The sequence below is a fragment of the Eleutherodactylus coqui genome, chromosome 11 (assembly GCF_035609145.1).
Source record: "Eleutherodactylus coqui strain aEleCoq1 chromosome 11, aEleCoq1.hap1, whole genome shotgun sequence".
NCBI lineage: Eukaryota > Metazoa > Chordata > Amphibia > Anura > Eleutherodactylidae > Eleutherodactylus > Eleutherodactylus coqui.
In genome coordinates, this window is record NC_089847.1 from 122,114,176 (window position 1) to 122,186,264 (window position 72,089).

Here is a 72,089-nt window from a genome sequence, read left to right on the forward strand (position 1 = left end):
GCAATACCAACCCAGGATTACTGCACTATGGACAGTGAATTCTGCTGACAGCGGTGCCAGAAATCAGCTGATTGGTGGGGATCTCAAGTAGCAGACTCCCACCAATCATCTATTGCTCTAAGGAAAGGATATAAAATATCACAAGCAGCACACCACAGTCCCAATATGGGTAGGAACTTGTCATATGATGTAGCAGCCACCCGGGTTTGGACCAAGTCCCAAAGTTCAACAGACAATGAAAAAGGTAGCAGCATCAAAAAGGGGCAGATATTTCAAAGTTTTATTCTTCCATAGCCAAAAAAACACGACGTTTCGACCTGCAATTAGGTCTTTGTCACTTGACAAAGACCTAATTGCAGGTCGAAACGTCGTGTTTTTTTGGCTATGGAAGAATAAAACTTTGAAATATCTGCCCCTTTTTGATGCTGGCACCTGTTTCATTGTCTGTTGATCTAAGGATAGGTCATCAATAGAAAAAAAAATCCCAAAAGTCCCAAATAGCCCCTTTTAACACGACTCTCTGGTCCTGGACAAAATTTATGCAGTGACTCAAGAGGAGAACATTATTACCTGGTGCAAACCTTTCTCTGCATCCTGTTGAGGCCATTCACTTTTTCGTGTTTCTCCTCTTCATTCTTTCCAGATGGCCATAGAGATTTTTAGACTATATGAAGCACAATGAGCCCTTGTAGTAGATCAGTAGTCTTGAGACATTACACGCTGCTCTGATTGGCCAACAGTGCTCACATCAGCAACGCTAGTCAAGCCCAAAGCAGCATGCTGTATCTGACTACCAATACAATCTTGGAAGAAAAATGAGGGGCTGCAAGAGCAGGTGAATTGGTGGAAAAGTGGTAAGAAAGCGCCAGGTACTATAACTTCCTATAGTCCCTGGACAAACTTTGTCCCCAGGACTGGAGGGTCATTTTAAAGGACCCCCATAGCTCTATATAAATCTGGGTTTAATAACATTGGTAATATGTACTTTAAAAGTGGGCCACAGGGTGAAAATTTGGAGGTCTGTGGCATGGGCTGTCCATTATAGACTTGGGATATGTGGCCAAGGATCTATGTAACACCTCATCTGCATGAGTGTAAGTAAACTAACACATACTGCAGGCTGCCTGTCTATAAAAAAAGTTTAACCTTAAGTCAGGGAATTCCATTATTACCAAATGATTAATAAATGTTTCTTATCTAAATGACTGCCTTTCACAATGGAAGAGTTTGGAATAAGATCATAGTTACACACGTGTATTACGGCTCTGAGTTGTATGGATCTGTAGCATGCTGCCCATAGACTTCTATCACACTGTATGCCAACGATTTCATACAGAAAACACAGATTTTACCTTCTGGAATCAAATTCCGATGCCTAAGAAATTGTAGCATGCTCCATTGGATGACATTTTGGACTGTATGACAGCTTTGGTCATGACACACCTCATCAACCAAAGATTGCAGTACTGCCATGTTACATCGCAACCTAATGTAAGTGAATGCAGTCAGATTAATGACTTGCAAGTTAGCATTGCCACCAGGTTTGGATTTCTTGCAGTTTTTAAGGCAACTTGTGAATGTGACACGGAACGGATTAGAACGCACCACAAGCCGCAGTAAATTCTGCAAGCTATCTGCGGATTTTGATGCTGAATTGAAAATGGCTTAAAACCTGCTGCAATTCTGCATCAAAATCATCTGCAATTAAATCTGTGTATTTTGGTGCGGAATTCCGCAGCTGTGGATTTGGCTGCCTCCTGCTGCGCAATTCCATCCAGTGTGAAAGGTCCCTTATATTAGGTTCTGACGTGACGCGGCAATACTGCAATGTTGTGGCCAAAGTATCTGTGCAGTGCCAGCGTTATAGAGGCATTCTACTCTAGAGCTGTACTTACCCGTCCTCCGCCACAGGGATCCAGCACTGTAGCCCCGCCATACTTGTTGTCGAAGTCAAGCCATGTTTGTTGTCGGCATAGGAAGTCACTTGACCGCTGCAGCCAATCACAGGCTGCAAATTCTAGATCACCAGCCTGCACCATCTCTGCTTTATTACCCCAATGACTTCCCCTTGGAAAAGGAGCAATTAGAGTAATGGCTCTTTCACACGGGCAGAATTATTCCACCAAGACACAGCGGACTGCAGAAATCCGCAACAAAATCTGCATGGCTAATTGGGGGTTTTGATGTGGAATTGAAGGCAGATTTAAGCCCTTTTCAATTTCACTTCAAAATCTGCATGTTAGCCATGCGGATTTGGTGCAGAATTTTCCGCAGGACTGCAAACTCTGCTGCGTTCTGGTGGAATAATTCTGCACATGTGAAGGAGCCCTAATAGAAATATGTATTAGGGAATGATTAGTAAATATGACAGATCCCTAATATACAGTTCATATTCCTGGATCTTAGGCTCCCAGCACATTACATGCCATCGTTTGTGTGCTGTCCTTTTTCTTGAAAGATGCGAAAAAAAAGAATTGGTTCTGTTTCAACTTTTTTTTTTGCGGATTTGAAAAACAGATGCACAAAGAAGTAAAAAAAAATGACACAGACTGCATAAGTATGACACACGGAACTGCACACATATGAAAAAATGTCAATTTTTTATGTGAACGTAACACAGACACTTCTTTTCAACACAAGTATGCACTTAATAATATTCTTTATTTGTATGACGCCAACTTATTCCGCAGCGCTTGCTTTAGACTTATACTGACTCTATGTATGAGTAGTAGACACCTTTTTCCTTATACGTAGGATTGTTTATGTCTGTTCTCTCTCGTCTGGAAGTTGTCCGTCTGCAATGAGGTAACACAATGAGTCATGTGACACCCACACAGTGATTACCATCATCCATACGAAGATGGGTGAGAGTACTTCACCTCCTATTATTACACATACAGAAGCTTCTTGAGGTCATCTATAACTTGAAGCTGCCGGTCTGTAGCTTGTCTGAAGTTTATGGAGCTCCGAGGTGACTTCTTATATCCAGTCAGTAAGAATATTGTTCCTTGGGCTGGGGTCACACATGGCAGCCTAATATGTCTTTGCTGCTCTTATGCAGGCATCTCCAATGTTAGCTCCCAGGACAAAAGACAATGAGTCATGTGACACAAGCAATATCACAATATGTTATAATCTACAGGTGTGACCTAATACAAGATCCAATCGCTTTTCAGACATCTGTAGGAAATGGGTACCATAATTCTACATCTTGATAGCAGTCGGAGCTCCATTTTCTGATACAGAGCTCCAAAGCCTTTGCATACACATGCATAGAACTAAAGGTAAATGATAATATTCTGTCTGTCTGCAGCCACCACTAGGGGGAGCTTGATTACAATACCATATAACTCAAGAGATTTGGAGTTCTCTATCCAAAAAACAATGATCTGACAGGTATAAACATATATTAAGAAATTGATCCTGCAGAATTTTGGACCTAGAATTGAAATGATATTGAAAGTTTGAGATACACATTAAAGTGACCCTTTAAATAAAATGACCACACTGTTTCTCTGACTACCTTATGCACGCTGTGCATTAGTATGCATCATTTGTCTAATACACTACATACTGCTTTGATTGGCCAATGCCGCCTGCATAATACGCACTAGCCGGTCAGATCAGCAGGTAGTGTCTAAGGCTGGGTTCACTCGGGACGGAATTGCGACGGAATTTCTGTGCAGAATTTCCGTGCAGCAATTCCGCCAGCGGATCCTAATCCCAGGATTAGCAAGCCATGTGGATGAGATTTTGCAAAAATCTCGTCCACACGGGGCGGCCAATCCATTGCGGCAAAGCCGGGTGAAAACAGACATGTGGCACAGAATTCAATTCAGCAGCATATCAATTTGTTTTTCTCTTCTACAGCCTCACTCCTCTTTATGAAGAGAGAAAGCCGCAGCGGAATGCCGGCGGCAGAACCACTCAAAGCCCTGCGGGAAAATACCGTGGGTTTTGAAGCTGCGGCTCTCCCGCGGCAATCTCGTGTTTTTTTTTCGGTGCGGCCAAGCCGCGAGACTTCCGTCCTGTGTGAACCCAGCCTAAGACTACCGATGTGTACTAATACACAGAGTGCATCAGGTAGTCAGAGAAGTGGTGTGGCCATCTTTGTTTGTCCAGGGTCACTTTAAGCTAAACTTCTAGGGTCTCTTTGACCTGGAGGTAGTGTCCATCCTTCTGCCATTTACCTAACTGAACCATTAATACAATAAAAAAAAACTTACCAAGATCCATGCTGCAGAGCGAAGGACCGTCGGCCATCTCCCTACCCTCATTAAATGCAGAGGGCAGAAGCAGTAAAGGAGGTTATGAATCTACATTTTCAGCTCTGCTGGCAGACACTGAGAGGTGTCACCCCCTGGCACTTGTCACTAGACCGCTACCAAGAATAAAGCACGTGCTACCCAGCAAGCAAAATTACTGCAGAATCTGAGTGATCACTAATTAGGTATGAAAAAAGCTTAATCCTTGCATAACGAGCAGTTCTGCAACTTTCCGATGCACTTTGCGTTTAGTTCTTCACAATTTTCAAGATCTCTTCTTGCTGTCAGTGAATATAAACATTCTGGGTCTTATTTATTTGAAAGTTCAATAGTTTTCTACTAAAGATTGCACTAGAAAACAGTCATACATGCTTTGCACCACATTTACTGTTTTAGACACTTTCGGCCTTTTTTTTTTTGCTTTTTTACAAGGGGGTGTTCCTTTGTAAAAAAGAAGGCATGTGCTAAATTGCACAAAAAATTGTGCCAAATTGCATTGAATTGTGATAAAATCGTGGTGCTATTTTTGGTCAACTAAATGTGGAGTAGTCAGTGTTAAAAATCGACAGATTTATCATTCTGCAGGGCTACTGAGATAAATCTGGTGCATTTTAAGAGTGTGCAGTCTACGTTTGTACTGGTTGACTTGCGGTATGTTCCCAAGTAGCCAAAAATGGTGGAGTTTGTTCATTGAAAGGGTGAAATCTGCTGCAGATATGCATCAAAATCGGCACCAATGGCGCGGATTGTGTCTGATTTTCATTTGCAGTTTTAATGCGGAATTCGGTGAGGCTCATCCATTGAGGACAATCTGCACCATTTTCCGTTATGTAGGAACATACCGTTCAACAGTATTAGCAGATAAGCCCTTCTTATTATATCCAAAAAACTGTACAGGCCTGATGCTTCTGACAGCTGAGGGGTTGTAACAACTGTATCCAGCCTACACAAGTCTCTGTAAGATAAAAGTATCAGCAGAACATCCTTTCTCTTGTCCTGATAGTTTGTAAAGGTACCATTACATGGGGCAATTATTGCCTGAATAATCGCTGGAAATAGAAGGCGCTGAGTGAGAAATCGCTCCCTTTTTGGAGTCGCTTGATTCTTGGCTCAGCTAAAAATGAAGCGACTATCGTCCCGTGTAAACAGGTAGCCATGTATCTGATCTGGCGCCCTAACAAACTCTTAGCCGTAAGGTGTGCTTAGCCTTAGGCTGCCTCCACACACTGCAGAAATGCTGCGGAATTTCCACTGCCGGAATCACAAGGGTTAAAAGCCGCAGTATTTCCACAGTTAAAAACATATTCAGGTGCAACTTCGCCTCTGCAGATATAAAGTGTACCTTCTGCGACTTTCCTCCTGCTGCAGGAGGCCGCTGCGGATATGCGCCGTGTGTATGCGCCATTATAGTGTCGTTCTGCGGATGTGTTGCAGAAATTTCTGCACTGAGAATCCCTTCCATTGGTTGTTGCTTTACTGGAATGCACATTAATGTCTACAACCCCATTCCAATGAACTGGACAGGTGTACAAATCTTCTGCGTGTTAATATACCCATATCCTATTTCTCCTGATTCTTATATCATATACCAGGGAATTACTTTTCATGCAATTTCCTCACACTCAAAGTAGCGTTATTGCTGTCCGCGCTATGAGTTTATCCCAAAGGCCAGACCAAAGACCACTCATAGGCCATTCAGATTCAGTGGCCAGACCAAAGATCGCCGCCAATAGGTCATTCAGATATGGCAACTGGAAAATTCATAATAACACAAGAGGATTCTCAGCTGCCCAAGAACTTCTTGGCAAGCGGAGTCATCAATTACTCTTCTGCTTTCTCTTCTCTTTCCATAGGTTTCTAGCTTAGTCTGTTGAGACTTTCATCCAGGTAAGACGGATTCTCCCTGATGTCCCTTGAGGCTGGATATTAACCCAGTGCTGTTCTGCAGAGGGCCAGTAGGTGGTGCCATTAACAAAGCAGAACAATTCTGGTGGTGGACTGCCAATACCAGGTGTTGGGTCAGCAGTAAATATTCCTTATGAGATCGGACGATTGTCCTCATATTAAAGGATGAATCATTACATTTATTTATTTATTTTTAGTTTTCTCACAGTTAAATAATTGATTCTTCTAAAGTGTGGAGCGAGTAAAAGAGGAAACTTCACCTTCTCCTGTAGGCTCCGTGGTGATTTTTGGTTGTCTGCAAGTCGTGGTAAAATCTTAGCCATACTACAACTTGCGCACAACCTCAGTTTTTCCCTATGGGGGATGCAGTTGCTCAGGAACCAGAAGAATTTCATCATCATCCTGATGAGTTCTGACAATGCTGTAATTTTACCTCTGAAGTATAACACAGGATAAGTTATGTATGTACACAGTGACTCCACCAGCAGAATAGTGAGTGCAGCTCTGGAGTATAATACCAGATGTAACTCAGGATCAGTACAAGATAAGTAATGTATGTACACAGTGACTCCATCAGCAGAATAGTGAGTGCAGCTCTGAAGTATAATACAAGATATAACCCAGGATCAGTACAGGATAAGTAATGTACGTACATAATGACTCCACCAGCAGAATAGTGAGTGCAGCTCTGGTACAGGATAAGTAATGTATGTACACAGTGACTCCACCAGCAGAATAGTGAGTGCAGCTCTGGTACAGGATAAGTAATGTATGTACACAGTGACACCACCAGCAGAATAGTGAGTGCAGCTCTGCAGTAAAATACAGGATGTAACTCAGGATCAGTACAGGATAAGTAATGTATGTACACAGTGACCCCACCAGCAGAATAGTGAGCGCAGCTCTGGAGTATAATACAGGCTATAACTCAGGATCAGTACAGGATAAGTAATGTATGTACACAGTGACCCCACCAGCAGAATAGTGAGCGCAGCTCTGGAGTATAATGCAGGATTTAACAGATTCAGTACAGGATAAGTAATGTATGTACACAGTGACTCCACCAGCAGAATAGTGAGTGCAGCTATGGAGTATAATACAGGATGTAACTCAGGATCAGTACAGGATAAGTAATGTATGTACTCAGTGACCCCACCAGCAGAATAGTGAGCGCAGCTCTGGAGTATAATGCAGGATTTAACAGATTCAGTACAGGATAAGTAATGTATGTACACAGTGACTCCACCAGCAGAATAGTGAGTGCAGCTCTGCAGTATAATACAGGACGTAATTCAGGATCAGTACAGGATAAGTAATCTATGTACACATTTACTGCACCAGCAGAATAGTGAGTGCAGCTCTGGAGTATAATACTGGATGTAACTCAGGATTCATTAAAGGGATTGATTTCTATTATAATATATTAGTGTATTGTTATTTATGCAACATTATTAGTTTCAGTTAAGTGGCTTCAAAGTGAACCTTCACAAAATACATCCATTACCTATTCATATCTTGGTGTAATATTTACATGTTGGCTTTATTTCCATTATAAATAATATATTTGGAATGTTATAATAAAAACATCAACTACAGCGGTGGCCACTTCAGGTGATTGATAATCCTTTATGTTTGACAACTGGTAAGTGTGGTAACTTGCAATGTACCGGAGCAGATGATGGGGCTCAGGTACCAATAAGAGGACGACCGAATGACGCAAATCCAGCAGTCACAATGTCCGCCGTGTTTACAATTTTTTTTTTACTAATACACACAAATCCTCAAGTTTCTTCTTCTGCAACCAATAAAATTCCAGCGTTTAATATTCCATTACAGGTTAAGAAATATAAGCTGTGATCTGATTGGGTGCTCTGAGAAATTTCTAGGAGAAGGTCTGTACACATGGGGTGGGGGGGCAATTAGCTTTTAGTTAACATTTGCAAATTACTGTAATTAGTTGTAGCTAAGAGGAACTTCCCCTTCATACAGTTGCTCCTTATAACTAATGGGATTTAATTGGATTTCCTTTTGCAAGGTACACCCATTGTTTATTATTGGATGGTAATAAAAAAGTATATGAACTTACTGATAATGGTGAAGAACCTGCTGTCCTAAGCCACTTGACTTGTAAGATTCTGCATGATCTTTAAATTTGGTGCCGGACTTCCAGAATTTTCACACTGCTAGTTGCCAGATGAAAAGTACTGTAATTTCTATTTATAATTCAGTAAATTAGAAAGTCATTAGGAGAAATAGTACTATTCTTGTCTATATGTGTACTGTGTGATATTCAAGTGAATGTAGGCTGAGCTGCAATATCAGACACAGTCAATGGACAAGAGTGGCGCTGGTTTTAATGGGGAAAAACCCAACTGCTGCAACCCCATTCTGTACATACTGTATGTGCAATGGTATATTTTTTACTTATCTTGTCCTGATTTTGGGTTACATCCTGTATTATACTCCAGAGCTGCACTCCTTATTCTACTGGTTGAGTGACTGTTTACATACATTACATTACTCATCCTGTACTCCTCCTAAGTTACATCTTGCGTTATACCCCAGAGCTGCACTCTCTATTCTGCTTGTGGAGGCATTGTGTATATACATTAGTTATTCTGTACTAATCCAGAGTTAAATACTGTATTATACTTTGTGTACATACAGTGTATGTACACAGTGACTTCACCAGCAGAATAGTGAGTGCAGCTCTGGAGTATAATACTGGATGTAACTCAGGATCAGTACAGGATAAGTAATGTATGCAGTCTGTGACTTTACCAGCAGAATAGTGAGTGCAGCTCTGAAGTATAATACAGGATATAACTCAGGATCAGTACAAGATAAGTAATGTGTGCACACATTGACTTTGCCAGCTGAATAGTGAGAACAGCTCTGGAGTATAATACAGGAGGCAACTCAGGATAAGTAATGTATGCATGTACACAGTGACTCCACCAGCAGAATAATGAGTGCAGCTCTGGAGTATAATACAGGATAAGTAATATAATGTATTTACAAAGTGACTTTGAGATATTGACCCAAGCTGTAAGTGTTAATATTTGGTTTCTAATAGATATAAGTGATAAGTAATATTCATAATCTCCTATGATTTACAATTTTTTTTTCACATAGCTTGAATACAATGGCTCATATCGATGCCCAATATTCATCAATATAAACTATTAGAATTTTTTTACTGCACATTTTTCTAGTAATTGTGACAGAAACCGATCATTTCAGTACAAACATTGCAATGAATGTTATCTGCTTAGATAATAAATGCCAGAATCTGACATATTGACATGTGATGGAGTAGTAGACTGTTCCGATAAGGTGATATTGTCCAGTACTAGACTATAATATGGTGAGCTAGACTGTTCTTATCTGATATACTCCATTGTGCAGCAGTTATATGATGATATAGTAGAACTTTTGATGTGGTTATTTAAAATATTTGGTTATGGAGATGTATTAGACAGTCCTAATATTGTAATATAGTCCAGTACTAGACTGTTATATGCTGATGTGGTGTTGCACTAGACTCTTCTTTCATTTTAATGTACTCTAGTACTAGACTGTTAATAAGTAATCATGTTATAATCATGGTATAGTGGATTACTAGAATGGACGACTGTGACTATTTAGTGGATTGTTCTCATATGGTGATGTAGTGGTGTACTCAAGTATATGGTTATAGTGACATAGTCCAGTATTAGGCAGTTATTTGGTAATATAGCCCTGTAGCAGAATGCTCTTGTATATTGATGTAGTCAAGTTCTAGATTGATCTATGGTGACGTAGTCAAGGACCAAACTTTCATGATATACAGTAGTACAGTACTAGAATGGATGATTATGGTAATTTAGTAGGGTACTAGACTGTTCTGATATGGTGATGCAGTGGCATAATAAACTATATGGTTATGGCGATATAGTCCAGTATTAGACAGTTATATGGTGATGTATTCCTATACCAGACTATCCAAATATATTGATGTAGTAGAGTACTGAACTAGTCTTTACAGTGAAAGAGTCTTGTGCTAGACTATTCTATATAGTAAGCATTGTTAGCCTGCAACCAGACATGGTATTCAACTGTTCTGCACTATAAGATAGAAGACTATTCTAAATAATGACAACAGAATATATTCGTTCTTTACAGATTGCATAATTATGTATTGTAGAACAGAAAATACAGCTGCAGAGGTATGGCTTAAAGCTTTAGGATCCAAATGTAAAATCTATACACCTCCAACCTAGAATCACTTGCCATTAGTAGTTCTATTATATAGTACTGCTCTTCTCCTATGTGGCAGATGGGCCTGTGGCCCCTTTCATGCATTAGGGCCTGGCTGCTGCTCCAACCTCCGCACCTTACACCATTGCACAGCTGATATTGATATTAACTTCTATCATGAACCATCTTGGTCTACTCCAAACTGGACATCTCCTGTGGAGCACCTGTCTGTTAACACCTGTCTGATAACAAAGCATGCATGTATATACTGTGCCTCCGAAGAAATTATTGACTAATCATATAAAAAAAGTGCATTATTGTTCTTATGTAATAATGTAGATCACCAAGTACTAAAGGAGGCAATGACCTTATGCGCTCATCAAATGAATGGTTAGGATGGCACTGTGCAGTCATATAAAAAAGCAGGGATGGAAAGGGACACCAAAAAAACTTTATAAAACTTCTATGGTAGCTGACAATTTTCACAAAAGAATTTGCAGGTAGGGCCCTGCAAAAAAGAGAATAGTTATAAAGATGGGAGTCATTTAACCTATGAGGACTCTTTCTGATTCTTGCAGATATAAAATTTTAGATATGTCGCCTTCAAGAAGGGAAAGATTTGGACTGTTTATTTAATCAAAAGTTTCCGTAAAGGGGTTCTCAAGGAATATGATATTGATTGATGACCTGTTATAAGCTTAGACCATCTTTGATTGGTGCACGTCCAGCCTCTGAAACCCCCTGACAATCATTGTCCTGATAAGTGTGGATCCTAAAGATATGCTGTTAATGCTATAATCATGGAGAATCCCTTCAAATCTATACAGAGTATAGTCAAAAAGACTGATCTAGCGATATCTCAATGTGAGTGTCCTATATTGAAATAACTATAGCATACTTGAATAGGAAGGCATGGATGTGTTACACAATAGTATGGCGCTCGGGCCCCTGGGGGCTCCAGATCATGGATTTTAATTTTGTATTGTGGCCCCTGTAAGAGACAGAGAGTAAAACCAAATGTAAAGTTGAAGAGTAGCATTCTTCTGCGTCCCTGTAGGTCTCATGGGACTGCTGCTATGACCAAAAAAAGGAAAACATACTCAAAGTGACCTCCTGCTACAATAGGGGCCGGTCATCCAGGAAGTCATCCACCGCTGTCTGCAGGAGATTCAGGTATCGATCCATGTTGAGAGTCCTTGGAATGAGCACAGGTCCAACGAGGCATTCACATCAAATTCCAAGCCACATATTCATGCTAAAATTTGCATTGTCTTCTGATTGGGTCGTACTCTTACTTGTAATTTACATTGCATCTGCACTGAATCGGTGCTTCACTGTTCACTAACACAGTCCGGCAATAGCATTAGTCCTGAACTGAATGGACAGCTCCATGTATGTATCAAAGCAAAAGGAGGCCTCTCAAGTATGCTTTCCTTACTCCAGTCATAGCAGCAGTCTCGTAGAAAGCGGATTTCTGCTTCTCGCATGTTACTCTCCAACTTTACAGTTGGGTTTTACTCTCTATCTCTTACAAGAGCCACAACACAAAATTGAAATCCATTACTGGGCCCCCAGGGGCTCTTGCGCCATACCATCATGTAGCTCATCCATGCCTTCTTATTCAATTCCGCTATTGTTATTTCAATATAGGACACCAGTACTGAGATATAGTGTTGGCTCTGTCTTTTTGACTACACCCTGTATTTACTAAAATACAATCTATTGTTCCCTGTTATCAGCTATTTCAGACTGCAAAGAGGCTGCCAAAAGAGTTCTTCAATGGGTTGACTAAAGTCTAAACTAATTTCTGCCACCTCATGATCACTACATAGCCATATTGTCAGTGCCAAGAACCTCCAGTAACATTTACATACAGTAGATAGATATGAATGATATTGGCAATTCTTTTTTTTAGGTTCATTGGGTCCTTTAAGGTAAAGAGGTGCTGCCCTGCATTGTAATTTTTCATTCAAGATCATTACCACTAACATTCAGTTACTGCATTAATGCTCCCTATATCCATATAGCCAGCAGCTGCCTGTGACATTGCTTCTTGTGTAGTCATTGCATATGCCTGATCTTGGAGCAGAGAATGTTTATTTGTGTTTGGGAAGAAGAAGGGAGATGCTGTGTTCACAGTCTGGGAATCTGTGCTGTGCTGATTGCGTGGGAGTCTGAGTGCAGTGCGTGGGCGCAGGAGGCAGCGCCATAGACTCTGTTATTTGCGTCACCCCGGGAGACCAGGCTGTTTTCCTTACAAATCTAATGGATGAAGCGCATATCTGGGCTCAGGCATTGCAGATCCTCCTTATGTTCATGTCACCCCCCCCCCCCCCCCCCACACACACACACACACACACACACCTTATATAGCAAAACATTATATCAATCACAACACCGGGTTCCTATGCAGAAGGATCCACTCCTTTCACAGAGCCATTTTGAGCTCAGCCTCATCTCTCTCCCGTGCAGCCTGATCCTCTGAAGAGGGGACTCTGAACGTGACGTAAATAGTTGGAACTGACGCAGCTTCCAGAGGGGGAAGCAGGTTGGATGCAGGCAGCCTGCAATGTGCACTGGTTAATTCCCCCTACCCTCCCCCCAATCACACCCTGTATCCCTTGTGTAGTGGATTACTGGGACATCCCTCCCAAAATACCACAACTCACCCACCAGAAACCAAGATCCATTTATAGAACCTCTCAGCTCCAAATATAAATACTGAAGAGGGAAAATACATCCACACACATTGCAGAGAGGGGATCTCAGGACAGAGACTGCCATACACTGCACAGCAACCAGCCATCCTGGGAAATGGTTAATAATACCGGTGAATAAACAATTCTAGGTTAAAAAAAACACCCAGGAAAATGTTGCTGCCTGCAACGGGCAGAACAGGAGGAGGCTATAGATACAGCAGAGGTAGGAATGAACAGGGCTGATCCACTGATCTATGGGGTAAAGCAAATATAATATTGCAATGCAATGTATCAACTGCATAGAAAGGGGGGATTATAGATCGGAGATGGATGTGGGCTCCAATGAGATGGCACCTCATCTATGTGAGTGTGTGCTGTGTTTGTGTGTGTGTGTGTAGATTTTTTTTTGCAGGCTAAAAATAGCATCAGGGTTTTGATTGTGCGCCAGAAATAGACTGAGGGTTGCACTGGTATAAAAAGCCAGCACAGGCACCAGAGCCCTTACATCAGAGCTGCCTTTATTTTGCATTTTAGTTTTATTTTTAGCCCTGATATTAATTGTCGGATTTTCCCTCTTTTTTCCCTCTCTCTCTTTTCCTCTCTATTCTCTCTCTCTTTCTCTCTCTCTCTGTCTCTCATACACTGTCAGTCTTTTTCTCTCTGTATACACAGAATTTCCAGACACGGTAAGTAATGTAACTGCTTTGCTGTAGCCACCCTGACACACATATATATTGTAGCGCTCAAGCTCTACTATGCATATTCCTCATCATGCATTGCTTTTGCTACTACTGTTGCTGATGATGATTATTATGTTGTTGTTGTTGATTTTGTGCAATATCGGAAGGGGTTGGGTATTGGATGCATGTGTACAATGTAGAGTGAGGGGGAATTCTAGGAGGAGAATGGGGATCTCCCAGTATTAAATCTCTGAATCGATAGAAGCTGCAGATTTTCCTCTCATCCCCACTGGCTGCCGGCGCTGTGGAGTCTCCTAATGTTCCTATTTCTAAGGAATTTCGTGGCGTTGGCTGCATAGGAAGCCCTTGGATGATGAAGCCGAGAAGCTGCTGCTGCCTGAGCCGGGAGCTGACCAGAGCGCTGGTGCTTAGCAGAGGGATCCGGAGCTGTCCAGCCGAGAGGTGCTGAAGGCAGCAGTCCGCAGACGTCTTGAGCTTGCACCATGCAAGAAGCTTACATATGCTATGGGAAAATAGACCGGAGCAAAGAAGCACAAGGAGCAGTGATCCAGATGAAGGCTTCTCATCATCCTCTACCTCTTCCACCACCACTAGCAGCTTTACCTTCCCGCCTTGTATTTGAATGACTTATGCTGGAGGTTGCTTTATTTAGATCCTCTCCTCCTCCCACCTCTTTTCTTCTCTATTTAAGACTCTGGTCCCTGAAGATGCTGAGCGTATGAGTGAGTGTGTATTGTGTATATTAGTGTGTATGTATCTATATAGATGTGTGTGTGTGTGTCCCTACTTACCTCCTCTTATAGATGCATTAAGAAAGTCGCATAATTCTTGCAAGATTAGCTTGCAGAAATCCACTTCTTTAGTATGATTTGCAAGAACCCCCCCCCCCCCCCCACCAAAACAAAAAAAAATACAGTGACATCACCCTGGATTTCAACGGCTATTGCAATAAGAGAAAAATCTGAATTGTACAAACCTCCATTCCTTGGCTTCTATTGCCAGAAATCAGTAATCAGATGAAGCAGCAGCTGGCGTCATTAACCCCCTCAGCGCTGGAACTCTGCAGGATCCCCCTGGATGCCATTGCAAAATGCTTTGCAACTGACACATAAGAATTTTTTTCAGCTTTTTTTTTTGCTCCCTTCTTCGTCTCCGTTGGTTGGAAAGGGGGTTAAGGACAGCAGACAGAGAACCTTTACTAACACCGTGTTTCAAGATGATGATCAACTTGGATGGAAGCTGGGAAGGAGCTTGCACACTGCACAGACAGGGAGCGATACGTATTGTGGATAGGAATTTTCTGCAAGAAAAAAACACCCACTGATGTCACTATGTACATTGCTGAGATTCCAGGCTGCGTGGTCGTATTTACAAACGGATCACAGTCTAAAACAGCAACAGCAGAAGCGGCGGCGGCGGCGGCAGCAGCAGCACGTGTAGTGAATGACTGCAGCCCCAAACAGAGGAGGGTGCTCTTTATAGGGTGTTTTTGTGTGTTTATGCACATGCTCATACATATGCAACCTCATATTCTCTATGCATACACTGTAGATTGTAATCTATCAATTTCCACACATTAGCAATTCTGCACCATGCTCATGAAGGATAATTGTAGTAGCACAGATCCTTTGCTTCCTTCCTGCTTTAAAGCCATTCTCAATAAGACAGCAGTATAGACACACACGAATTCTCCTGCCCGAGATCCTATTAAATAATTGAATGGTGGCAGCAGTAATGTTGGTGAAAACAGCACGGATTTCCAAGTCGTGACTGTATAAGTGAGTAATGCCAGCTGCTTGCGTCACTGCTCCAGTCACAGTTCACCCAGAGTGAGCTAGAATCGTGACTTACTAGATACCCAATGAGAGACTGCAATTTGGAGGAGGGGGGGGGGGTCTAAGGCAAAAAAGGTATCACACAAACAGCACCCAATAAGATAGGATCCAGGGAGGGGGGAACTGCACTGGGATATGATACAAGAGATCCAATAAGACAAGATCCAAGGGGGTCCCTTCCTCCAAACAGGACAGGGCAGAGGAGGGGTTAAGGAATCTAGAAGATCGTGACCCTCCCACTCAGTACAGTAACTTATATACACACCTGGCTGGGACAAGAGGGATTGTGGATTGTTCACTTGTTGATGGCATCTAAGACAGAAGAGAAACCCAGATGTGAGGAGAAGCCCTGCACCTGTCAAGTAAGTAGCTACTTAACTTCATGATGAACTTGGAGATACTTGTTCTCTCTATGTTGTATCTATTTTATTAGCATTAGTGGATTTTTATATGTATACAATATTTATGGAAGGGACACATAGTTGCAATAATGAGTGGGTCAACAACAAGTAGGACAGGCAGGCACTTTATTGATGTTACAGTACACATCATTCCACTATCATAAGTGATGGTGTATGCGCAAAAAGGGTTAAAGATATTTATGGGAGCATGAGGAGGGGTATAGTGCTGCTGTTTTTTTTCCCCCACTGGGGATTCCATGCACGTGTTGAACTTGATAAAGAGAATGAAGACCTTTGTGTATGGGGGGAGTAGAAAGAGTTAACTGCAAAAGAATAAAGGGATATGCAACATGCACTCAGAAGAGTGCCGTAGGGAGCTCCGTCACCCCTGTTTATAAAAGGTTGCACTATAAAGGGGTGTTCTTCCTTCACCTTTGTGTCTATAAAAGGGAGCTCTTATTCTATTAGATCAAAAAGGGGGTGCAACTGCTTCTACTGGGTCTATAAAGGGGTGCAACTGCTCTTCCTGAAGCTATAAAGGGATGTACTTTGCTCTTCCTTCACCTCTGGGTCTATAAAGGTGAGCTCCTATTCTGTTTGGTCAAAAAATGGGTGCAACTACTTGTAAGGGGGTGTATCTGCTTTTCCAGAGGCTATAAAGGCATGCACTTTGCTCTTCCTTCACCCCTGGGTCTATAAAGGTGATCTCTTATTCTGCTGGGTCTAAAAAGGGGTGCAACTGCTTCTGAGGAGTGCATCAGCACTTCCTGGGGCTTTAAAGGGATGCACTTACTCTTGCTCTGGATCTATAGAAAGATGCTCTTCCTTCTCCTGTGGGTCTATAAAGGGGGTGTTCTTCCTACTCCTTTTGGCTCGCATAAAGGGGCGCACCACCCTCATTTTCACTATCGCTTCTCCTGTGGAGGATTTGTTGAATAATTGGAAAATGGAAATGTTTTCTCTCTACCCCTTTCGAAAAGAAAATGGGATGTGAGGCTCCTCTCCATTGGCGGATGACGATTTTAGTGGCAGCCAATAGGCAGACCGGCTGCTGTGTATTTATTTAGCGCTCAGGGGGAGAGTTCCCTCTTTACGCAGCTCCTCTGCTCAGCGCTGACAGCTCCTCCCGGCTGCTTCTCCTCCGCTCTGTCTGTACATAGGGGAGCGGGGAGCTGTCCGCGGACAACGGTGCTGAGTGCCGGGCGTCTGGATGCAGCAGAGGCGAAGGAAGGATGGATAGGGCAGGGGCTGGAGTGGGCTCGGAGGACCGGAGCTGCTGGAAGCAACTGGATCAGGTCCTTCTCGAATCTTTTTGCGGTCTGGGCTTGCTGTATGTCAATACGTAGCCGGGAAGCCCTTACCCCAAAAAGCATTTGCGGAGGGCACATTCACCGGCAGCAGCGAAGAGACTCCAAAATATCTCAGAACTACACCTACGGCGACCTCTGCTGAGCCCTCCCTTCCCCGACTATATGTATGCACCCCCAACACTTCTTCTCCAAGACCACCATCCGCCCAACATTTCCCTTTCTCCAAGAACACAAGACTTCTCCACCACCCCAACACAACACTTCTCCAAGACCACCCCCAAGCCATCACTCTTCAAGGCCATTCAACACTTCTACCATTATTGCTGCAAAAGTTTGCACAACAAACCTCAAGATCCCGGGACACCCCCCAAAAGTTACGCCCACCATGTGTCCTCTGTACCCCCCAAACAGAGGTTGTCACAGGTTCTTACATCCCACAGCAACTTCTGATCACTTCTGGCAACTTTCTTGGAATTGTAGGTGGGGGCTCAATATAAAGCAGTCACCCCTTGTGTGCCGCGCCCCCTCCACGCCAAATAAAAGTTCAGTACAAAGTTGCAATCCCTCTTTTCCTCCCTCCGAGCCTGGAAAAAACCTTCTGCTTCCTCCAGCTCGTCTGCAGCTTCATTCATCCACACGGCGCGCACGGAGCAGGACGAAGCGAGGGGCAGCGGCTTCTGCTGCTCTTTGCAATGAGTGAAGGGTCAAGAACACGACTTAGTGACCCGATAATAAAAGACCAGACTGGGGGTCAATAGAAAATGAGTCTGTGGTTTGATCAGATCAATCGCTAGTGCGAGGAGAGAGCTCAGAATAAATGTCGGGAGCTTCAAGTAGCTGCACTTCTATCTCAATGGGGAAATGCACAGTTAACTCTGCTACATTGATCTATTGGGAACCAATACCAAATATAAAGGGGTGATCAATAAAAGTGAGAGAACAGCTAACCGAGAGCAGATACTGTATTTATATACACACGGGTAAATAGGTTTCTATTTACGGTACTAAGTGAACCTGTGTCCTTTCCCCCTATACATTACGTTTATTAGGACTGTGTATAGGCGTAACTATAATAATGACTCTAAATTATAAAGCGATTTAATTTTTAGGCACACCCCTCCCCCTATACAATCAAAGGAGTCTATGTAGGTGAAAGAGACCTGAGTGTGGACAGCAGTCCCTCCAATACAATGTAAGCGAACTATCCTAACTCCAGATGGTTTGGGATCACCTCTCTCTAGTATACAGATCAGCTGTCCAAAGATTATAGATCCCAGTATACAAACTGCGGCAGTAATGGCTTTACTGTATGTCATCCAGTGCACAGGAATCCTGCACCTTCCTACTTAAAGTTATCGATTCTCCAAAGACAAAGCTCCTATTGGGGAAAAGACTGTACCTTTAAATAGAGTAAAAGAGGCACAAACATATGTATATAGCACCTGAGGAAAAGCAAAACTGTATCGCAAGTTTAGATCACGTAAGATAAAATCGCAGGTTGGAAAAAAATCTGATTAATTTAAGATTAATTTGACGGTATTGTAAATGCTAGTAAGGATATTAGTAATAATTTGGGAGCAGTCTCCATCCTCACTGCTATTTGAGGGGCAGAGATAAGGGATTCCTTAAGCCTTTCTCGTAGGACCTGTAGATTTTACTGCTGCAGTTGAACTGGAAGTCACGACTCACCTTTCCAGCTCATGGTTATGTGTAGTAGACGGAGATAGTAACTGAATGATCACTAAAAGGGTTGGAGAAACTGCTAGCTTGCTACTTGTGGTTCTTAAGTCGTAGCACCCCATAATGTTCCCTTTAACATTGGTGTAAGTGTGAGACGTAAAAGTTGAGGATTGTACATTTTAACTTGTATGGTCCAATGGTCTCCTGTGTCATTATAGAAGGATCCTATAGTAATGGTAATGCTGATTTATATGCACCAGGGGTTGGTAACCTAAGACTGGGACAGAGATCTGGTCTTGCAGGGTCTTTGAAACGTCTTCAACTTCCAGGGGATTCCCCTTGCCTAAGTTTGCAGCTATAAAGGAAGTTATCTATACGGCTATTTGCAGATATTGACCTTCTATATAGACCGAAGTATGTCTCTAGGTCACTGTCATGGCCAGTATTCAGTTGTTGGGGTTTGTGCTATAGATTTGGGCATTTCTTTAGAGAAATGATCGGAGTTAATGGCTCTTGTAGTGAGAACGCCCTTACACAGGCTGTATACTGTATTTGCTGCGTGGTACAATACAAGGTAATGATATGAGCAGTAGCAAAACACACACATGCACACACATATATATGTGTGTGTATATATAGAGTAAATCATAGTGATAGCATAGAAAGAAATTGAGTCAGTATTGTCATTAGCTATATACTCTGATCACTTGGTCCTCATTCTTGCTGTAGACAGACAATATAATAATGTGCTATGAAGACCTATTACTCTGACCTCACATATGATGTTCTCTATATTACTGTTTACATATGAAACCATATGATACAACTATGTATAGACAACCTATGCAGGAATTAATGATGATTTCCCATTACATTACTGCTGGTCACTCTTGAATTGGAGAACATACTGTAATGCTATCTGCTCAGCATGGGCCTTTATGGCTTATTTAACAGGTTTTACTTTGCTTCTTACTTTGCTTACTGTCCAGCTACTGACTCTATGAGCAGGTCTAACTTATTTTACAGGGCAGTTCCATGTTCTCTTTGTATTTAGGGTGTATCATAGTCTTTCTGTTCTTGTCATTTTAGGAACAAAATAAGATGCCTCCCCGGACCCTTCTGTGGAAACCAGTCATGTACAGGTGAGGTGGTTATATACACACTGCAAGATACCCCTAATGTTAAAGAAAAAATACTTACATGATTGTGCTATGTACAGTATATGTAGTACTCTAGTGTAAATAGATGTTCCATCTTTCCATTTGTATACATTTCCCAGAGGAGCATGCATAGCCTTATAAATCTCCTCACTAGGTGTTCTCCCTAAGGAGAAACCATACCCTTCTAGACTTAATGTAAATAGGTGACATTAGGAATCCATAAGATGCTTCTTAGATCCAGAACTACAGAAAATGGGTGTATGTAGTGGTTAATCATTGCATAATGAATCTGTAAATGTTGCTTTTTGTGTACAACTACTATAGAAGTTATATATACTGAATGAAGCAAGTATAGGTTAGACTATAGGTGACAGAAACATCCCCTGCTCTGTATACAGGGATTATAGAAGGTACATATGTCCTGCAAGTATAAAATGGGTTTGGTATTTGTTGAGTATTGAGATACTGTCCTGTGTGTAGTGGCCATGGACATTATATAGCTCAGGACATATGTCTATCCAGATTATTGTCTAGGTAGAATTAAAGTTATGTAGTATGTACAGTAGATGTCCTATTTCCTGTATAACATGGACATAGCTCATGCCTTATATACAGTTATTAAAGCATATCCTGATACTCTTATACTGTTCTGTGAGTAGTGATATGCATTAGGCAGTGAATTGTGCACTTGCATGTATATTGTATATACTATATCCCTAGACGCTACCAGGATATATGTTTGATAGTGTTCACCCAGTTGGGGAAGACTGAATCAAGTTAAATACGTATGTATGTAGATTAGATAGATAGATATTACTGCGCTCCTGATCTTGTCTTGTGATGGTTCACTTACCACCTGTGCATCTGTCAATGCATCCATAGGCCCCCATTTCCCATTGGAGGGCCAAAAGAGTGTCCTTTTAGCCTCCATCAGCCTGGTATACGTTGGTATACTGTACTTTTGTCTTTGCTGCATGGCATAGTGCAGTCTGCTGCATTATTCCATACAGAGGTGTTCAATGGACGCTACAAAATGTAGTTTGAATATACTTAGACATATCCATTTACAGGCCAGGGCCTTAAACAGGGGTTGGGGAATTCATTTTCATGATAAATAAAGAATCCTCATCATTAAAAAATTGAAAAAACTGGAATAAGACTAAAATTAATTATGGATTTTGGGTATGACTGACCTTTAAGCATATTTCTGACAAACACTCACGTTACGTTCTCTCCTAGTCTCAGGACCTTCATGTAAAAGACAAATTTCCTGTTGAGCCCTGCGTAGGCCTTGTGTACAGTGAGCATAGGATGCATCCAGCTCCTTTATGCATACTGTAGCAGGTAAGTAGTTCTTGTTTTGTAACATGCTCTTGAAGTTGCTTATTTGTGGACAGATCCAGCCAAGTTTGGGGGTATCTGTTGACAATCTAATGTCTATAGTCCCCTCTCTTTATCTGCATTTGCTGTGTAGTTAATTACAATCTATAACTCTTTTTTATTAGCCATTTGAGGCTGGGGAGAGGCTGACTGTAGGACTCTTTAATGACAAAGTTTAGAAAACTCCCTTTCTTCCTTGAGTACTGCTTTATATTACATCTTTCCCATACTTAGACCCTCTAGATACATTTATATCCACATGCGTGACTGATATCAGCTGTTCCTCTTATAACTCTCATGGCTACTTTGTATTTCATATCATCAGAACCCTCCCCTCTTACTAACCTTACTGAATGTCCTATTAGATCAAATCTAGTATAATTTAAGGGACATCGTTCTGTTACCTTACTAAAACTTTTCCTCCATACTTTTTCTCTATACCAGTCTATCCTATATGCTACAGTATATAGTTAACTTTAGAGTAAAGGGTTGTACTTAACCCCTTAGTGATGGCTAATACACCTTTATACTGACTAGAGATGAGCGAACCTACTCGACCACGCCCCTTTTTCGCCCGAGCGCCGCGATTTTTGAGTACTTCTGTGCTCGGGTGAAAAGATTCGGGGGGCGCCGTGGGTGAGTGGGGGGTTGCAGCGGGGAGTGGGGGGGAGAGGGAGAGAGAGAGAGGGCTCCCCACTGTTCCCCGTTGCTACCCCCCGCTCCGCCACGCCTCCCCCCGCCCCCCAGCGCCCCCCAAATCTTTTCACCCGAGTACGGAAGTACTCGAAAATCGCGGTGCTTGATCGAGTAATTACTCGAAACGAGTAGGTTCGCTCATCTCTAATACTGACCTCACTAATGGGTTTTAAACTTGCATATATATCTTGTTAAGGCAGTAGCTTGACTGAATACTGACAGCTAGGCTCCTACTCTAACTGCCAGGAGCAGAGACACCTTAAATCCTGGCAGTTTAACCCCTCACATGCCACAATCGATAGCAAATGCAGTATGAAAGCATATGACAGGAGTTGGGAGATTCTTTTGTCACCCATCAGCAGTCCTCAATTCGTTCACAAGATACTAATGGGCTCACAAGGCAGACAGAGGCCTGGCAAAGGCCTTCATGTCTGTCATGTAACTCAGCTTATTAGACCCTGCCTCCAGCAGGGTCTAATACGCTGCCGTCATAGGCATAGTACAATTTACTACATAAGTAGTGCAGTGTACTATCCTAGCGATTGAACAATCACATCTTCAAGTGACCTTGAGGGACTAAAAGATGTAAATAGAAAAGACCAATTTTTTAAAAATCTAGTTTTTTGTTTTTTTTAAATACATTTGCTTCCTTACAAAAACCCCTGTGTAAATGGATAAAATACAAAAAAGTTGCAAAAAAGTAGGTAGTACTGTATTCATAATGACCCAAATAATGAAAATATTTTGTCACTTATCTTGTATGGTGAACGATGTTAAAGTAGCTTTGAAAGGAATGCCAGATTGCTGTTTTCCCCCCCCAAAATGCAATAAAAAGCAATCCAAAAGTCCCATGTACCCCAACACGGTACCAATAAAAACTATAACTCTTCGCAAAAAAAAATAAGACCTCATATTGCTCTTTTGTTAGAGAAAAATGTTATGGGTCTTAGAATGTGACGATAAAGATTCAATAGATTTTTTTTTTTCTTAAACATGTTTTTATTGTATCAAAGTAGTAAAAAATTAAAAAATCTATATAAACTTGGTATTGCAGTGTTCATGCTGATTCAGATAAGAAAGTTATCAGGTTATCTTTACCGAATGGTGAACACTATAAGGGTTCAGTCACACGGGCGCCGATCTGCCCGTGTTCCTGCACTATAAGACGGCCGCACCGCGTGCGGACGACTCTCTGCATGACCGGCTCCATTGCCAGCCATGTGTTCTTTCTTCCGGTCGTACGGAGAGTTGTCCGCACCTGCAGGGCAGCCGTCTTAATTGTGCAGGAATACGGGCGGATCGGCGCCCATGTGACTGAGCCCTCAAAACCAAACCCCAAAAAACAATACTGAAATTTTTTAGGGGGGTAAATTTGTTCTATCTCCTACCCCCCAAAAATGTAAGAAAAGTTATACAACATATTATATGTGCCCCAGAGTGGTGCCATTAAGATATACAACTCATTTCATAAAAAAAAAAGTTCTCATGTCAAGAAGTTCTTGACAATGCAAATTGCTTGGTCCTTAAGGTACAAAATAGGCCTCAAGTTCTCCAATCTTCTTTTGGATATGTCCATATAAAAGGCAGTATAATGTCCACTAAATGCATGTGCTATAGATAATAATAGTAATTCTTCTAATTGTTACAATTATTAATATTATACTATATGTAATACAATCACATAATCGTCAATATTTGTGAGTAAGAGCAGAGTATGTAAGTGACAAACCATGTAAATACCTACTGATATATCAGAGCCGAGACATGGAGTCGGTGGAGGAGTTGGCTGTCTAGGGTACCTTTGAGAAGGGCAGTTAATAATTCATGGACTCAAGGGGAAAAAAATCAGGCTGAGTCTAATTTCATATGCATATACAGAGACACATAGAGGTCACAATTTTAACCTTTGTCCTAACTGTTCTTATGAACGTACAGATATAATATGTATGCTTACCGGAGCCAAACGTCCAAGTTACCTGGTCAATGGGGCTGAATGCCTGTCCCTCTGACAACCAATGGTTGGTGGGGCACATTATGAAACATCTGTACTAAGAGCGTGTGTCCCACCCTTGTCTAATACTCATGTATATTATATATATTTTCTGCATCGTGACTCAGGTTATAACATTACAATGTGTTACTTGTGGCTGTACATTGGGTGCAGGTAAATCTAACACATTATGGAGTGCCAAAAAGTGAACTGACACATTGATTACGTCATATCAGTATTTACTGATTAATCACATTGATATTACCTCTTTGCTTAGTGCTTTGGCCTCACAGTTCTGAAGTCATCACTTGGCCATGACCTAGGGACCTTGTGGTGGGCCTAATTGGATTGTTTCCGTGCTACCCAAGCTTTTCTCAGACAACTGTCCTATGAAGGTTTAATCCTTACCCTGTGACATACTTAGTAGTTTTACTCAATAGTAGCCATAGAATGTGGATGATAGGGGTAGCTGTTTGTCCTATAGGGAGGGATATTCTTTCTATCATTTGTATCCAGTATATTGTATTCTGTGTATGGCAAATGTCTAAATCCTGTCCTGAGCTCCATCTAACTTCTGTTCCTGCCCTATATATGTAATTATAGTATAATTTTCATATATAGGTTCTGCGTATGAATGTGTGCCATATAGGTAGCAGCTATACAATATAAACATGAATATGAAATATACCATGCTTCTAGTAAATACTAGGGTTGGAACAGACTGGTCTTAGGGTTACTTTGTACTTCTCTACTATAATAGCAGGGGATAGAAGTGTTAGGCATCTTTTTTTCAGGAACGGGGGTTGTGATGGAGTGACGCCACATTTTGATTCATGGGGTTACCCTTCCTTTGCGTAAATTCTCGCTAGGAAACTATTCTGTGCATGTACATTACATATGTTGTAACCCTAAGACCTGCCATATATTTCATGCCCATTGTAGATATTTAGGTTTTCTTATATCGGTCCGATCCATAATGATCTTTATTGGGATCTTAGTGTTTATATTCCTAGAATTGGGTATACTTTACATAGCATATATTATGTGGGCAATTAGTCATGGAAGATTCATACAGGGTCTATGGAAGATTGTTAAAAAGAATAAAACTTAAAAATGGCGCCTATGGTTCTTTCCTTTTGAACTATTTTTGCTTTTTTTCTTCTTTTTTTTTCCAGCGGCATTTCCATAGCTTTTCATTTTTTCCTCTTTATTTTTTTTTTCACAGCCAAGCACCAGACAATAACCCCCTCAGATGCCTTCAGACATATTTTTGCATACATCTGTATTTTATATGTTATTTTAAGATTTTCTCTTTGGTGGTCTGCTGTCATTCCGTGATACAAAATGTATAAAACGTATCGCTGTTGTCCTGGCAGCATTTACCCCAGTGAAATATTTTTTTCCCAGTAGATTTGTAACTTAATATGGCAAAATATACTTAATATGTATCCTTCAACATATATAAAGTGGAGCTCTAGGGTTAATATACCGTATAATAAACACTGATTAAAGGCTGGTATCCAAGGTCCCTTAGATTTTTTTCCCAACTGATCTTTAGTCTCTACATTAAGGAAAGAAATTGTATGAACCGTTAAGCTCATTGTCTTCTTTATAAGCCATATCTCCAAGACAAGGGCATAGAGAGGGGGCCCATAGCTGAAGCGGAAAATAAAGCAACCCCCCCTAGTACTGAGGAGAGAAGGGCAGAAGTTCAGTTTCTTCTTTGCCAACCTTACAGTACCCGTGAAGAGGGGGTATCCTATGCAAATTCACAACGCCAATGCGGAAGCACTGGGCAGAAGACCTCTTTTCCCCATGGCCCTCATAGCAACTAAAAGGAATTCCTATAGGTATGTATGTCCATCCTTCATTAGGCTACCAAGTTATATATATAATTCGTCAATTTACATCCAAATAAACTGCAATCACAATTATTTATAATTTTCAACTTTCCGGCACTCAGGTAGGATCTTCTTTTCGGCTCATTCAGACTTAGTATGAAAATTAGGATCACATACAGACATGGAATATGAATCTTTTTTGCTTATAATTTGTCCTTTTCTTATGTCCGCATTGTATTTCAAGTTGTCCGTGTTTTAATCCATATTTATTCTACTTTTGTTAAAGGGTTAACCATTTTCTTTGCTGTGTTTGCAACGTTGCAGACATACAGATGATAAAACATGGCACATGTGAACGATGCCACCACAGAATAAGGGTTTTTAAATTAAACTTATTGACTTCTAGTGGCTAAAATGGTCCCAACACAAATCCATATAAAGGTGTTGTGTATTAAAAAAAACACATCATACATATAAAGACGGAGATCTGAAAACATAAATGTGAATGAAACCAATTATATGTATTGGCAAAGTTTCTTTCATGGAAAATTGACTTAATACAGATGTGTAATATGTAAGTGTGAGTGAGCCTTTATGTTGGGATCCTATCATATGATGCAGGCTTGCATTTAGTAAGCAAATTATATACTATATAACATAATAATCAGTATATAATGACAGTTACTTTCCAAGAGCAATATTATTTGCAAGTCTTACAAACAATAGAGATCCTGCATCCGTAATCAGGGCAGATATAGGTTGTATATTGTATCGGTTGTCATGCCTTAACGCAGATGCCATATAAGAGCAGTGACCTGGCCATAGAGGTTACTATGTATTCAGATCATGTTTTTGTAATGAGTATAAAAAGTACCATGACCCAAAACTTATATAGGATTGATAATAAGAGCCTAATGATATACTATATGCAGTCAATACTGGAAATCAAGGCCCAATCTTATATATAGTGAACAGGATGAGAACCAGAAGCTTTACCTATATACAATAGGTATCTATACTATACTGTATGCAATGAATATAGCGTGTTCCATAGACCTGATCTGTTTACAGTGAAGTATAGCATGTTTTATGGACCTTGTCTGTATGTAGTGGGGTGTCATATGTTTCATGAAGCTGTTCTGTATATAGTGGGGTACAGCATGTTCCATAGAGCTGATCTGTATATAGTGGAGTATACTCTATACCTCTCTATATATGGAGCTGTTCCATATATAGAGGGATATAGAGTGTTCCATAGTCCTGATCTATATATAGCGGAGTATACAGTAGCATGTTTCATGGATATGGTCTGTATATAGTGGGATATTGTATGTTCCATGGATGTGCTCTAAAAAAAAGTGAAATATAATATGTTACAAGTACCTGATCTGTATATAGAGTTGTATAGCATCTTCCATGGAACTGACCTGTATATAGTGGGCATATTACAGACTCCTGAGCTGTGTATAACAGTCCAGTAAATCCCAAGATCTTATTCTGTTTATGAAGTGCAGACATAGCTCAATGTCCTGCAGTCTATATTAGTAATCTCTATTGAAGTAGACTGTATGTTGTAGGGCTGGTAAACGGATATGTATTGTAACCTAGTAGATGAAGGCGTTCAGCTAATTATGTATGACAGGCATACATGTCCCCTACTTGTAAGGCTGTTGTCCGTCATCTCCAGTGGAACATTAAAATGTCTATTGACGGTGCAGTAGTCTCTTGTTACCCCTTCATGTCATTTGTGCCTAATAAGTCAATAGAACATTATTATGTAATGCTTCCATTATAGCCAGAAATTACACCTTGTCCTTATCCATTTCACCTTTTCCTGAGATCACGTCTTGTCATAATTGTACCACAGAACAGGGCAGGTGAGGCCCCATGTACTGCAGGAGTCCCTAAGGTACCAACCAGGATTTATTTGCTCTATCTATCTGTCTATATGAGATATATTGACCACACCTAATGGTCTGTAAATGGTAATTCCACATTTGAAGCTAACATAGCAATTCCATAAGAAACCATTAAATACTTATGAAGTCAGAAAATTATATACAGTCATTTATGGCTGCCCATATTCTGAAAAGTGACTCTGCATGGAGGCCATGGGGGGTTATTCTATTTTGGGGCCGTTCTTGTAAGTTACTGGAGAGATTTTGTTACTAATACTAAGGTATATTAAGGAAATCCTGCTTAAGCCATTTACAAATATATGTTGGAAAGTTGGAGTTACACTTTAAACACAGACGTAACACCAATAAGGTTTATATAGAACGGGGCCACGCCTTCTAGGTATTAATATGACTCTGAGTTAAAGGTGGGGGGGGTATTACTTTGTGCTGCACGATACATCTTTATGGATAACTCTCCATATATATATATACACATATATATGCCATTTTACAGAAGACCTCCAAGATTATATATATATATATATTCTATACAAGCAGCCATCTTACAAAATAATATATATACATGTTATTTTGCATAATGTTGTTTGTGTTGAATACATCAGGTAACTTGTCAATTGAAAGTGTTATGTGATCAGTTGGATCCCTATTGTCTAATTCATAGTTTGTTTGATAATCTGAAACCTTTGGGTGCATCAAATATGCAATCGTAGGGGTTAATTGTATAGTATGCATTATATATGCAAATATTTTGGTCTTCTCTAGTTTGGTAACATGCAGGAGTATGCAGTAGACTATGTAAAACGTATAGGAGTGCCCAAGCAATAGTGGGATGGTGGGTGCTTAAATCCCCCAAAATGCATCTGAAATTAGCTTTACTAAATCAGTAATCCTTGTGGTAGATATTGTGACACCTTGATTGTTTTTGTGGATGAACACTGAACACAACTGTAGTGATAGATAGATAGATAGATAGATAGATAGATAGATAGATAGATAGATAGATAGATAGATAGATATGAGATAGATAGATAGATAGATAGATAGATAGATAGATAGATAGATAGATAGATTCTTCACCAATTACCAATGCAGTCAATTAACCCATTTCTTTGGCTTTATCTCTAGCCTCATGCTGTTCTTTATAGGGTTTGTTTTGGAGCAACAGATAGATAAAAACAAACATAGAAATTAGACAGATAGATAGTCTTGAAAAAAATGCAGCACTCCCAAATGGATCAGGTGCAATAGTGTTTATTCACCCAAAGCAACATTTCAGTCCTTACTGGGACTTCTGTCAAGGAATTAATCAGTGGGGATACAAAAATATTTAAAGAGGTTTCAGTAAAATAACATCAATTAAAGTAATATCATATGAATATTTAATCAATAATATAAAATAAATAAGTACATTAGTAATAAAATAATGCATATCAATTCATTATACATACAAAGGTAAATCGTATCTATCTATCACATATCTATCTATCCATCTCCTATCTATCTATCTCATATCTATCTATCTATCTATCTATCTATCTATCTATCTATCTATCTATCTATCTATCTATCTATCTATCTATCTCATATCTATCTATCTATCTATCTATCTCATATCTATCTATCTATCTATCTATCTATCTATCTATCTATCTCATATCTATCTATCTATCTATCTCATATCTATCTATCTATCTATCTATCTATCTATCTATCTATCTATCTATCTCATATCTATCTATCTATCTATTGCATATCTCTCTCATATCTATCTATCTATCTATCTATCTATCTATCTATCTATCTATCTATCTATCTATCTATCTATCTATCTATATATCTATTGCATATCTCTCTCATATCTATCTATCTATCTATCTATCTATCTATCGCATATCTCTCTCATATCTATCTATCTATCGCATATCTCTCTCATATCTATCTATCTCATATCTATCTATCTCATATCTATCTATCTATCTATCTATCTATCTATCTATCTATCTCATATCTATCTATCTATCTATCTATCTATCTATCTATCTATCTATCTATCTATCGCATATCTCTCTCATATCTATCTATCTATCTATCTATCTATCTATCTATCTATCTATCTATCTATCTATCTATCGCATATCTCTCTCATATCTATCTATCTATCGCATATCTCTCTCATATCTATCTATCTATCGCATATCTCTCTCATATCTATCTATCTATCGCATATCTCTCTCATATCTATCTATCTCATATCTATCTATCTCATATCTATCTATCTATCTATCTATCTATCCCTTTTAATCGTTCCCTGTATATAGGCTAGCAGATGCATGAATTGACTGTAAACTACAAGTTATGTGTGAGGGTTATTGCTAGCCTTTCAATATATATATATCTCAAAGGGCTGGTGCAATACTGTGATACATTCCATACCCACTCTGTACGTTACAACTAATCCATGCACCTGCTGGTGGGTGGATCAAGGGGTAACTTACTGACCCATCATATGGCTTACATAGTAGTTCTCTAGTAGTTCTCAACTATGTCACTTTGCATCAATTCACAGATGACGATGACAGCGTCCAAATAACCGCACAATGTATATCACACTGCTCCATGTGTGTCATTACAGATATTAAAGGGGTTGTCCCGCGCCGAAACGGGTTTTTTTTTTTTTTTAAACCCCCCCCCCCCCGTTCGGCGCGAGACAACCCCGATGCAGGGGTTAAAAAAACCACCCGCACAGCGCTTACCTGAATCCCGGCGGTCCGGCGTCTTCATACTCACCTGCTGAAGATGGCCGCCGGGATCCTCTGTCTCCATGGACCGCAGCGCTTCTGTGCGGTCCATTGCCGATTCCAGCCTCCTGATTGGCTGGAATCGGCACGTGACGGGGCGGAGCTACACGGAGCTACACGGAGCCCCATTCAGAAAAGAAGAAGACCCGGACTGCGCAAGCGCGGCTAATTTGGCCATCGGAGGGCGAAAATTAGTCGGCACCATGGAGACGAGGACGCCAGCAACGGAGCAGGTAAGTATAAAACTTTTTATAACTTCTGTATGGCTCATAATTAATGCACAATGTATATTACAAAGTGCATTAATATGGCCATACAGAAGTGTATAGACCCACTTGCTGCCGCGGGACAACCCCTTTAAGAGTCAATGATGTCACTGTGCAACCAGAAACCCATCAAAGCATTCTTTTTAGCATTGTAGCAACCATGGGCGTAACTAAAGGCTCAGGGGCCCGGGTACAAAAGTTTAGCTCCCCCCCCTCCATCTGTACCCATACCCAGAGGCGTAACGTGAAGACTCGGGGTCCTAATGCAAAATCTGTAACGGGGTCCACCAACTATAATGCTTTATTCATAGTACTGGGCTCCCTATAAGGGTCCTGGGCCTGGGTGCAACCGCATCCCCTGTATTCCCTACAGTTACGCCCCTGGTAGCAACCATATGGAGCCGCAGAGTATTATACATGCCGTGTTTTACCACACGCTCGTGAGCCCGGCTTTAAAGAAACATCCAGTCAGAACGGTAAGAAATGTTCCCTCATGTTTATGTCCCCTGCACCCCCATATTCACTATTACAGAATATCTTCCACATTTTAATGGTACCCATTTTCGAAGACAGACTTCACCCCTTCTGGTATTTTGCGACACCGGTGTCAGTTACCCGTTGCACACAATTACTCTGTGGCCAAGATTTAGAGATTTCTATGATGGACATGTGAGTTATTGGGGTTTTCCTTACAGTACAAGACTGCAGAGGCCCGGGTTTAATCTATTCTATAGGTTCAAACTACAGCGGCCAAAATGGTGGTGTTACCATGGCAACCAAGCAGCTGATATTTTCCATTTCCTAAATGGAAGTGCTGTCAATGGCGACCAATCGGAGTCCAGCCCTTATAAAGCCACTGCAGGCCAGAAAATGAAAGCAGCCCTCTTATTGGTTGCTATGGACAACGGCTCCAGTTTGGGCCTACACTTGTGTGTGAGGCCTAATGTTACCTCAGCTGTCTGTGTCCAAAGTAAAGCATCCTGGGAAGCAGCGGCTTTGGGTGGAAATTGTAAGTTTTTTTCTCCTTCTGCCCGCGAGAATAAATAATAGCAAATTTTTAGCGTAAAATTGGTTAGGTTATTTTGGTAGCCTACACATAAAGCAGAGTGGAGTTCGCGGGTCTGACACAGATGAGTTTGTCAGCTTTATACGCCATCTATAATCTGCGCTTTTACATAGGACTGCACGATAAAGTACTCCATCATTTATCTCTCATGTTATCAATATGAACAATACAAATGATTGGATGGTAGATTTAGCTCTGCTACATCTGAGGGTAACCTGGCTTTGTTAGCTGGAGCACAGTGGTATTCACCATTTCGCTTGTGGCGATATCACAATGTGGCATCTAGGGATTTACATAGGACTTCAAGATAAATACTTATCTTATGTCTGGGCATTATTAATATGGTTAAATGGTAGATTTAGCTCAGCTACATCTAAGGGAAAGTTAGGTCAAGGCTGTGTTTGTTATTAAGGGCCCATTCACACAAGCATATGCACAAAAACGCTAGCTGCAATGCAACGTATTTGCGCTGTGAACGAGGTAGATCCGTGCACGTATTGGTGCATAGTACTGTACTTTTGCGCACTCGGGGCCAGTTCACGCATGTGAGACACACCATTTCCATGGACTAAAAGGTTATTAGCCTAATGAGGTCCAAATGTGTTCTTTTCTCCATGATTTTGCGCAGTGTTTCACGCATCCCCTTACATATTTGCGCACTTCCTATAGACTTCTATGGGGCCTTTGGTGCGCACAAAAATAGAGCATACTGCGTTTTTTTTCCACGTGCGTGAAATGCATGCGCAAAACAGACTCATAAACACTATCCCATAGAAGTCAATGGGTTAGTAGAAGGCCTTTGTTTGTAGCAATATCAACAATGGGATGTCTAGGGATTTACATAGGACTGCAGGATGAAATAAGCCATTATCTTATCTCAGGAAATTTTCACAATGCACATATATGGATTTTATAAATATAGCAGAGCTGTGCTTGTCATTCGCCTAGTGGTGATACATAATGTGATATATAGGGATTTACATAGGACTGCGGGATAAAATACTGCATTAACGTCCCTCAATAAATTATCTCAATGCAAAAAATAAAATGATTTCATGACAAATTTAGCATTGCTATATCTTCAGTGGAGCTGGGTTAATCAGATAGAGCAAAGCTGTGTTTGCCATTAACCCTGTGATCAATGCCGATGGGTTGTCTGGGGTTAAGTTAACCTCATATGAAGCCCCTAGGAGTTCATTGACAAGTTCAACTCTGCTACATTGATCAGTGAGTAAGATTAAGCCACACCCACTCAAGATACATGATTGCCAAGTATTGTATATGTGAATGTGCATAGTTCTTGCATAAATACAATGAACTATATTTTTTATTTTCCCTACTTTTATCCTTTTTGTGGGCAGAGGGGTTCGGAGGGGAAACCATAGGGAACATATATATTACATTCTTATGGCTGTAAAGAACAATTTAATTTAAACTTTTCTTAAAATTCTGAATTTCTATACAATTTGTGCCCCCGTAGTATGATTTAAAGGGGTTCTCCAAACTTTTAGGTGTGATTGGTAAGGATCCACAAAGTGTTCCCATTCCCTGCCATCAGTAGAAATGGCTGCACGTGCTTAGTCACTCCCAAATGAAATGGGATTTACAGAAGCCTCTGGGTGTTATTTTAGTGGAAACACAATATACATTTTGATACAATCAGTCGTATAAATTTACAATTAGAAGCCATAATAATATAAAGGAACTACAACCCCCATCATCCCCTACGGAAAGAACAATTAATCTAGATAGGGCTAATGTAAACTCTCTGGAGAGCTCTGCAAACACCTTTCATTATCCTGGTTAAAGGAGGAACTTTAAAAATTTGCTCTACAGCAATGTCCAAATAATAGATAACACTTCCCAATGGCATCTCATACAGTTTTCACATAACAGTGCTATATAGTGCCTTAATAATACCACTACAAGAATAACAGTGACATTCTATTTTCAAATAAGCATGCCATAATTAAACACTAATCATAACTACCTAATAATATTCCTTAATACAGTGTCCCAAATCAATAATGTCTGCAGTGTCTAAATAACGCTGCCATAAAGTACCCAAGCAATAATGCTGCATAGTATCTAAATAATACCTTTACACAGTACCCAAATAATAGTTTAATGCAGCGCCTAAATAATACCACCATAGATTGCCCAAATGTTTTCTAGTGCCTAAATAATGCCACCGTACATTGCCCAAAAAATAGTTTGATACTGTGCCTAAATAATACCAACAAAAACTGCCCAAATAATAGATTTACACTGCCTAATTGATTCCACCACATATTACTCTAATAATAGCTTTATGCGGCATTGAAATAATACCAACATACACTGCCCAAATAATACCACTTCCACTCATCAGACCAGCGGTGCTGCGTTCACTACAGGTCGCTGGGTATCAGGTGAAAGGCTGCACTGCAAAGAATTGGGAGGTGAGCACTGTATCTGCCGAAATCAGCTGCGGATATGCAGCTGATTTCGAGTTAAAACCCGCAGCGATGGTTTTGACTCCGCTTTGGATGCAGAAATGCTGCGGAATTTGCAGTTGAATTTTCCGCTGCAAGAAATTTCACAGCATTTCTGCCCCATGTGAACTTAGTTTCTAACAAATACCACCACACATTGCCCAAGTAGCAGTTTTATATAGTTCCCAAACAACAGTTTTTTACAGTGCCTAAATAAAAACGCCATATATTGCCCAAATAATAGTTCTATATAGCACCTAAATAATACCACCATACTCTGTTCAAGTACCAGTTTTATACAAAGCCCAAGTAATAGTTTTATGCAGTGCATAAATAATACCACCATACACTGCCTAAATAATAGTTTAAAACAATGACTAAATAAGACCATCATACAGTACCCGAATACCAGTTTTGTACAGTGCCCAAATAACAATTTTATACTATGCCTAAATAATACCACCATGCACTGCCCAAGTACAAGTATTATACTATGCCAAAATCACAGTTTTATAAAGTTCCTAAACAATACCTCAGCTTTATACAGTTTTATACAATCCCTATACAATATCGCCATACAGCGCCCAAACAATAACACTATACAATGATCAAAGCACCATAGAGTGCTTAATCATAACAGTCAATTCAGTGCCAAATCATCAACCAGCTTACCTCCATTACTCCATGTCCTCTAAAGTTAGATGCCCATTTTAAAAGTGGTCAACAGCACAGGGTACATACGATGATGTTGAGTGGTAGAAGCCTCAAGAATTTGAAGAGCCCCACAGCAATTCCTATAATCTGACCTTGATCTTATCTTCACTGTATTTAATGTTGATTAAGGAAATCCTATGTTCATCAGTGATCTGGGGCTACCTCAGGAAAAATGCCAGCCTAATTTATACAGTATGGTTTTTGATCATTTTGGAGACCCCAATTTTATTATAGGTTCTGCTCATCACTTGTGCTCATCTGGTAATATGAATCGTATATATGGAGTCTCTATATTACTAGCAGGTGTATCATTGGGCACATTCCCGTGATTCCTCTGTACCTGTGATAGCAAACCTTTTTGTGGGAAGCCTATGAAGGAGGTGAGGGGGAGCGCTGCACAGCATGAAATCAGCTGCGGGTACACAGTTGGTTTTCAAAGTCTACACCAATGTTGTGGATTTTGACTGTTTTTTAGATGTAGAAATGCTGCGAATTTTGCAATGGAAATTTCCACTGCGGATATTTTACAGCCAGCTTGAGGTATGCTGCCATGTGTATAGTGGCTTCAGTAGTAATAGTGTCCCCTATATCGGGCCCTGTAGTAATAGTGTTCCCTATATTGACCCCAGTAGTAATACTATTACTACTGTGGCCCATATGGGAGACACTATTACTAATATTGTCCCCTATATTAGCCCCAGTAGTAATAGTGACCCCCACAGTAGCCCCAGTAGTAATAGGATTCTCTGAAACCGAAATACTTACCTCCTCCTTGTCTTCAAAGCGACGCTGCTTCTCTGCTTGGGTGGAAGTGTGTGCACTTGGACTCCTCCTTTTTCCTCTCATCCTGTGGAAGCAAGGAGAAAAGGTCAAGGTAGGAGGAAACCCAGTGCACACACTGCTGTCAGTATGTGCACCTGTAACAGTGCCACTAAGTGATTACTAGCCGGGGAGCACACGTGCCATAGGTTTGTCACCACGGCTCTATACCAATGTTTCCCAACTCCAGTCCTGAAGACTCTCCAACAGGTCATGTTTTCAGGATTTCCTATAGAGAGAACCCCTGTGACAATGTCTGGGGCACTGCGAAGAATTACATCACCTATATGGAAATCCTGAAAAGATGACCTGTTTGGGTCTTGGGGACTGAAGTTGAGAAACACTGCTCCATACTAATACTGGTCTTGGAGTAAGTTATAAAATATTGGAGCAATGCTGAAGTTAAATATGCCAATTTATTAGCAGACACATGCCTTGTAATAGATTTGGTGCGTCTTTGACTGTAAAGCTATGCCACAAAGGGCGGTTATTCCACAGTGCAAATTTGCATCAATAACTGCACCATCTGGTATGGATTTTGACACGGTTTTTGACGTGGATTATGCTGCAGAATTCACCCCCTTATTTGAAGACGGGAATTTTGTACCGGAAATCGGCTGCTATAATTTAAATTCCACACCACATGTAGATTTTTTTCTGCAATGTGTGGACAAGATTTTTTTTTTCTTTTTTTCCAAATACTTTTTTTATTATTTTTGCAAGAATGGTTACATTACATTTTAATTCACCACATTACTCTTGGACAAGATTTTTTAAATCTTATCCACTTTCCTACTATGTCTATAATGATTTACTTTCATCTACAATTTAGAAAAACTGTTAAAAACCTTAAAGTAACACCATGCCAATAGTCCTCGAGTCTATCTCATGTATTTCCTCTGTGCAGGATGCCCTAAGCAAAAATAAAAGTGCCCCTGTAACGATGTAGTGTTAGAACTTAAGACAAAAGTACAACTGGGGCTGTAATAATGTCATCTCACTTTGCAATCTATTAGCACTGGGGGTGGTTATAACAGCAGAGCTTTTTATGGTACTGTCTATCCTAATTTTTAACCTAACCCTGCATTATAGTCACATAGATAGATTATACGTAATATAAATATATAGTAGATGGATAAATATTATATACACTAGATACATTTAAATGGATTATTCTTGGGAGGGCTTATATTGTACATTGACATGTAGCAGACATACTTATCAATGGTTTGGTTAATTTGTGTATATGGCTTTACTATGGAAAATGCCCTTCACAGAATTAGACAACCCTAAAATATAAACTTTATAAGATACGTTTAAAACACCAGGGCCAAGGACAGACAAACATAAAATAATGTCTCCAGGTTTCAGAGACCGAAGACATATAAGGAGGATATTTCTATTGAGAAAATACCCAACTGTTTAGGATATACAAAATAGGTAAGATGGACAAGTGAGGCTGGTAACAAAGCCGTCAGTCTACCATTATGGCTAACGGTTCTGCTGCTCCCATTTTCTTTTATTATGCATTTATTTCTTTGGGCTTGGGGAATTGTACCTTAGGTAGCCTAAAGTACTATTATAAGTACTTTTTCTTGCTGGTGCTCTTTGAGATTGGGCTAACATCATATGCCGCTGTGATTAATCACCAGGATACATATTGAATTGATATATGAGCATTTGGCACTGAGTTTGAATTCTAAAATTCAGTAGTATTGTAAGAATTGGTTCCTGATGAACTGTAGTATACAGGAAAATGTGTTGATGAACCATGAAAGTACCATGCAACCAATTTAGATTAGAACTACTATTAAGATCGAAAGAATATCGTGGACTAGTGCTCACAATCTCAGGAACTCTACTAAGTCCTGGATCCATCTTATTTTTGAATGAGTACTAGATTCATCTTTGTTATCACGGCAATACTAGCTGTACTCTCAACAGCATCTGAGTTTATTGTTAGCCTCTCTTATTAGGCTGGCAGGATATTTAACATTCCACTTTGTGTGCCTTCCTGGCCACAAGTGGTAATGGGTAAAGTTGGATTGGGATTGTGGGGAGTAGGGCTGTATATGTTGATCCAGATATTGTTTATTGGATCCCCTATACATTTAGCCCGTCTGCCACTATCTGACTGCAATTTTTCATTCTTCTTGAGCGGTCCTTTTTCATTTATATGAGTCTTTAGGAGGGTATTTTCACATGGAGTGGGTTTGACACAGTTTATAATAGGCCTGTGTCTCACTACCTCTGACTCGACATCCCATATCCATATTGTTCTAAACATATGGATTTTATTTTCTGGACAGATCCATCTTATCGGTTCTATTTTGTATATCCTAAACAGTTGGGTATTTTCTCAATAGAAATATCCCCGTTTATACGTCATTGGTCTCCAAAACGTGAAGACGTTATTTTACATTTGTTTGTCCATGGTATTTTAAACTTATCTAATAATGGTTATATTTTAGGGTTGTCTAATTATGTGAAGGGCATTTTGAGTTTCTAATAGACCCCTCTGCCACAGTGAGTTACTATGGAAAATGGCAGCATGGCATATACAGCTCATAACATAAATACAGCACCAGAACAAGTTCATTACATAAATACAGTACCAGGACTAAGCTCATAATATAAATACAGCGCCAGGACTAAGCTCATAACATAAATACACCACAAACCAACCTCACTACATAGATAAAGCAGAACCAAGGTTATAACAGAAATACAGCACCAGAAACAAGCTCATAAGATAAATACAGTAGAAGAGCATTGGAAGTGATTGTGTTGCGAGGGCACTGACAGGTGGCATTTAAGAACATCAGACGGAAGTAGGCAGAGCCAAGAGAAGGATGTATCATGTAGTGCTAGAAGACACTGTAACAGAGAGGAAGATCATCTGGTTGGGTAGACTTAAGGGGTGTGATCACCCGCAACCTACATCGCGTGGTGCCCCCCTACAAGCTGGTGACCAGCACCGTGTGTGACCGTCCGGGTCGCATGTAGCTAAGGCTAGCCATGCATAAGAGGGGGATTTTAGGGATAGCTGCAGCTACACCAATTTTTTTAGATTTTCAGAGAAGTTAAACTTTGCATTACAACACAGAGGAAGTAGATACATCATAAGCAACACATCCGCTGTGTAACATACTTTCTGCCTCCAACACATAAAATCTGACTTTCAGTTAAATCCCTGCCCTCTATGATTACTACTTTATTATATGTCACATACAGCACGTCCACAACCTCCAGATACATTTACTTGCTTCTGTGTGAGTGAAATTAGAGGATTGTTTTGTAAGATGAATTTTGAAGAATATTATTTATATTGTCAATTTTTAACTTTCTTTATTTTTAAGATTTAATTTTAAGTTTCCAACTTTCTAAAATAGTTCAGGACATTTAGGTAGATACATTGTGATACAAGAGTGTACGGTACTGTATATACAGTACTACATAAGACTAATAAGGCTCTGTTCACAACACCATTGGCCTTCACAGGGTTTTTTTTAGGGACAGAATAGCTCTATTCATGTCATCAAGACGTAATATTGAAACTCCAATGGTAACTGGGGTACTTTAGGGTTGGCTGGCAGAGCTGTTATGGCACCATTATAAAAGGAGACAATAGTGTACACAGAATTATACAATAAAACCAAGAAACAATATAATCCAGATTGACTAATCTATAGTCATTTAATAAGTATAGGTTAATTGACTGCATAGGTAATTGGTGAAGATCTATCTATCCAGGGGCGTAACTATAGAGGGTGCAGGGGATGTGGTTGCACCCGGGCCCCGGAGCCTTAGGGGGCCCATAAGGCCTCTCTTCTCCATATAGGGAGCCCAGTACTATGAATAAAGCATTATAGTTGGGGGCCCTGTTACAGGTTTTGCATTGGGGCCCAGAAGCTTCAAGTTATGCCTCTGTGCAGCATGGTTTAGGTATCTATCTATCTATCTATCTATCTATCTATCTATCTATCTATCTATCTATCTATCTATCTCATATCTATCTATCTATCTATCTATCTATCTATCTCATATCTACTTATCTATCTATCTATCTATCTATCTATCTCATATCTATCTATCTATCTCATATCTATCTATCTATCTCATATCTATCTATCTATCATCTATCTATCTCCTATCTACCTATCTATCTATCTATCTCATATCTATCTCATATCTATCTCCTATCTATCTATCTATCTATCTATCTATCTATCTCATATCTACTTATCTATCTATCTATCTATCTATCTATCTATCTATCTATCTCATATCTATCTATCTATCTCATATCTATCTATCTATCTACTAAGTGAATGTCACACTGGTTAGTTGCAACAGTTATATTAAAGGGATTGTGTCATCAGAAAATGACCTATTATATAAATCCCATTGTGGTAAACATATTTTTAAAGAATATTTGATTATTTTTCTGTATTTAAAAAAATCCTAAAATCCTGTATTTTTCTCACTGACAACAGAGTCTAATACTAGTGTGTCACTTCCTGATCTGTAGAGAAAGCTTTGTAGCCATCATCACACTAACAACACAGGCAGGATTACACTGAGAGGTAACATCGTATATGTAGATAACACAGGATCCGCCATTCACAATAGGCTGTAACTATCTATACTAACTCCCTGCACAATAACCGCTGCACAGGTCACAGGGCATGCCTAGAACAGTATCCCATGCAAGTCAATGGGTCCCTCCTGTCCATTATGTGAATGGCCCATGAAGCTGCTGTAAAGCATATCTATAAATACTCTTAATGCTGTTAAATGTAGCTTCAAACAAGATGGCCGTCCCAAAGTCATCTATAGACAACAAAATAAAAAATTCTACAACTAGAAGGAAAATGTCTATTTGGTTTTAATTATTAAAGAAAAAAGAAATGGTGATAGAATCCCTTTAATTAGTCACATCTGGTGGCACCTCCACCTCCACCTTCCCCCCAATGGCATGTGGTATATTTTTAATAGGCAGGATGTTAAAATATAGTATAGTATATAGTATAGTATATATACTGTAAAGGCCAATAGTATAATACAATGCCATAGTATTGCATTATACCGTATAAGTGATCAGACAATTGCAATTTCAAGTTCCCTATAGGGACTTATAAAAAAAAACAGTAAAAAAAAAAAGGTAAAATAAACATGAATTATTTTTCTTTATTTTTGTAAAAATAAAAAGTATTAAAGTAAAAAAAAACCTTTTTTAAATTGCTGCATCTGTAACAGTCAAATTTATTAAAATATCACATTACTAAACCTGCATGATTAACTCCGTCAGAAAGAAAAATACACAATGGCAGAATTCTAGAAAAAATAGAATAAAAACTTATCAAAACATTTTATAGTTCCCAAAATGGTACCACTACAAACTACAGGTCATCCTGCAATAAAGGAGCTCTCACACAGCTCTATCAACTGATAAATAAAAACGTTATGGGGGTTAATGATGGCAACAGAAAGCTATTTTTTAAGGCATTTTATTTTTTTTAAGTGTTAATATATTAAAAAAAACTATATAAATTTGGTATCACTGTACTTATACTGGTCAGAGAATAAAGACAATGTGTCACTTTTACTGTATCATAAATGCCGTAAGAATAACCCCCTCACCCGCATTCCCCCCCCCAAAAAAAATAAAATAAATGGTGCAATAATTAGTTTTTTCCCCCAGTTTACCCCACTCAGAAAATTTTAAAAGTCCTCCAATATATAATGTGGTACATTCTATGGTACCATTGAAAAATATAACTCATGCTGCAAAAAAAAACAAAAAAAAACCCCTCATGTAGATATAACCTGAAAAATAAAAATGTTATGAATTTTTCAATGTGGGAATACCAGAATGGCAGAATGTGACCTGGACCCTTGGTCCTGAAAGAGTTAAACTAATTTCTGGCAGACATCACAGCCAATGTGACAGGTTACACTGCCATGCCCTTTAATGCTAGGCCCCACCCACTATTTGAAAATAGACAGGGCCTGGCATTAAAACCAAAAAGTTGTAATTTTGGCATGTGCACCAAAACTGTGACTTTTATATGCTGAATCTGTTATACAAAAATAATACATTTCTATCTATCTCATCTATTTATCTATCTTATATCTATTTATCTATCTATCTACCTCATATCTATCTTTCTATCTATATCTATCTATCTATCTATCTATCTATGTATCTCATATCTATCTATCTATCTATCTATCTATCTATCTATCTATCTATCTATCTCATATCTATCTATCTATCGCATATCTATCTATTTATCTATCTATCTATCTACCTCATATCTATCTATCTATCTATCTATCTATCTATCTATCTATCTATCTCATATCTATCTATCTATCTATGTATCTCATATCTATCTATCTATGTATCTCATATCTATCTATCTATCTATCTATCTATCTATCTATCTATCTATCTATCTATCTATCTATCTCATATCTATCTATCTATCGCATATCTATCTATTTATCTATCTATCTATCTACCTCATATCTATCTATCTATCTATCTATCTATCTATCTTATATCTATCTATCTTTTACTTTTTTAATTTGTTATGGGTGCTTTCACATTGCGATCGTGATATCGCTGCTTATGTGCTTTGCGATTTTTGTGCAAAAACAAGCACAGCATACTCTATTTTAGCGTGCATTCGCGCACCAATGGCCGCATAGAAGTCTGAAGCACTCAATAGCCGTGCGATTATGCAATTTCACAGGGGAGAAGAGCGCATCTGGAACTAATTAAGCTAAATAGTCTTTTAAATTGAGGTGCGGTCTTGCCCATGTGAAAAGGCCAGGCAAACGCAAAGAGTACATTACTGTGCACAAAAATGCATGCAAAATCAGATCCTTCACAGCACAAATGTGTTGCAATTAAGCATGCTTTTTTGCGCATAGCCCCATGTGAGTCCACCCTGTGTTATTGAGCCAAGCTGTCCACAGGAAATAAAGCCATGATACAGTAAGATTCATCAACAGCAGCCATGCCCGCTTTTCTTGGTTTCCATTGAACAACTGTTATTTCTACATTGCACCAGGTAAAACAGGCGGGCAAAGTGAGTGACATCACCTCTGCTTCTTCACTCATAAAGGAACTGTGCCGACGTCTAGGAATAGGTGCCAGCACAATCGGAAGAAATATAGACTCTGCACCACTCTATGTCCCATATGGGCAGTGGTACTCCAATGTTGCCATTAGCTCTGTCTTTGTGCTAGGGGCTTTTGGCCACTAGCACCATCCTAGTGAAGCTCCTGGCATTTTATGGAGCTGACCTTCTGTTTGAGTGTTGCTTCAATCTACATATAGCCATTTTTTTTTTGTTTGGTGCTATTATAGCATCTGGACATAGAAGAGGAGGTAGATATCCCACTCATGCCCCTACTCTATTACCCAAAGCAGTGCAATGGAAATGTGGACAAGCCAGCAACATAGCACTTGGAGGTTGCAGGAACAAGACGTCTGATGTACAGTTGATCTTTCGGAAAGCTGCATCATAGAAGGCAAAAAAAAAATATGTTGGAGAATAAAAAAGTTAACAGATTCAACTGGATGACTCCTGTCTATATGTCCTATAAGAGCATATGGACATCACTATAAACAGGAGACCGTCACTTAACATGGTAACATAACATAGTATGCTAGGCTAGACAAATGTCCATCCAGTTCACCCCCCTTGTTGATCCAGAGGAAGGTAAAAGTAACCCAGTAAGGCAGAAGCCAATGGGGCGTCCTCTATAGTTCAGAGTGAAGATGTTGCTGCATGCTGGCCGCTATCTGAAAGTGGAGCCAGGGTGTCGTCACAATGTCAGCCCTGGACCACATGTTCATGCCTTCGGTGAATGTGACCTGTCACTCGGCACTGGGAGACGATGAGTACCTCTTTCCTGTCACTACAAAAGGTCTCTTAGGAGTCAACTATCAGAAATCCCTCAGTGTTTCCTGTCACTGTGGAAGTCCCTTAGGTGACGTCTGTTGGAAATTCCTCAGTGTTTAATGTTCTCTTCTCTTTCATGCTTCAACATCTCCTGTGGTGTATGGGCTGATTGAGGACAAGGAGGTGTTATGGCCAATCTGCCATAATGGTAGTGTATTTATTTGAGTCCCACTCCTATATGGGTGCTAGGTATTCTTCTGTGTGCATGCATATCTCTGTCTAGATCCAGATTTGTCCATATCTGAGTTTTGTCCTGCCTGTCCCAGTCCGCCTGAAGGGTTGTTGGACATGTTAGTCCTATCCAGTCTGTTCACCCTCTGTCCGATGGGTTGTCGGACATCTGTACCCTGCCCTGTCTAAGGTGTTTGGTGTGGCAGTGGACTCCTATAAACTATGTACCTGTGGCTATTAATTCTGTGTGGGTTTATTCACCTTTGCCAAGTTCTGTTAGCTTTTCCATCCGCTATATATTCTTGCCTATCCTCCATCTAGGGGTAGACTAGGTTCCCTAGATGGAGGATAGGGGACCTAGTTTGAGACATGAAACCGTCCTTTTTGGGGCAATCACACTGCTTTTAAGCAGGGTCCACCAAGCCAAAGTTGGTCATGGATAGCCTTCCCACTCCTGTATTCTGTTACCGTTATTTGCCCCATCTTGTGTTCCCTGCGTTTTGATAATATAACTTATGTCTATATTGATCCATTGTGCATTGCCATTAGTTTCAAGAGATAATGCAATATTTTTACCGCAAGGGCTGCAGAAAGAGAAAGGTGTAGCTGCTCCCAACTTCTCCCCCAACAATAAAAGTTGAGCTGGAGAAAACAGCAGCCGGAGTAAAGTGGTTTATCTTTCAGAAAGGGTTACCAGAGACCACTGCTATTTCACACAAGCAACCAATTGACCTTACATTTTTCTATTTCAAACACTCTACAGACATAAATCTATTTAAGTTAGTTTATGAAATTACCTCATCTGCTACTTAGGACCAGACAGTAAGTAACCTTGCCTTTATGCAAATTAGTGAAACCTCCATTAGGTAGAATGTATCTTCCTCTTTTTGAGTGTATTCTGCGCATAAAGTTAAACTGAGTTTTTGTTAGTTGGAAACTAAAGATCAGACATGTTCTAAACAGTCCAGACATAAGGGGGGGAGGGGTCTATAAAGTATGTAATGCTTGAGAAAACTTCTGACCAATGAACATTGCATTTCTGTTTAGAACACTTTACAGACACAAGCCTAAATGTTTGCACCATTTAACTTAGGGACAGACAATCAGTAACCTTGTGTTTGTGCAGTCTAGTGAAACCTCCATTGTGGGATGTAGAATCCTCTTAACATCATTGAATATGTTGTATGTAAACAGATTTTTTTTAGTTTGAAACTAAAATTCAGACTACATCTGATCAATGCTGCTAAAACGCAGACATAAGCAGGGCTGGTATCTATAGGCTATTCAATGCTTTAATAATGATATTAAAGGGCCACTCCAAGGAAAATACATTTTTCCATCCCTGCCTCCCTCACCTGATAGCTTGTCACATTCTGGATGTCTTCTATGTCTATTGCAGTTACTTCCCGGTAGAGCAGTCTCCTGTCTGATGCTTATCAGGCACCATCTTGATGCTGAGATTTCTCTCTGCTCAGGCCTCAGTCACACGGGCGATTTTTTTTTTTTTTGTGCGATTTGCGGATCACATAACGGATGCACTCCAAAAAATCACGTGACCGAGGCCAGCGTCATGGCTGAAAAAAACGATGCTAGCAGCGTTTATCAGCCGAAAGGGCTCGGTCGCACAAGTGCTGCCCGCTGTTCTCTGCCACAGCTGTGCCACAGCTGTGGCAGAGAAGAACGATGTTCGCCCATTGAATTCAATGGAGGCGGCAATACAGCCAGCTCCATTGAAAGCAATGGTCTGCCAGCAAGCGCTGTATTCATTTTCAGGGAAGCGCTTAAAATATAAGCCCTTCCCTGAAAACCATGCAAAAAAGTGTAAAAAATTAAAAAAAAATATTTTAAAATCCATGAATGAGTGAGTGAGTGCTGCCTCTGATTGGCTGAGCACTGTGACCAATGAGAGGCAGCTCTCAGCTGTCATTCAATAGCTGAGAGCTGCCTCTGATTGGTCACAGTGCTCAGCCAATCAGAGGCAGCACTCACTCACCCATTCATGAATTCATGAATGGGTGAGTGAGAGCTGCCTCTGATTAGCTGAGGGCTGTGACCAATCAGAGGTAGCCCATTCAACAGGCGTGGGTTTTAAATCCCCGCCTGCTGAATACTATAGAAAGCAGTTCTGGAGAACTGCCGGCTGGACGCGGCTGAACTCCAGCAGCTGCAAAAAGGTGGATATATATATTTTTTTTATTTTTTACACTTTTTTGCATGGTTTTCAGGGAAGGGCTTATATTTTAAGCCCTTTATCGAAAATTAATACAGCGTTTGCCAGCAGCCCATTGCTTTCAATGGAGCCGGCTGTATTGCCGGCTCCATTGACTTCAATGGGAGAACATTGTGCTTCTCTGCCACAGCTGTGGCACAGCTGTGGCAGAGGAGAACAATCTTTAGTATATGTTCTTAATGGGGTTGGCGCTGCTGCCGCCGGACCCATTGAGCGCATATACAAGGACACCGATTTGCGCAGAACGCAGTTACATGCGTTCTGCGAATTGGTGTGTCATATAATCATTGGCACATCCGCATCAAAAACGGCCATGTGACCGATCCCATTGCTATGCATTGGGTCTATATATCTGCAGATCGCAAGCGCGTCTGCAAATCGGACCAAAAAACGCCCGGGTGACTGAGCCCTCACTTTCTCTATGCTCTGCTAACACTGCCATGATGCTTCAGCACAGCATCACATGACCTAGAGCTAGGGCCATCTCTGTTTGCTGGGAGGACACTTGCATTACTGTTTGTATTCTATATTCACCTTAATAATAATAATAAGAATCTCCTTCATTTATATAGCGCATGCAGATTACGTAGTATATTACATCACATGGTATTGGGTTCTGTCTCCATAGGGTCTCACAATCTATATCTGTATGTTTTTTTTTAGAGTTTGGGAGGAAACCTCCACGAACACAGAGCGAACATGCAGGTGTTGTCTTTATTGAGATTTGTAGCCAGAACCCCCGCGCTACAAGGCAACAGTGCTAACCACTCAACCACCATACTGCCTAAAAATAAACTATAGACCAAAATTATACAGTCAGGAAGATGAGCTGTGATCTTCTTTATTATAACTGTGAGACAGGAACCCCTAACCATCATCAGTAACTGTAATAGGAGTTTCTGTCCTTCTTTATGAAGAGTTTGAGTGGTAGGGTCCATGTAATATTATCACACAGAAATTATGCTGACTGAAAAATTGACTTCTTGAGAGAACCTAAAACCAAGTAATTCTGAGGTGGTCAGATTTAAGATCACATGATCCACCCAAAGAGAAGGACTGCAGAACGTTTCAGAATAGAAAGGAATAACTAACTGCAATGACCCTTTAACTTGAAAAAATAGCATTTCTGTGAATCAGGTTAAAAATATCACGTACGTGGATAAATCAGAGTCAGGTATAATATTTGCAATGCTCGATCGAGTAATTGCCCTTAGCGAGTATGCTCACTCATCTCTAGTCAGTAGTTTAATGGCAAATACAAAGACAATCAGGGGCGCTCCTGTTTTTTGTTACTTCAAAACTAAAGTGTACAATTATTAGTTGAAATGATCCCCCGACAATAAGCTTGTCACAAAGTATCTGCTGGACCCCCAGTGATCAGCTCTGACGTGTGGGTGAATCTGACAGCAAGTGTTAAATTCCCCATCATCACCACTGCAGGGAAATATAACATTACACAATTATTAATGAAATTAAAGGGGTTTTCCAGGATATTAAAAAATCAGGGAAGGGATGGTGTAAAATAAAGAAATAAGCCATACCCTCCTCAAGTAGCCCTCTTATCCCGTACAGCAATCACAGACCCCACTTCAGGATCACATGCCCTTTGTTGTACACATGACCTCTCAGCCAATCACAGGCTTCAGTGGTCATATGCTTTACATGACAAAATCACTGCTGATGGTTGTGATTGGCTGGGCACTCAAGTGCACAATGAAAGTAACATGATTGCCACAACTTCCTTCGGAAATGGGGCTCCTGCAGTGAACTGAGAGTGTGGCTTATTTCTTTATTTTACACTATTTCCTGCCCCAGAATCTTTGAATGATTTTTCAGTGGTTTGAAGAATCCCAGTTTTTCCTATTTTTAGGCAGCTCTTGGTCAGGAATTACCCATAATTTGCTATGGCAGAAAACAAAATGCATCACACTTGTATACCATGTAATTTGCATGCAAATGCAATGCATTTTTTACCATTTTATGTACCATGTACGTCACATGTTTTTAACGCCAAAGCGCATTGTACATGGCATTAGAATTGCTGGTAAACGAATGCAATGTAGATCAGATTTTCACTGACCAACTTCGCACTTGCCCATGTGAATACACCCTTAGGCCTTAGTCAGACGGGCGTTTTTTGCCGCGATTTGCGGATCGCATGACGGATGCGCATCCGCAAATCGCGTGACCGGTGCGCGCAAGTCGCCCGCAAATCGCCCGAAAATCTGCTCCTAGCCGCGTTTCATTAGAAACGGGCCGGAGCTGTCCAGCGCATTGCATTCAATGGAGACGGCAATACAGCCGTCTCCATTGAAAGCAATGCGCTGCGGGCGAGCCCGGGATGAATTGTCGGTAAGGGCTTAAATATATAAGCCCTTACCTGCAATCCATCCTAAAATGTGTTAAAATAAAAAAAAAATTGCATTCTCACCTTCTGCCTGCAGCTCCGGGCAGCCGTCCTGCAGTGGGTGTGAAGGGGGTGTGAGTCAGACCTGCCCCCTGATTGGCTCAGCGCTGAGCCAATCAGAGGCATGCCTCACTCACACCCATTCATGAATTCATGAATGGATGTGAGTCAGACCTGCCCCTGATTGGCTCAGCGCTGAGAGGCAGCAGTCACTCACCCATTCATGAATTCATGAATGGGTGTGTGAGTGAAACCGGCCTCTGATTGGTCAGGCTGTGACCAATCAGAGCAGATCATTCAGCAGGCGGGGATTTTAAAGCCCCGCCGGCTGAATAGTGCCGAGAAGCAGTTCAGGAGAACTGACAGCGGCCGCGGCTGGACTCCGGCTGCAGCGGAAAGGTGAGTATACAATTTTTTTTTATTTTAACACATTTTAGCATGAATTGCAGGGAAGGGTTTATATATTTAACCCCTTCCCGACAATTAACCCCGCGCACGCCGGCAGCCCATTGCTTTCAATGGAGCGGCTGTATTGCCGCTCCATTGAATTCAATGGGCAAACATCGTTCTTCTCTGCCACAGCTGTTCCAGCTGTGGCAGAGAAGAATGATTTGTCTTCTATATGTTCTCAATGGGGTCGGCGCTGCTGCCGCCGGCCCCATTGAGCGCATATACAGAAGCAAACAGGAATCGCAGATCGCAGATAGGTGCGATCTGCGATTTTTTGTTCTATAATTTTTCGGACGAGCGCATAAAAAGCGCTCATGTGTCCGATACCATTGCGAAGCAATGGTTTTAAAAAATCGCCGGACGCATGCGCATGCGCAAATCGCGGCAAAAAACGCCCGTCTGACTAAGCCCTTATTGTATTCTAAGACCATCTTCACATGAGCGTATGTTTATTTGTGACGCATGAGCATAGCGATTTTGTGACATTAACAAGGCTTTTTTACTGCACTTTTTGCGCACAACACAGATGCACCAATCGATATGGCTAAATAGTCTGAATAAATTCCGGATGTGTTCTTAGTCCTGCACAATGTTGCAGTGTTTCACACATCTCTTTGCGTATTGCGTGTGCATTTGTGCACCCCCTTAAACTTCTATGGGGAACTTTGATGTGCAAATACACAGATAAATAGAGCATGTTCTATTTTTTTATGCACCCAAAATGCATGCGCAGAATACAGAAATGTGAATGAACCTACCGAAATCAATGGGTTCCATTCCCAGTGCATTGTGTATTAGACCGCACAAATACGCCCCTGTGAAGCGTGCCTAAGGGCTCACAAGAAGATCACGTGATTGCGCTCTGAATGCAGCGCTATCAGTGCTTTCTCGCGCGTTCCCATGCATTTTACTGTATGCTTTAACGCTGCCGGGCCTACTGTGTCCCGCGCCAGTTTTGAACTGGCTTAGCAGCCTGATTACTCCCTGGTATTATCCATTAACACTGTGAAATTGCACAGTTACGCATGCGATTTTGTGTGGACGGAGTGCGCATTTCACACTTCCATAAATTCCTATAGTGGTTTTGGTGCGCAAATGTCGCATATTTTTTTTGCCTGATGGAAATGCATGCACAAGAACACTGAAAGTGAGTGAACCCATTGAAATCAATGGGTTCTATTGTCAGGCAGTGATCATGAATATAGATGAGCGAGTATACTCGCTAAAGGCAATTGCTTGAGCGAGCATTGCCTTTAGCGAGTATCCCCCCCGCTCGAGACTGCAGGTTCTGGTGCTGGCAGCGGGCACGGAGCTGCGGGGGAGAGCGGGGCGGAACGGAGGGGAGATCTCTCTCTCCCTCTCTCCCCCCCCGCTCCCTCCTGCTGACAGCCGCTACTCACCGCTCCCCCGCACCAGGGCACCCGAACCTGCAGTCTCGAGCGGGGGAGATACTCGCTAAAGGCAATGCTCGCTCGAGCAATTGCCTTTAGCGAGTATACTCACTCATCTCTAATCATGAACGAGCATTCATTAGAACACCCATTCACCTGATCATTAGGGCTTATTCATATGGGCATATCAACAGGGTTTTCACGCCTGGTCAATATACGCTGCCCCTCTCTATAAGGGGAGGAGGCGGGATGGGTCGGGAGCTAGTGTGCTGAGCTCCCACCCCCTGTCACCCTTGAAGAGATTTCCACAAGCAGTTATTGAGACAGAAAATTACAAAAGAGAGGCGCAGTATATAGAAGTCTTTTCCTTTATGATCCACTCCTGACTTTAGCTTAAAGAAAGCTGCATACATGAATCCAGTGGTTTTCTCCATGGTTGCTCCACTTTGTAGATAGGAAACCATGTTGTAAAAACGATAGTTCACCTCCTTTATCAGTGTTTAAAAAAAAAGTAAAAACCAAAAGAATTAGCTGAGCAAATAATACAGATTTTTAACATTCTCTCTTTTGGGCACTTTAAATTATAGAAAAAATGGTAAGTGATATAGTATGAAAAATGTATAAAAATGTGAAAAATAGGCTAGAGGCATAAATAGGTCCTGGATATAAAGCCCCATCTTTGGAAAAAAAGAAAAAAGTTTGTACTCTGTCAGCCAGTGGAACTTAAAGGTAATTGCTCTCAGTAAGAGTACCTACACATGGGCGAGCGAGAAACTTGGCCCGATATTGCGCTCGGCAACCTGCATTTTACTTGCGGATGTAAGGTGCTTTTCAGGCACATAGCGGTGCGGCAAAACATTGCTCGTGTATATGACTCCATTCAGAAGAGTGGGGTTCATATTCGTGCCAGGTTTTTCTTGGCTGTGTGAAAGCGGCCTAGGAGAAACAAAATAATCTTGTAGATGTCATAGCTTTTAATAACTAAGAAAACAAAATGTAGTTACAGCAAGCTTTCAAGGCTACTTAGGCCTCTTCATCAGGCTAGTTTAAAGTGACACTGTCAACCCCTTTGAGCCCCATAAACTGCGTTATGGGGCTCAAATGTAAAGGAATGGGAATTTCGTGGAGCTGTGTTTCATATTTCCCCTCTTCCACCGCTGTGTCCCTTCACTCGAAAAAGTGTGTGTGTGTGTGGGGGGGGGGGGGGGGGGGGGGTGAAACTGCCGGTTGAGTGATTAATGTCCTGTTGCTGTCGCTAATGTAACACACATATATTCCTCGGCACTGTACAGAGATATGTGCCTACAGCCACAGTTTCGTAGCACAGAAGAAAAAACTACTGGTCTCAGAGGTGCAGCTTTTTGGCCCTAATGCAAGATCTGTAGCAGAGCCCCACATGCTATGTCCCATTTATAATACTAGTGTAGCAAAGGGACCTAACTGGTCTCTACAAGTTTGGTCATCTCTGCTTTTTTGCATTGAACCCACTGATCAGACACTTATTCCCTACCCTGTGGTTTAAAACTTGGGGCAACCCCTTTACATCCAGGTTCTGGTTATAATATGGGTAAGACTGCAAAAGGCTATCGCTAGTTAGTAGAGTTCAGCGAACATACTCTGCCAAGCTTGATGCTCGCTCGAGTATTAGCGTACTCGATGGTGCTCGTTAGTCGAACGAGCATCAAGCCGTGTTCGACCCGCCCCAGTTTTTGGCCCCTCCCCGCTGTGACGTGCCTGTTTTGGCCCCGCGCTATGCAGCAGCGCACGTCAATGGCAAAGTTTTTGTCTGGCAGGCAGGGGAGAGAGAAACGAACCTAGAAAAATAAAAATAAAAATCGGCACCCGGCGTGCCAGATACAAAAATGCTCGAGTCTCCCATTGTAGTCAATGGGGTTCGTTATTCGAGTAGAGCTCTTGAATTTTACAAAAGCTCGACTCAAATAATGTGAACCCGAGCATTTGGGTGCTCGGTCATCTCTAGTAGTTACTGATGGTCCCTAAGATGTGGGGCTGTACCAACCTTTCATTTTTTTCCTAAAATAGTGAGTTAGTGATGTAGTAAGCAGTAGAATGGCTGAGCATGGTGGTCTATGGGGAACTGATCATTACAAATGTACGAATGCTGTCCAGGTGAGCCAATCATAAACCTGCACTATTAGTAAATTAATAACTCAATAGCTGTGAACTAATGTCAATCATTGTCAGAAAAAAGTCTCCTTTAGGGCTCGTTCACATCAGCGTTTTTGTTTTCCATTCTGCTGTTCCGTTATGCTTCGTTCCATTCCAGTCCGTTGGATTTTTTTTTTTCATTGAAAAATTAGCCCCGACTACAGCGCTTTTATTTTTCCTAAAAAAAAACAGAAAACTAAAAGGAGGCTCCCATTTTTTTTACATGGGTGACGGAACTGAGCAGAAAGGTTTCCGTTTGGTTCTGTTCTTGTTGGGCACTTAAGGCTCTTATTCGTTAGGCTCCATTCACACGGGGCAGTTTGGTTGCAATAAAAACCGAACCAAAAACCATGTGTGTTTTTACTGTTTGTAGTAAAATGTGGCAAAAAAACCCACACAACTTTGCAAATACACTTTTTGGTGCAGTTTTTATTGCCACCAAACTGCCCCGTGTGAATGGAGCCTAACGAATAAGATTTTAAATGAGCATGCGCAGAAGGGGAAAAAGAGAAACAAAGACAAAACCAATCCATTAAAAAAGATATAAGTGGAACAAAGCAGAAATAAACGGATATTAATAGTCTTTTTTGATGGATCATTTTTCTAGATTTTTCAAAAAAAATGGCAATTTTGGTTTCTGTTTGGTTCAGTTTAAAATCTGTTTTGCTACTCATTTCATTTGAAAAAAAACATATCCGCTAAACGTGGAAAGCAAAACGCTGATGTGAACGAGCCCTCAGGAATAAATCCTGTTACTTTTAACTCTTTGGATCCCATGTCAAATATAAAGCATAGACTGAAAGATAAAATACCATAAAACATTATATGACAACCGTGACTCATTACTAGACCATGGTTTAACCCCTATCATATCCGAAATACATTTATACATTGAGGAGAACAATCTTTTTTCTCAAAGTGAGAAGGGGCTTTGTTTTTATACTCTTTTGTTTTTTAAAATTTCATTTAGTGTTTATTTGAATTTTTAATCTGGCCAAAAAAATCCAAAAGCAAAAAACGTGTCAGTATTTGGGTTTATGTTTCCTTTTACATATACAGTAGAATACAGTACGTAGCTGAGGGTGATCTGGGCAGGACTGTGGTAAGGATGTAGGGGTATTTTTTGTTTTGACTTTTTAAAAAATCTTTTTCTTTAATGCAGAGTACCATGGAAATACGGGTCATTTTTTGGATGGGGCTTTTTTTTCCTGAACTTCAGAAATTTGTATTGCTTTTCTACACATCTTGTTTGTAAAACACGAACAATCCTATTCAGATGTAAAGAGCAGTCTTAGAAATCCCAGCAATTTCGCATCGACCACATGTGAACACACCCTAAAGCAATTTTCCAATCCCATATTTTTTTTAATATACTGAATATTGGTTTAAATACAAACCTGCTATTTTAAGCCCCCTGCCAACAGTGCTCCGGACCCCCACTAGTCTTTATTTATGCTGCAATGATGACGTAGCCCCGGACTCCTTGCTGCAGCAGCTAATCACTGATAAGCTGCCATGGTCACACGTCATGACAACATGTCATTGCACGAATACAGTATTACTGATGTGGAACAAATGCATAACTTGAAGCTCCTGGGCTCCAACACAAATTCTTCTTCAGCCCCGTCCCCCTCACCTCATTTACCATGTGCCATTTATGACACTAGAGGTATGCTGTGTGACAGAGGGGCCTTTGGGCACCGTCTAACACCAGGGTGCTACTGCCAATTCTGCACCCTCTAAAGCTACATCTCCAGTGTGCAAGAGCAGCGGGGTTTGAGTACAATTTTAACCCCTTATTACGTCGCGTTGATCGTATGGTCACTGCAATTTGCCCACTTGATCATCGATGCAACACACAACCACACTTCTGCCGCAACTACCAGGTTTGGACACTCTGATCCTGGCAGTTCGCCTTCTCGGTGCTGCAATCAAGCCTGATTATGGCGCAGGGGGCAGACATCACTGCGCAGATAGCCTGAGACCAGATATAGGTCCCCAGGGCTGTCTCTCGTACAAGCTTATTAGGGCATACTAGTTTCTATGCACATACAGAATATATTGGTAAACCTGTTAGTATATTGTAATTAAAAACAACATGATTTAAAAAAAAAAAAAATCTATCTATGGGATAGAAGCAAAGTGAAAAATAAATAAAGTAAAATTACATTTTGTGGAAAGAAAAACACATAAAAAAAAAACAAAAAACATTATCATGAATATAACACCCAATAACTGCCCCAATATGTACTATAATCATATACACTTATTGTAGGTAACATAAAAAAAGGGGAAAAAAGACATGGCAGAATGGTGCTTTTTTTTTCTTGTCCAGCTAAAATTGGAAGAATAAAAATTAATGCTCACTAACAAATACATACGTTAAACGACACATGGATATATAAGGCCACATTGCTGCGCTGATGCAAGAATTAAAAAAAGTTATTCGTTTTGGAATGGTGGGATAAAAAAAATCTAAAACATCTTTGGCCCACCAAAGGCCAAACATGACCTAGTCTTGAAAGGGTTAACCTAATGAATCCGTTTACTTTTGAAAAATGTTAGGGGCTGGAAACCCCCTTCAAGGGACTGGGCTGCATAATAAGTTATTGCCTTTTTCCACGTATGGAACGTTAAAGCTTGTTAAAAATATCTCTTGAAATTGTAGACAGTTAATAGGAAAAACAACATTTCTGATATTTATGGGGTTAAATCTTGAAAAGTTTTACGTATTATCTCTAGAAGTTATTTTTTTCACAGGGATATTTTAGAAGTCCACGGTCCAACTGCCGGATTATGTCTTGTACATTAAGGAGAACCTGGTCAAACCTTACCTAATTCTAAATATAGGTAAATATACGGAGGAACAACAGAAAAACTCTACACCAAAATATTAAAAATAGTAATAGTACTAATAACCTCATAATACAAATATTAATGTATCAGTTATTAGTTTTATGCGTTTATGAATTATATATATATATATATATATATGTATAACAAATAGATTCACTGTCTTCATAGGTCTTGAAATGAGCAATTGAATTAGCAGTCATGAAAGTTCTACATGGTGCGATATTGTTTTGCTTTATATTGTATCTATAGGTATATATGTTATCTTGATATATTTTATTATATAAAAATGATTTTTTTTTTAACTATCACATTCGAAAAGATGTACAGATGTAGCAAAGATTAACTTGACCTGTAATGCATTATGATGACTTGACTACAATATACAGATGTAGCAATCTTTAACATGACTGGCCCTCGATTTACAGCATAGCAGTACTTTGCAGTTAAGTTATCATAACGCATTAAATGTCAAGTTAACGTTTTTTATATCTGTACTACGAATATGTAAATCATGTTATCACCAGTCATGCTAATGATTGCTACATCTGTATTTGGATAAGTAAAAAATGATTTACAGCACAGGTAAGGGAAGAGGACTGTTTTGGTACTGAGTTTTTAAAAATAATTTTATTAATTTTTTTTACTTTATTCATCTATTCCATATTCAGTCCCACAAGGGGTCAAACATGATAGATCCATTCCAGACGTCTTCATGGCACCATTTATGGACTAAGAGCAATACGATAGTTTACAGTCATCTGCGTGATATCTCTGCAGACATACAGTAGAATCCCTTCAGTTTGGGATCTATTAAGTGCAGATTATCAGTTTTTCTGGATTATTGGAAGATAAAAGAATGGTATTAAAAAAAACTGTCCTACAACCATAGGGAAGTTCGAGGAAGGCCAAGAGCACCAAAGATTATGTTAGCATCAAAAATCTACTAGAATATTGTCATATTTTTGGAAGGATTTAGTTTGTTTTTTTTCCTTCTGTTTTTTACCTCGGATTTAGTTCTATTTTGTTTTCCTGGAAACAAATACTGGATTATCAGATATAAGACAAAAGCAATTTTACTATACAGATGTAGCAGGTAACATGACTGGCACATCATAACAACTTGATGTACAGGATTCTAGTACAGTGTGGTTAAGGTATAAAGAGGTTTTATAAGTTTTTTAATAAGCTGTCCATGTTAAAATACAATAAAAAATATCCTATAGTTACCCATCCCGGGTCCCAGAATCGCCAGCACCTAAGGGCGTTGGGCCTGAATGCAAAATCTATAACGGGACCCCCAACTATAATGCTTTATGCACTATATAGATTGATGAATACATGGTCCATGTATATTCCTATTGTGAGTAGGTTCATCTTGGACAGTAGCAGGTCCATTTATATTCCTGTCCCATCATACTGGGTTACATTTGTTTTTGTACTGAATGTTCAAGTAACCTACCAGAAGTTTCCCATTGGAAACTTTCATGGGATGAAACTGAAAGGGAGGAAAGGGAAACTTTCTGATGCTGAGGGTGATCAATGAGTGGAACAGGTTACCACGGGAGGTGGTGAGTTCTCCTTCAATGGAAGTGTTCAAACAAAGGCTGGACAGACATCTGTCTGGGATGATTTAGTAAATCCTGCACTGAGCAGGGGGTTGGACCCGATGACCCTGGAGGTCCCTTCCAGCTCTACCAGTCTATGATTCTATGATTGCGGATGAATCTAAGCGGGTCTCTGTTTAGCATCATTATTTTAGAGTGAGAAGTAGATTAATGTGTATATTGGAGACAGTATCAATTTGGAGTTGTATTTACTGTATTAACCACTTTAGGATCAGAGATTTAGCACTTTTTTTATTTTCGTCTTTTTTGTCCCCACCTTAAAAAGCCATAACTTTCTAATTTTTCCATTAACACAGCCGTATGAGGGCTTGTTTTATTGTGGGACAAGTCGTATTTTCCAATATATTACTATTTAATATACGGTACAATATAGGGAAAAATTTAAAAAAAAATTTAAGTGGAAACAAGTGAAAAAAATTAAATTGTGCCATTTTTGATGGGTTTAGTTTTTACAGCGTTCACAATGCAGTAAAAATGAACTTTGTTCTATGGGTCAGTATCGTTACGGTGATACCAAAATTATATAGTTTTTTTTTGTGTTTTTTCTTTTTGAAAGAGTGAGGAAGATCTTTTCTTAATCGAAAATTGCTGTCAGTCGCCGCCTTCTAAGGGCGCAGCCAGACAGGCATTTTAACGTGCGATGGATCACACTATATGGAACCAATGCTTTTCAATGGCAGTGGACAAATGTCCGAATTTTACATGCGAACAAAAGATACAACATATGATGGCAATGGACGTGGTCACGTGTTTTTTTTTTAACGCGCGCAGTGTGATCTTTTTTACGCGCGAATAGACCCCTGCCTGACTGAGCCCTAAGGCACATAGCGTTTTATTTTTCCCTCGCTTGCTCTGTGTGAGGGCTCATTTTTTGTGGAGTGACTTGTAGTCTTTATTATCACCATTTTAAGGTGCAGACATCATCTTTATAACTTTTTACTCAGGATTCCAGAAAAGACTAAAAAAAAATTGCAATTCTGTTTTTTTTTTCAGTCTTCACTGTATGGGATAAATATTGTGATATTTTATAGTTATGACTTTTACGTACATGGCGATACCAAATATGTGAGGTTTTCTAATTCTTTAGGTTTTTTTCATAGGAAAAATAATAAGTGTTTTTTTTTTAAGCTTTTGATATTTGTTTACTTTTTAGCTGTTAAAAAAACTTTACTAAATCTTTTTTACACTTTTATTTTAAAACCCAAAGGGGAGTTGATCATGTGTTCATTTAATTGCTTGTATTATATACTGCAATACTTCAGTATTGCAGTATATAGCGATTTTTAATGTTGACCATCAAGCCCTGCCATGGCTGACAGAAATACCTGAGCAGGTGGTGCTCAGATATCTCCACAGTTTCATTAAAAGTGAATGGAGCTCCATTCAGTCTCTCCCTGCAGGGAGTGCAGTAACCCCACAGTGAAGAGGACGGGGGACACAGGGTGCCATTCTCGAGATTGTCAGGACTCTCAACTTTGAGAACCCCACTGATCCTGCGCATAGGAGATAACTTGTACTCTTGGTACAACCCCTTTAAGCTGTCATCATGCATTATTGTTACAGCTGGAAACTGCAACCACCAGCTTACCTCTCTTTTTTCCTTACTGGCGGTCGTGACACACATCCCTCTCCTCACTCTGGCGTCTGCCTTGTGTCTCTTAGTGACCCACAAGGCATACATGCATGCCCGTGCTCTTAAGGGGCCAGTGTGCAGCATGGTAAATCTTCCCCTGCCAATCATGAGAGATCCCTGGCTATATCAGGAGGCCTCTCCAGAAGAGAGCATTCACACAAATGATATTCTTGTGTGTCTCTTAGGAGAAGCACACAAAATCGCACAAATATGAAATCTATTATTTTCAATGGATTCATTAACACGAGCGGTCCTTTCTGCACGGCATCACTGCAAAGAAAAAATCAGAAGCATATTCTATCTTTGGGTGTTCTCTTGGAACACCTCGCCCATTGCTTTCAATGGGATCTTCAGAGACACTTGTGATCACTGTGAAAATCGCCCGTGTGAATGCAGCCTGAAGAAGGTACCTGAGTTTTTTGATCTATTGGTCCAGCTTAAAGGTAGAGGGGTGGTGGTAGTGGAGGTGGGTGTTCGTCTCACTATAGAAAAAAAAATTAATAGCTGGGCATGGCATAAAATAAAAAAGAGATGATATTCACTTATTTTTAGGCTCCTGGAAAACAGCTGAGCGGCCCCGGCTCTTGGTGTGCACGTCTGTCAGGTGACCTCTGCAGCCAATTTACAGGCCGCAGCGTCACTGTCCTGAACTGCTGGCATCATGGTGCCCAGGATGAGAGTGTTAATACTAAGAGTTCAGATGGTGATGCTGAGGCCTCTGATTGGCTGCAGCATTCACATGACTTCTGCCAGATGTACACAGTAGGAACGGGAAGCATTGGAGCTGTTTTCCAGAGGAATGAAGACAAGTGTCATCTCTTTTTTTATTTAATGCCATGCCCAGCAATTAAAAAAACTATTTTATCATGGGAAACCCCCCTTAAGGTGCTATCTGGTGTATTCGGAGTCTCTGATTTCTGACTTCACTACATTCTGCGCTCCTGACCCTGGCTTGTTGTACTGACCACACTTCTGTCTGCAGCCTGCCTCGACCTCTGGCTTGTTGTACCGTGCTGAACCTGTTCTGCATGTCCTGACCTCTTTCATTAGATAGTAAGTTGGTATTTCATTAACCCTTAATTTTGTGGTGGGGGGGTGGAATTTGCCTAATCTGCCTTGGGTGCTAAATCACCTTGTCCGGGCCATGCAGATACTTACAGATTGCTAGTATAATTTTTTATTATTCTAGGAGAGCAACAGGTAGATGAACAGTTGTCTTCCATTGAGAATCCTTCTGGATGTGTAACAGGTGCACCGATGTGTACTTTTATATGAAGTACCATGCTGAATGAATAAAAGATGAATTACATTTTTTTATTCTATGTCGCATCCTTCTGGAACCAACTAGACTGGTAAATTAAAAGCGTTATGTCATACCCTTTTATTAAATCATAATTTATAGGAAATTAAAGAGAGAATCCCCTCATTTATTAGCAGAATAGAGAGTGGCTAGAAAGAGAGTCTCTTTCTCTGGAGGATCCGCACCTCCATGCATTAGAGGGGCAGCCTATTGATTTCAATAGGCACCATGTAATACTTCATTTGCTCTGTAGAGGTGCTGCAGGGACCTGAACACTTGTTGCTGGATACTCTAAAAGAGATTATAATTGATTGTTGCAGCTCCCAGCAGTGGGAGAACCTGTGATTGGCTTATTGTCAGGGAACGCTTCTAACTAAAGTAACTGTGAAGTGAAGAAACCCTATAATGTTAATAATACTGAAATTTATTTTTTTGGGGATAGTCTGTCACTGAAAGAGAAAATACATATGTAGAGTATATTGCTTATGTCTATATATTTATGGTGACGTAATTTATGTATACAATATCCTACCAAAAGTAGCCTAACTGGACACCTAAGCAAGAATAAAAAGTAGTATTTATTTCCATATGTTAATACTTAGTGGGGCTCCTTTGGACCTAATGACATCGTATACTCTCCATGGTATACTTTCTAACACCTGATACATGTCAGCTGGTATTTCCCTCCATTCATCCTGCAAACTTCTGACAAGTTCTCTCAGAAAAGATGGACTCTGTTCATATTTCCTGACCTGACATTCTAATTCATCCCAAAGATGTTCAGTTGGGTTCAGGTCCGGACTCTGTACAGATAGTCCAATGGTGGAATATCCATATCCTCAAACCAAGGTAAAATAGTGTTGGATGTGTGACAAGGTGCGTTGTGTTGTTGAAAGTATGGCTGAGCATTCCCAGAGTATTACTGCATTGTCGGTAGCATATTATTGTCTATGGTGTCAGGGTACACCTCTGTGTTCATGGTTCTTACACTACAACCAAGGGATAAAGACCATGCCACGTAAAATATCACCGGATCATAAGAGGACATCTGCTGTACTTAACTGCTGGGATAACACACTCAGAAAAAAAGGTGTTCCCCAAGATCCTCCCCACCCAGGTACAGCCATCTGATATGAATATGGAGTAGTAGGATCTGTCATTCAATAAAATGATCTTCCATTGCTGAACTGTCCAATGACGACGTTCCTTGCATCATTGCAGACAGGCTGATGCATTGCAGTTCATAATGGATGGCTTGTGTGCAGCGGCGTAACCCATACATCCATTAGTATGCATTTCCGTGAAAAACTATGACTGATACCTCCAATGGTCTGTAGCATGGTTTAGGATATGCTAATCAGACATGATCCATTCTACTGATAGAGGTGTCCAAATACTTTTGGTAATTAAGCGAGATGGAATAATACCTCCAGAGTGCTACCTATTGGAAGGCAAGTATTCCTTCAAGCCAAAGTTAACCTCTTTATACAAGCCTTGTAACAATGATTGGGAAATAAAAGCAAAGCCAGACTGTCATTATGGAGAAAAGATAGCATTTCTGACCCCTGGCCTCTCACTAGTAAAGCCAGACTATTACTGTACACCGATGAAGGGCAAATACCCAGAAACAGCTGTCTGTACATGGAGTCTGGCTTTGCTTTTATTTCCCAGTCATTGTTACAAAGCTTGTATAAAGAGTCTAACTTTGGCCTGAAGTGAGTGCTTGCCTTCCAATAGGTGACACTGTAGAGGTATTATTCCATCTCCCTTATTTGCATATTACCCAGAAGAGCACGAGTCTCCTCACTCACCGTCTAGGTGCTCTTCCTAAGGAGAAAATAATACTTTTGGTAGAATAGAGTTCTGCTCCATATGACTTTATCCTCAGATGATGCCAGGAAAGAGTTTGCCTTCCAATGCCAGCCACCTCATATACCATGTTTCCAAACAAGTCATTCCTCACTGTACTAACTGAAGGTGCAGTAATGGTGAAATATCATGTCTGTCAACTAAGCAACAGTTGGCAAATAAATAGCCCCTGTGCAGTTGCGATGAAGTCTTGCACCCCTACCCTAAGCTTAGCCTTATTATTGACTTGTATAGAGATCACAGCTGGATTTTAGCATTGGAAAAAGGTGCAGTTGCCCAAGGACACCAAACATTTAGGGTTCACCACTCTACTCATAGCATACACAACCTTCTCCCTGGCAGCTTGTCATAAATTTAGCTCATGCTGCCTACTACGGTATTTAGGCACTGCACCCCACTCTGATTTTAGCACTGCTGTGTGATCACATTATTTTACTATTATGTGGGCACTACATATTATTGTTAATTGGGTACAGTTGTATATGCACATTATGGTACTGTTACTGGGCCACTGTTGTATGTTTGGTATGGCACTATTATATATAGTACTGTAATTTGGGCACTGAGATATATTCATGTTATGGTACAATTACGTATGGCGTTGTAATTTAGACACTGATATATGTTTATGTAACGGTACTGTTATATAGTTAGTGTTATATATATTTATGTTATGGTACAATATGTAAGCACTTTAAGATGCTGTTATACAGGGATTGTTTATGTCACGGTAGTATCATGCAGACACTGGTGCAGATTTACTAATGAGGATTCAACTGTTTTCTGGCACTAATTGCAGCAAAAAAACTTTCTAACATTCCGTGTACCACTTAGATTTGTTTTAGACACTTTCAGACACTTTTTTAACATGTCTGACAAAGGGGTGTGGCTTTAAAGGAAAGGTAGACTGCCATAAATGCAAAATTGTGTGAAACTAATGGTTCTAATAGACGTGCTGTTTTGTGCGCACATACGCGTGCACACATACACGCTCATGTAGGGATAACTTGCTGATTAGTGTTGGTCTCACTGTTGAGACCCCCGCCAATCTCAAGAACAGGGATATCGTGTCCCCCATCTACCTCACTGTGGGGTTACAGCAGCCCCTGCAATGAGGAGGTGACAGAATGGAGTGCTGATCTCGCAAATGCACCAGCGTTGCATTCACATTCAAGGAAACTGACGAGTGATCAAGCAGTGTACGCGCTCGGGTATTTCCGTTACTCCCATGGAAATTAATGGAGTTCTAACCGTGCATGCTCCACCAGCACTACATCCGGAGTGATGTCACTGTGGGGGAAGGGGGGGGGAGAAGCAACCCCCCACGGTGATAGTTGTATGAGTTGCATTAAATAACTGTAATGGAGCCCTGTCATAATAAATATAGAAGTAAGTGACCTGTCAGGTGCAAGGAGAAAGATGCCATAGGTGTTGAATGCAGCTTGAATGTGGCATTTAGATATGGAAAGTCGCATGGTTGTAAACTGCAGGAACAACAGGCATGTTGTTCAATATATTTATCAACGACCTGATAGAGGGGCTGCACAGTAAAATATCAATATTTACAGATGATACAAAATTATATAAGACAATTAATAGAACGGAGGACAATGTGTGGCTACAAACGGACCGAGATAAGCTTGGGGCTTGGGCAGAAAAATGGCAAATGAAGTTCAATGTTGATAAATGTAAGGTTATACACATGGGCAGGAGAAACGGATGTCACCAATATACACTGAATGGGGTACTGCTAGGGAAAAGTGATATGGAAAAAGACCTGGGGGTACTAGTGGACTGTAGATTTAACTGGAGCAACCAATGCCAGTCAGCTGCTGCAAAAGTTAATAGAGTCTTGGGGTGCATTAAAAGAGGTATAGGGACGAGGGATGAGAACATTATTCTCCCACTATATAAGGCACTTGTCAGGCCCCACATGGAATACTGTGTACAGTTCTGGACACCGGTGGTCAGGAAGCATGTTGCAGTGCTTGAGGGGGTTTAAAGAAAGGCAACTAAATTAATAAATGGAATGAGAGGACTGGAATACCAGAGAGGCTATCAAAATTAGGACTTTTCACCCTGGGAAAAAGATGGCTATGGGGCGACCAAATAACTATGTATCAGTATATTAGGGGACGATACAAGGATCTCTCCCAGGATCTGTTTATACCCAAGACTCTGATGGTAACAAGAGGGCATCCACTACGTCTAGAAGAAAGCAGGTTTCATCACCAACACAGAAGGGGGTTCTTAACTGTAAGAGCAGTGAGACTGTGGAACTCTATGCTTGAGGACGTGGTGATGGCAAAATCCATTGAGGAGTTTAAGAGGAGACTAGACATCTTTCTTGAGAGGAAGGATATTACAGGATATAGACATTAGGTGACTAGCGGGTTTGTAGTTCAGGGTCTTATATTTAGGTAGAAACTATCAAAGGTTGATCCAGGGATTATTCTGACTGCCACTATGGAGTCGGGAAGAAATTTCCCCTCAAATGGGCTAATTGGCTTCTGCTCTTGGGGTTTTTGCCTTCCTCTGGATCAATTAGGGGTTGAACCAGGCTGAACTAGATGGACATTGTCTTCATTCAACCTAAAATACTATGCTACTATGTTGGTATCACTTTGCTGCAGGTTGTATAGCAGAGGTTGCAGTCTGTAGTGAGGTACATAATGCTGAAATCCCTCAAGAATACCACCCAGTTCCCATTACACCTCAGCTACATAGTTGGCCAAGAAAAAAGCACCTGCCTTAGTCACTTCCAGAGCCTTTGCATGGAGCACAATTTGGAGAAGCAGATGATGGCCCTAAAATGGGCAGTCAAGTACTTGCGAGCAGGTAAAAGAGAAGGAGGGATATAGGGGATGCATCCATGGCGGGCCTTAGCTAAGTGCAACCCGTGTTGCCAGCTTGTAGTGGGGAACCAGGTGGATGTAAGCTGGGAGTGATTGCCCCCTTTGCTCTGCCTGGCCAGATGATTTTCTTCCTCTGTGTGGCAACTTCTTGTGGAACTGCATAAATCATCCTCCTCCTGGCTCGGATGTTTCCCCTCTGATGTTTTGAGGCGTCACTGTCTGCTCTTCAACGCCTCAGCAACACAATTGCTTAGTTCGGCTACTATATTTCTGCTACGAACTTAGTTCTGGGGCTGTATTTAGGTTATAAGCCTGCTGCTGGTATTGTACTTATGTGCCGTGGTTGCTTAGTGCTGTATTTATGTTATGAGTTTGGTTCTGGTGCTATATGTATGTTATGAACTTGGTTCGGCTACAGTATTTATAATATGTGCATGGTTCTGGTGCTGTACTTTTTTATCAGCTTATTTCTGGTATGGTATCTATGTACTGATGTTGGTTTGTTCTGTATTTATGCACTGAGCTTGGGTCTGCTTGCTGTATTTATGTTATGAGCTTGATTTTGATGCTGTATCTATGTACTGAGGATGGTTTGTGCTGTAATCATGTTATGAGTTTGGTTTTGGTGATGTATTTATGTTATAAGCTTGGTTCTGGTGCTGTATTTATGTTGTGAGCTTGGTTCTGGTACAGTATTTATTTACTGAGCTGCTCTAGTGTGGATATGCTGCTACCTCACTACTTTCTGCACAAGCAGAATACAGATGGACAATCAAGCAGTTCAATAGATATCGCTTTTTTCTTATGATAGGGGGTGCCCAAAAACTTCTACATAGGGTGCCAGCTGACCATAGGCCAGTACTGGATGCATATCAACTTGGTGACATTAGAGGGATGCAGTATGAAATGAAATCTAAGATAATTTGGGCAGCTTTATAGTTCGAGTGAAGATGAATAAATATGGTGAAAATTCCTTTTATAATGGGGGTCAAGTCCTTAGTGCATGCAATTTATTTTGGTTAACATATATTCTGATTATGCTATATGAAAAAACGAATATTTCTAGTCTATGTGGCTATGGTTGTATATTGTGCATAAATTCTATACTAGGACCCAAGAGGTTCAAATTATGCACCTACCTGTTGCCAGGCAGGGCATCCATGCCCACCGACATTCAAGCTAGAAGTGGTACAACAGAATACTAGAGCCTCTATGCCTGCCCATATCACATCTTGTATCCAAGCTAGAGGCGGTACAACAGGGTACTAGAGCCTCCATGCCCGTCTGTATCACATCTTGTATCCAAGCTATAGGCGTTACAACAGGGTACTAGAGCCTCAATGCCAGCCCGTTTCACATCTTGTATCCAAGCTAGAGGTGGTACAACAAGGTACTAGAGCCTCCATGCCCACCCGTATCACATCTTGTATTCCAGCTAAAGGCGGCCCAACAGGGTACTAGAGCCTCCATGCATGCCTATATCACATCTTGTATCCAAGCTAGAGGCGTTACAACAGGGTACTAGAGCCTTCATGCCAGCTCGTATCACGTCTTGTATCTAAGCTAGAGGCGGTACAACAGGGTACCAGAGCCTCCTTTCAAGGGGTCAGTTTTCCCCAATAAATGATGCTTTTGCTCTGATATTGTAATCACTTACTTATATCAATGTTACAATCACAGAGAAAGTTTCATTCAATTCCGACAACTTCTTCTAGGGGAGTAATTATTTTTGACAATGAGTGTATTTATATATATTGACATTGCAGGACCCGTGAGCTGGGGAGGGATTAGCCCTATATTATTTCCCAAGCAAAGGGCATGCTCAAATGTCCTTCTCCACACACACAGCCTCTCGGAGGCTTCTACAAAATGGTGTCATCTGGCGCTTGTACCATGTGACCATCGGCTGCAGATTCCAAACGGCTGAGCCACATACATTTTAATGGAGGGTGTGGAGCACCCCCCTTACACATGGAAAAAGCCTCTGATACATGGAATAAATGCTGGCAATGCCTGTTATGTTCCATTACAGATCTCTCATTATTCCTGCTATTATAAACTGACTCTAGTATTCCATAATGTGCAATTAATTAGCCTTACGGGGAGTGTTGCAAAACATCATTGTAGACCATTTCAGCAGGTGCTACTGTATATGCTTAATGTACAGCAATTATAACCTCTAGCATATTTGTATTGACTTAGCTATAAAGGAGTATAGAGGTTGCTGTCAGACATGGGCCCTGTACATGAGGGGCCCTTTTGCCACATGAAAGAACAGCAATTCTAGTAGAATCATGCCATCAGTGTATTAGTAGGAGGTTCAAATTACGCCCCTACCTGTTGCCAGGCAGGGCATCCATGCCCGCCCACATTCAAGCTAGAGGTGGTACAACAGGGTACTAGAGCCTCCATGCCCGCCTGTATCGCATCTTGTATCCAAGCTAGAGGCGGTACAACAAAATGACTGGTAGGCTGCAGCTTCTCCCAGTAGAATTATCTGTTTGCCAGGGGTGACAGGAGCAGGACCCAGCGGTCCCTCTTTTGAGGTGGTCGCTGAGGTCTCTGGGTACATGCACATAGACAATATTTATATCCAAATTTTGGACAGAAAAATGGATCTGTAAATCGGACAGAAATAGCAGCCATTCATTTGAATAGAATGGGTGCTATGGAAATTTCAAGTGAAAAAAATTGCAGGATGTGCTACTTTTATCGGATTCTCAGATGCAAATAGCACATTTCCATATGTGGGGTCCAGTACATCGGACAGCACACGGATGAGATGTTCACGTGCTATCCATCAGGCGCAACTATAAATTCGGCCATGTGCAATAAGCCTTAGCCTGGATTCACACAGCCACGTGTGCTTTGCGCCTGAAAACCTTGGGTAAAACTCGCATTGGACGGCTCATGGACACTTCGGCGTGATGTCCAATCCCTGCACATTACATGTCCTATTTCACTCCGAGAAAACATATGTGAACACTGCTTCGTGTGAAAGTTGTATATGTGCATAGCCTCATACGTTATTATGGGGTCACGTCCTGTCTGTGGACACTACATGTGAGCAAACACTTAGGGCTGATGCACATGAGCAATTTTGCACATGTTTTCCTGCAAGCAAAACTGCTTGCGCAAACCGCTGACAATAGAACCCATTGATTTCAGCAATTTTGCACGCTTTTCTGTCAGAATAAAAAATCCGTGGCATGCTGTATTTTTGTGCACGCCCAAGACACCATAAGAGTTTATGAGGACGCGCATTTGTGCACCCCATCCACACGAAATCGCGCACATAACTGCACAATTTTGCAGTGTTAATTGATAACTCAGGGGACTAATTAGGCTTCTTAGCCGGTTCAAAAACGACACAGGTGTATAACGGCCCAATGTGAACAGGCCCGGCAGTGTAAAAAAAGTACAGTAACATGCGCGGGGACGTGCGCAATAGCTTGTTATAGCACTCCATTCTCAGCGCAATCACGTCATGCTCTTTCGTATCTACACATGCACTCGTGCAGGAGCCCTTCAGGGTTTTTTAGACAGCCTGATGAACAGGCAGGAACATTCATCATTGCAGGGCTTCAGCAGATGAAGGCATGCGCAAATACGCTTGCCGCAGTAGAGTGTACTTGCCCATGAACAAGTGTTGTCCGCAGGGTCACACCCTTCCACTTGCTTTTTTTAACCTGCCATAGACTTCTATGGCAGCTTTCTGCATAACATGCAGAATGATAGGGCAGGACCTATCGTTTCTTGCATGCGAGAAACACGCTCATGAAAACGAACCCGTTAAAATCAATGGATTCGCTTTGTCACGTTTTGCGGGCATGAGTTTCACGGGCACAAAAACATGCGCAAACACGTTTGTTTAAGCCTGAAGGATAAGCAACCGTTCGTTCATTGACTGATGGCATCTTCTCTGCAGCTGACAAAATCGTTGTTGGCAGCGCATCTCCCAGAGCGAACGATATATGGTCAGCCTGTAGTGATGAAACTGTATGGGGGACGAACGACTGTTTGCACAATTGCATGTCCCTCATACATTCTCAAAAAACGTTTGCCAGTCTCGAACAGAGCTCGTCATCGGGATGCCAACAATTAGCGTAAGGTTGTTTTTACACCTGTGTGTTCCATCCCAGGGCCGGATGGATCCATATTATGATGGAACCGAACAACGCCGAATGGACCTCATCCACTATAATGGAATCCGTTAGCTTTCCGCTCAGCTGTGCGGCATTTCATCGTAAGAAAAAGCGCAATTTCTTCCAGTATTTTGTGCCGGAGGTCCAGCACTGATATGAACCCAGTCTAAAAGAATCTTTATCCTTTTGTAGTAGCTCCTAGAATTGTTATTTACAGTAATCAGTCTAATTTACAGCAGCCATTTTTTGCATCTATGGCGCTATCGTTCTGGTACAAAGTCACATTAGAGTCCTAGAAATGCATAATCCCTGGTTTTCCTTCTCTCGGTGACTGATCTATGGCATCTGTAAAAGTGAAAAACTAGAAAAATCTGATTTTTTTTTAAATATACATGAGCTATGCTTATTCTGGCCATTTTTTGCCCTTCAGTATGCAGACGAGAAGACATCACTGCATTAATGAATGACACAGCGATGAGAGCAGGAAGGCCGGGGAACACCTGTCTTGTGGGCAGGACTGTGGCTGTTTGTGGAGACAGCAAAATCATTCTGGAAATTGCTTGCTTAAAGTCTCTCGGTGTGCCAAGCTGTTAATTTACATCGTAATGCAGCATTTCCCATTGTGTCAGGGATTTTCCATCACTCTAAGGTCCCTGCCTGTTAAAGAAACAAGAACAGAACGGTTATATGATCAGGTCCTAAGTGAAGGAACAACAGTAGACTGGAGTCTGCTGCGCCAAAGCTGAGACACACAATGGGGACGCCCAAAAATTATACTAGTGGTTACCCGAGATCAAGACTGACAATAACATATCCCCATTAGTAAGAAAGCTTCGAGACTTGAAGGTAATGTACACAGGACTTTAGCTCATTATGGACGAAACGTCACTGCAGCCTGAAGCACTGCATTAGAATAGAATTTGGAGATTTTTAAAGGCTTATTTAGAGGTTTTATCCAAATTTCATCTCTCCTGATGTCAGTGATGACATCATACCGCAGGAAATGCTGCCTTGCTCTTCAGTCAACTGACCAAAAAACCACAATGAAAAAATATTAATAAACATGTCATCCACAAAGCAAAAACAATGATGCATTTTGTATCATGTGTGATTTAAATGGACTTCTCTGTAACAAATCTCATCTTAGTGCCAAAGGGGCACAGCCAAAACCTCTGCTGTCATTAGACATTAAGAAGACTGTGATAAGTACACTAGATCTCAACTAAAATAGGTTTTTTTCTGCTGGTGTGTTTTTTTTATAGTTGGCTCTGCTACATTATCTCATATCTATCTTATATCTCTCCCTCTACCTATCTATCTCATATCTAATATCTATCTATCTAAAGTTTTAGCCAGCCGTAGAAAAAATGCTGCAAAGTTAAACTGCTTCCAAATCAGAAGTGTTGATAGTATTTTTGTCAAATAACAAAATGCAAACTGAATGAAGTAAAGAGGAATGTAGATCGCCTCAATATTTGGAGTGACCACCCTTTGCTTTCACAACTAACTCAAGAAGGTTGTTCCAGACATCTTTGAGTGATCTTCTGTGGATGTCGGCTCGCTCCAATCCTTCTGTCTCTTCATGTAATCCCAGACAGACTGGATAATGATGAGATCAGGGCTTTGCGAGACCATATCATCCCTTCTTGTTCTTCTTAACACTGAAGACAATTATTAATGACATTGGATGGATGTTTGGGGGGTTTGTTGCTGCAGAATAAATTTGGAGTCATTGAGACGCCTCCTATTTTTGAAAAAAATTCTTACTTTGCTGCATTTTTTCTGCAACTGTCTAAGATGTTCACATAGAACTGTATATAATTTCTGGATGTATTTATTTTAACTTTCTTTTATATTTTGCTCTACATGACTGTCTTCTGCTACAATTTTTTCAGCTGTAAGTGGATTGAGTAAAGCCCCCTTCACTTACATTGTACTGTATGTTGCTGCGCAATTTTAGCTCAAATTCCACAACCGAACTTCTGCAGTAACTCCGCTGTGTGGGGGCTCACCCTAATTGTAAAACATATGAGCAAAGTAATGCACCCTGCAGTATCTGTTTCATCGTCAGCACAAAGGGATCTGTTGTAGACCCGTTATCAGAACCTGGCGCTGCCAGGCAATCATCTGGAGGGTTAGTCCAATACTAACAACATTGCCCACTCTCATCATAAGGCTGGTTTCAGACTAATATACTGTAACACGTCTGTTATACGGATCCATAATACAACTGTATGTCATCAGTATTTACCTCCGTAAACCAGATCGTATTCTTTAATGGGCAAGTACCGATCTGTATTTGCCCAATGAAAAATAATACCAATATGAAGGCCTATAATGCTTGAGCCCTAAGGGTGCCCGCACACAGAAAATTATCTGCGAGGTGCTGCAGAATATTCCGCAGTCATATCTACATGCAAGTTTTAAGGCAAAATTAAGCTATTTTCAAAACGGCATCTTGTGGGATATTCCGTTATGTGCGAAAGCAGCCAAATTGGTTTCATATATCAATATTTTATAACACAATTGTAATCTCAGTCACCAGCAAAACTGCAAAGGGGCACAAGCTTTTTTTTCGTATTGAGAAGGGCATAAAGAATGTTTAGCTTGTAAAATGTCATATATTGTTTCTTTTTTGTTTCGTCCTGCAGTGTCATGCAAGCCTGGAGTAAATCCTACAGAACTGTCAGAACAAGGTAATTGCATGGAGATGTCTAATAAAGCGAATTATCCCCAAAAAATCACATAGAAAAAAAGTACAAATAGCCGAGGAATGGGACGGAATGGACAAAACCAATGATTAGACTTCTCTGAGTAAAATAAAGTGATTGCAGTCTCCACTTTTTCTTTT